Genomic DNA, 72,089 nt, shown 5'->3' with positions numbered 1-72,089 from the left:
GCGAAGTAGTCTGATTAGAACAAGGAGGATACGCTTGCTGAAGCAACACTTTAGTTTTAAGCTCTTTCGTCTTTTTATCAGCACGGTCGTTCTCTTCTTTCTCTCTGTTCTCATAATATTGTGCCGTGGCCAATATCTGAGCTGAAGTAGAAACGGCCCATGCACTTTCTGAATTCTTCAATTTATTGCTCAAATCGGGCAATAAGTTCGAAACAAATTTATCTACGAACAACCTTTGACCACCCTCAGTGCCCATATCCTGACCACTATGATCAATGAATGCCTCCTCGAACCTCGTAAAGAAGTCGGAAACACTCTCGTCCTTCTTCTGCTTACAAGCTGACAATTTGTCCCAGTTCACCCTCATAGCTGGCATAAGAGTTTTCATTAATGTTATAATTCTTTGAGGAAGGTCAACAATCAGCTGGTCGGGTTTAGCAGCAGCCGTTTGTCCAGCATCTGCCGCTACAATGGCAGCCCAAGCACCACCTAATTCATTCGGATGGTTTTCATGACGAATCTTAGCCCATACCGGTTGCGGTACGACATTGCCGAACAACATATCGATATCGGCAAGATTCATTACCGTAGCATCTACGAGCTGCGATAATTCTTTGTAATACCCTGTAGGATTCTTGCGTGGGTCAGGCAAAGATTGCTTCACCTGCAATACTTCCGAGCGTTTCCATGGGAGATGTATCCATACTCTTTGGAAGAAAGGCAAAATCGGGGGGTTTGCTGCAGGGTTACCTGGCATCCACACTGGTGGAACTTCTCGCATAGGAAACTGACCAGACTCATCTGGCTGTCTTTCAATATCCTCAACAAACAAGGCTTGAGGTATAGGAGTGGGACGAAAAGATAGCAACCGTTCAACGGCTCGTCGAACGTTGGTATCCACTATCAGTCCAGCCGAAAACTGAAGCTGTAAATCAGACAACGCGGTCAGCACCTCGTCAGGTGCGTTGGCCGATATCTGATCACGAAGGACCTTGCACATTTCCTCGAACACAAATCTCTGGGTTGGTATATTGAACTGACAAAACGTGTCGAGTACAATACGGGGTGGATTTCTAAGGGGGTGCGTCATCCAACCCATCGCCATATTATATAGCGAAGCACGTTCCCTATTACCTGGAAGCTGGCTACGTCTCTGAGGACCATCTGAACCAGCGGACCCAAGAACAGGTCCGAGCGAATGAAAGAAGCTAGCCGCAAGAGGAGAATTACGACTACGAGTAGAGGGAGAAGTATAGGACACAGGACTAACAAGTGAAGGAGTAGAAACAGAAGCAACAGCAGGAGTTAACAGAGCAGGAGCAGTAGCGTGAGCAGGAGTATGTGGAAGCGGAGGAGCAGTAGGGATAGCAACAGACAAAGAAGCAGGAACAGTCGGAAAAACGGGTGCAGGTTGAGGAACAGGCGGAGGAAGAATAGGTGCAGGAACAGGTACAGGGGGAATCACAGGGGCTGTGGTACCCTGTACGTACGGAGGTGGCGACTTCATAAGATAGGACATTAAAGGATCCTCAACTGACTCATCCTTCTTTTCCGACTCCGTAGGCAAAGCAGGATAGCATTTATCTATAGTCATACGCTGTAATCTGTCAAACACTTCCTTTTCCCTAATCTCCTTATCATGCTGAAACTGCTCTGCTTTCTTTACAATGGTACCAGCACTATCTCTCTGATTTCGCTTAGTCTGTCTGATTTCTTTCTGTCGGGCTTCTTTGCGCCACAACCGAAAGGCATCAAACATGGCCGGCCTTGACTTTTTCGCAAACAATTTAACCTCTAGATTATCTAAGATCGGGGCCTCGAAGCTACCATGTGGTGGCCAACGAAGGTCACCATCTTTCTTCGTGTATTTGATCCAGTATTCATTAAAAGTAATCGGGCCTAGCCCATGTTTACTGTACAGTTCATAAGTCGGGGTTCCAACCGGAGGTATCGGACACGAGTCCTCCAGTCGGGAATCCGTACCACAAGGTCTGAAACAACTAAACAAAGTACTACGACCAGGCATCTTGCACACTAGCCGAGTTTCACAAACTTCAAGGGTTACGGGATTTACCAAGTCCCAGCAAAGAACAAAACCCTCGGTTTTTGGCGGCTGCAGTCGTCAAATAACACAACAAAGTACGCTAGCAAAGTGTCACCGACAAAAACACTCACACAGCGTCAACAACAAAAACACTCGCTAAAGTGTCAACAACTAAGGACTCTGGGAGCGACCCACAAATACTTAACTCAAAGATCGATGGCGTCACCAGGAAGGCCCGTCAATCGTCTCGCTATACCAAGGTCTACGCCAGGCGCCAAAACAGGTCTACAGCCAGGGCAGCAGTCCGTCGCAGCCGTCAGGAGGCGGGAATCTTCGCGGGAAAAGTCTTCGGGCCACTTGTTTCGACAACAGGATCGATGAAGCGGAGTGCACTTTCCCTCGGAGATTTCACACGAAGTTCCTCACGATCGTCGGGCTTGGACCGGTACCACTGATGCAGCCCCACATTGGGCGCCAACTGAAGGACTGGGTTCTTTACGACCCAGCGGTGCCAGGGGACAACACCTGAAACCTTCGTGGGTTACCTGTTCCGGCGTACAAATGACAGAGACACGGGACACTTCCTTCGGCGTCAAAGATTCAAGGTTTATTTACTGCAGGGAACACAGAAGTCACGACAAGTACAACACGTGCAACTTGGGGAGACTGCTTCAAATTGGTTCTGTGGATCGCTCCTTTTATACAGAATTTACCCATAGGACAACATGATACACAAAGGTTTACAACCCGGTTCCCACAATTATCCCCCAGAGGGGTCGCTTTGGTCACTTCGATACACACAAGGTCCGGAACATAAGTGCGGAAATATTTGGCGGTTCCCAACTGTAAAAACCCATCTTCCCAACATTAGTGCATTCCAATCGGCAGTAAAACAGATCGAAATAGGAACAAAGACAGGTGCAGAGGAAGACGGAGACAGTGGGGAGATCGGAAAGGGTGTAAAAGGGGAGGTATCGGGAAACACGAGATACAGGCATCAAAGGGACGTGCCTAATGAGATGCACGGCTGAGACAATAAGTCCGTGCGGCAAGATGAGCCTCGAGTGGCGCCATCTGCCTTACAGTATCATCCCCCTCGTCATAAAGACACTTACAAAGAACATGTGTCTTCCGCAAATATCTCGGGAGTCCCAGGGTCGCGAAGCGGACAGCATCCGTTCGCTGGCTACTTGAGGGCAAGAGACAAAATGGATGCCGTATCTAAGATGGAACCCGTGGGTACAGATGAAAAACCCACATAACAAATGAACGGTTTAAGTTAGCACAGCGAAACTGCGCACACTTACTAAACTCGTCATTTGCGGTTCATAGATACCAGACTCGACCATATTCGTGCGAGTCGAAAACACCACTTACAATTGTCACGGAACCTCACTGCCCTGAACATAGACCAGAAATTGCATTGTAGTTATCGACCAGAAGCATCAGGAATTGTGGAGCAGATAAACAGCACCATCAAGTCCCGAATTGCCAAAATGTGTTCATCAACGTCCCTGAGTTGGCCTGATGCTCTGCCATTGGTCCTTATGAGTATCCGTAGTACCCCAGACAGAAGAACGGGACTATCACCGCACGAGGTGTTAATGGGGAGGGCAATGAGATTGCCATCAGTACCAACTGCTGCACTGTTAAACATCACTGATGATATGATCCTGGACTATTGTAAGGGGCTGTCTGACGCCATTCATTCTGTGTCCCTTCAGGTGCAGGCTGCCGAGGTTCCGTCGTGCCAGGACCTGTGCCATGACCTGTGCCCTGGAGACTGGGTGCTTGTGAAAAAGCACGTAAGAAGAAGTTGCCTAGATGTTCGTTGGCGTGGGCCCTACCAGATCATCCTGATCACGAACACTGCTGTGAAGGTGGGAGGCCTGCCCAACTGGATCCACGCGTCTCATACGCGGAGAGTTCCAGCACCTCTGGAAGAAACAGCTCCTCTCTCGGATGGAAGTCCAGCTGCGGACCGAGAAGCCATAGAGGGGGCCAGCCAAGCTGTAGAGGTGCAAGAAGAAGCTGGGAACGTGTCTGACCAAGCTGAGGACGGTCAGTACAACAGCGAAATGGACGACGCTACAGAAGGAGGAAGCAGCTGGGAGTACGAATCAGACACCGACCAGTCTGAAAGAGAACGCGAGCAAACTAGAAGGAGAAGGAGCAGAAGGGTAAGGCGTGGAGAAGCCAGTTGGCCGCAAAGAAGGAGTTCTAGCCTGAGGTCAACTCCAGAGAGAACCCTTGCTCCAATATCTGAAGACTCAGACCCGGATGAAGGTGCTCAGGGCTCTGAAGCACCAGATCTAAGAAGATCAAGGAGAGTACGTGTGCCTAACAGAAGATACGCCACTCCTGAGTGGTCATATCTGGTGACAAATGTCTTGGGAACGAGCGACAGGGAGGATACGAGCGGTGCTGGTGACCAGCTCTGAACCCATCCTCACAGTGGAAGTACAGCTGTTAGTACCCGGAGTCGAAGCAGAAGGGTCACTAACGTTCACACTCCCCAACCCTCCCCGCCTAAGCAAGTTAAAGCACATGTTTTTCACCGAATTGCAATTCCCCGACTTTGGAACAAAGATAACAAGCCATGAAGAGCACATTCTTCGTCTGGAAATATTGAACTATGCTATCCAAGCCGCAGGCCCAAGCCTCATTGTAGATGCTTAAAGACTTTGTAAATAAGCAAGAAAAAGACGATTACCTAGCGCCTAGGAAGCAGAGAATCTTAGGGACCTTCCTATAAGTTGACGGAGAAGGGCTAGGGTTGTCTGTGTTAAAACTTTAAAGGACCTTGCAAAAGGAGATTGCCAGCTTCCAATTGTGTGGTTCTAAAGACTGAAAGATCAAGAGAGACTGTAAAGGAACAAAGAAGAAAAGAATTTTGAAGTTGAAATAGAAGGAAAGAATCATACTGTCTGAAGAAATGGAGGCCGGTAGCTCGAATCGTAGAGCCAAATGTATAATAGGCACACTAATAGTAGGAGTGATACTTCTAATAGCTTTAGTAGTTACTGTATCGTATGTAAAGGGACATGAGAGTGAGGCAAGGGTATCAGACGAGAAGTCTGTAGTGACACCAAAACCCACTGTTGCTGGTAAGAAGGGGGAAAACATACAGGAGAAAGCGTTATTAGCAGCAGAGGCCCGTAGGTTACACATGGATGAGTCCCAAGGCGACTATAGGTCAAATGCTTATGCCAAACTTTTGTACGAATACGTGGATGCCATGGAGGTTAAAGATTGCTACGTCTGCATGCAACTGCCGGCGTCTGTAGATGAAGGCATTAGATACCATCACCTCCCGTTGACATATGGCATTACATGTAGCTTATTGCTTAGCATATTTTACGGAAGAGATAGTTTTGAGTATTATTTCTCTAACTATGATTCCGTGCTACCAGAAGTCCCAAATTACAAGCAAATGAACAAATGGGACTACTGGAAGAGTGAAGACAGATTGGCCAAGTTCTTCATTCCTTGGGATACCTTAGATACTTCACATGCCTTCAGAAATAACCTGACATGCAAAGTGTCAGAAGTCGAAAAGAAGTTTATAGGGCAGGTGGATGATCGATATAGAAGGCAAAAGATTTTGAAAAAATCAGGACAATGGAAAACAGATTGGACCGAGGAAGAGAAGGCACATAAGAGAAAGGGTAGTAGTGGTCCAATAGCGTTGGATAAAACGCAGAGAGGGAAGTTATGTCTTCACAGAAGCAAAACGTACTACGAAAATGTATTCGTAGGGGAAGTCAGTTGTGAACATGCTTTCAGATTAGAATATTACACAAAGGATTTCTTGAAAGGAATGCAAGTGATTCCAAATGTATATTTTGTATGTGGAAGAAATGCTTACGTGAGACTACCTGACAATTGGTATGGATCATGTTACTTGGCAATTGTTTTTCCCAAAATATACCATGCTCAAGACTTAGAGATCATCGAGGGCAAGGCCTCGTCAAGAGGGAGAAGAGATCTAGGAGATGCAGAATTAGTCGGAGATGTATTTGGAGCTGCATTTCCTCTCTTAGGACTGATACTCAATGATGTCAAAATTAGGCGACTGGCAACAGTCGTAGACAGGTTGTCTGCCAGCACTGCTAGATCCTTAATGCTGGGCGAAGGAGAGATGCAATCGATAAGGGCCATTGTGCTTCAGAACCGTCTTGCATTAGACGTCCTGCTAGCAAAAGAAGGCGGAGTCTGTAAGGCTTTGAAGGTCCAGGAATGTTGCACTTACATTCCAGACAATTCAAAACCCCTTGAGAAAGTCATTATGAATATAACTAATATTCACAAAGAGATCGAAGACCTAACTAAAGTAAATGTTTGGGAAAAAGTGGGTAATGGAATGGGGGAAGTTGGAGGTTGGTTTGCCAACCTAGGGAAGAGTTTTGTATGGTATGTGCTGAAACCTATCATCATAATAGTGATCTGTGTGATCCTGTTGTGGGGACTGGTGAGGTCATACCAATGGTATAGATCAAATAGATTGGAGAGATCCAGGAAAGAGCAGTTACAGAGATTGGCTGCAATGCAAGACAATCAGTACCGGAGTCTGAGGGCTCTAGAAACGCAGAAACGAGGGGCATTAGCAATTAGTTCAGTTTAAATGTTGGTGATGACCCCTAGAGGTCATCATAGGGGGGAACTGAGAGAGCGCAAACTGAACAAAATGTATGAGTACACCAAAGTTGCAAGAAGTACGCACAAATCATAAGAGAAATGCTATGAGTGCGGAAAATATATTCACCTATACTTCGAAATGTGTAGTTAATCTAGAGATTTCATATAGAAGTGGAACTAATGTAGAAATGTGTGAAATGGATAACCTTATTAGACGTGATTAATCATGATCCATGTTATGTAGCTGCTAATGGAAGAATGTCATGCTGCAAGGCATAGAAGGGAACGGGCCTTATGGCTAGGCCAGAAGGGTTTAGAAACGTATACTCCTTTGCATTGACATGGATTGCACTAATGTTACAATGATTTGTTTATTCGTTAGATTTATATTCCATAGATGTGTTTTCTTAATATGCAAGAGAAAGATGCTAACATATTATTTTAGTTAACTTCTGCGAAAGGGTTGTAGGCCTGAAGTGATGAAAGGGTTTCTGATTTACACGTACTGGTACAGGCCGACTTGTGTCAGGAAATAAGTTGCAAACTTCTGTTAGAAGTCTATGGGAAGGGAGATTCAGCTACGGATGTCTGTCTGCAAATGTGAGGGGGATCCAATTAATAATTGGATGAATAGAGTTCTGTTCAAGAGACTGGTGCAGACATGGAGGAGGTTTCAGGAATGTTTTAGGGGGTATCGGCGGGCCGGAGAAGAGTCTGAGAAGCAAGGTTAACGCTAACGCACGAGGCCCAGAGGAAGATCATCATGGAAAAAGCCAGAATCGACACCACGTGAGGGGCGTCTCACGAGGGGCGTTTCAAATGTTATTGTGTTTTGTATTAGGGTCAGCACCCCGGGGTGGAGTTAGAGCAGTTGCCTGAGGACCCTTTAGAGAGCGGATGGGTAGGCAGAGAGGGGTCATGACTGGAGATCATAGGTTTTCACCTAGAGACTAAGAGTGGGTGATCGTCTTAGGAAGTCATTCACAGCTGACACCTTTTGGTAGGTTGGGACTCTGTTAAGTAGGGATACCATCTAGAGCAGGGTAGGGACAGCCTAACCTGAAACCTTCCCTCCACTTGTAAATGACGGAGAGATCACAATATGTGTCTATGCTTGCAGCCCTTTTAATTTTGGAATTAGTCCTAGTTGTGTTCTTTGCTCGCCTGAGGGCTTTTCGAGAGCACATGTATGTAGTGGTGCCTGTATACCTTTTGAATCTCATTTTGAGATGCCTGTACTTGCAGTTAACTTTGACTCTATAATAAATCTTTAAAAGCTAGAAGTAGTTTGTGGTTTTTCTGAGTCGAGTCCATCATTAGCAAAGTTAACCTGGTATTGGATGCACTTTCTTTCCTTAATGACAGGCAATAAAGGTTCAGTCGACCAGAACGGGGTTTAGATCTAGAGTGATAAGATAGAGATCTAAAATCTCGCCCCTGCAATTCCATGCCTCTATCAGATGTCATACTGGGCAGAATTTAAAGATCAAGCCACTTCATGATTAGGTCTGTGTTTAGTTCAACATCAACTCGCCAACAGTCATCAAGGGTGTCTCTATGTACAATGGAAACTGATTGATGGTGTGCATAATTTAAGGCAACACTACACTGCTGATACCTTATTCCACTCAATAATTTTGTTGAGGCAATGTTGGTCCGTGGCCTCTTCGAAAATCCAACGTGCCTCTTTCTTGAGCAGTCTATTACTCATGTTATAATGATCACCCTTCATTCTTTCAATCACTAACCAGCGGAGATCCCTAGGTTTATGGTTTTGGCTGGTGAAATGCTGCACCACTTTAGTGTCAAGTCAAAGGTACTTTATTCGGTTACAATCGATAACCATAAAAGCATACAGAATACAAAATTCATTACATTAAAATATACACAAGATTGCGCAAAAGATATTACGTTAAGAGAGATTTTTACAATTAAAAACAAGAACAAAAGTACATTAACTGGTTATAAACGGGAGAAGTGGGGCAAATAGACTGCATCATGGCTATAGCGTTCTGTCCTTAGTTAATGATGATAAACAGAGTTCAACGTATATGCGGTATGGGGATAGAAGTTATACAATTCTCGTGTTTTTATATGCCCATCTCCTCTTTGTGGCTCCCAGCTGCGCAAATATGGAACGACCTGTCTATCCTTAAAATTGACAATTACCAAATCACCTACCATGTTCTTAGGCCGAAACCCTATCCACCCCACCCTTCTCACACTCAAAATTCTGCCATTGATACTAGTTGGGAGTGGTCTGTTTTTCGTCAGCCAATACTGAACTTTGTTTTTAAGGCCCTGATGGCTTTCAGTTTTCCCAACAGTGAGCTCCGGCACTCCCGATAGGACGCACACATAGGGTCCTGCCTCTGGTGGTAAATGTGTGCAGTTGTTGGTTTTTACTAGACCCTCGGGAAGCTTACCTAGTTGGGACGGCCGTGCTCTAAAGATAGAGCTGTTGGCTGTAATGCATTTATTAAAAGGCTCCTTTCTTTTGGGTGCTCGGGATTCAGGGTCCGATGGTTGACCCAGGGGGTTTTATGATTGACAACGGTGTCATGGGTATTTAAAGCAGCAATGCTCTGAGATTGGTTGTTTACCTCTAGTTCTGCGAGATTTACCCCAATTCTCTCTATCCTGTCGATTATCAGGTCAAGCAGGTTTTTAAGCAGTTCTTCTAAGCTAGCTAGCAGGGTGGCTGGAAGGAGGGATGCAGGGTTTTCCAGTAGTTGATTGGGGCTCTCAGGGGTGATGGCATCTGTAACCATAAGTGGATTTAAGGTGGTTTTTGGGTGTTTCGAGGGTCTCCCGTTGCAAGCTACACTTTTACGTTTAATACCCTGAGCAAGAACCTGTGGACATTCTATCGGTTGGGCGGTGGGAATTTCTACTAAAGCAACATCCGGGTTTACCAGGGAACTGTTAATAACTTGCTGCGGTTTTCTGGGCTTAGGACTTCCAGAACCCACAGGGCATGAATAGGGACCAGTTTGTTCATCTTCCTGTGATATAATGTTATACTTAGTGTTACAAATCCCATTAAGCTCTTTCAACAATACAGTGTTCGGCGAATCAAGTGAAGTTGAGGGGGATCCTTCACAGCATGTGATATCTTTGGGAAGGCTGTGTTCGATAGTAGCAATGGCCGAAGTCACCCTGGTTAGGTACAGGTCCAGTGTCCCTTTCAGGGATCCACCCTGGGCAGGAGTTTGATTGTAGAGTACTTTAGTCGTCATGGGGCAGCTAAATTCACACACCCATGCAAGTGAACAGACAGTTTATTAGACTACTTCCTTTTTGTGTCCAGGGAGAGGGTTGGTAGGCTCTGGGCAATGCACTGTGAAGATCCTACCTTGGTTCTTCGGTAATCCAAGAATCGTGCCCCGTCCCGGCCTCTTCTGGCCTCTCTTAGCCCGCGACGCGGGGGCTGCCCTCCCCTATGAAGCGCCTCCGGGCGTGGTGCTGCCGGCAAAGAAGTCTGGGGGATGTAGTTCTGCTGGAACTCTGCAGCGGCGAGGGGGGAACGGAAGGCACCAACAGGCTGTAGAAACTCCCCAAGAAGCAGGTAGGGGGCCCGAAAATCACCCGCCCAAGTGTCCTGGCAGCCCCCGCTCCACTGGGGCTGCCCTCCCTTATGAAGCGCCTCCGGGCGCGGTGCTGCCGGCAAAGGAGTCTGGGGATGTAGTTCCCCCCCCCACTTCGGCCGCAAGCTGGAGTTCTGCTGCAGCGGAAGGGGAACGGAGGGCACCAACAAGCTGTAGAAACCCCCCAAGAAGCAGGTAGGGGTCCGAAAATCACCCATCCTGGCAGCTGATGAAGTTTCCGCTCACCTCGCAGTAAGAGAGAGCTTAAAATTTGGCACCTAAATAGTTTCAGTAACTGCAACACATGTAATGTGATCTACAGGTTATCATGTCCTTGTGGATTGCACTACATTGGATTAACGACTAGAAAGATCAAAGTCAGAATCCAGGAACACCTAAGTACACTCAAAGCAGCGAAGCTCTCCACTAAATTGGTGCAGCATTTCACCAGCCAAAACCATAAACCTCGGGACCTCCGCTGGTTTGTGATTGAAAGAATGAAGGGTGATCAGTATAACATGAGTAATAGACTGCTCAAGAAAGAGGCACGTTGGATTTTCGACGAGGCCACGGACCAACATGGCCTCTACGAAATTATTGAGTGGAATAAGGTATCAGCAGTGTAGTGTTGCCTTAAATTATGCACACCATCAATCAGTTTCCATTGTACATAGAGACACCCTTGATGACTGTTGGCGAGTTGATGTTGAACTAAACACAGACCTAATCATGAAGTGGCTTGATCCTTAACTTCTGCCCAGTATGACATCTGATAGAGGCATGGAATCCAGGGACCCTTTAAACATGGAGCAGAGCTCAGGCACAGTCTATACAGGCACATTGACGCAGTACATGATTGTCTGTGTTAGGCAGCGTAAGCATAGAATACAAAGACACTGTGTAGCTGGGTTTCATGTTAATATCTGCTTTTAATTTTTTGCTTACTAATAAACTGAGAAGGGTGGCAGTAAATAACTTGGAACCGACACTCTAAATAAGAGCAATATGAATTATCGATTGATTATAGACACATTGTAAAGCATCAGGGATTTAGAATACTGGAGGAATATCCCGATCTAAGATGGCGGCTGCATAGAGCCGTGACGATGCGTAACGTCGTGCTGACGTTTACGCAATACACCCCGATCACATGACCGGGAGCCCGAAGATGAAAGCCGAACGCCGGCTGAATCAGGCTACACGCAGGGTGAGCAGAGACCACATCAGCGCGCGGTGACGGTAAGGAGAGGGACGAGCAACCCTAACCGGACGGGAACCCTAGGGGGGTAATTAAATCGAGCAGGCAAACAGAGAATTACATCAGTAGAAGCGTTATGGATCTCTGATGCCATGTGGGTCCAGTGACCGAGGGAAGGTAGAAGGTTGTGCTACGTCCTAGTGAATGTATGATTTAAGACTCAGAATCATCCATCAACAATAGCCACAGGGCTAGGGGTATGGGAAAAGCTACCATCAGGGATATGTAACATCCCCACCATCGCCAACAAACTATAGCGCGAGGGGAAGGGATAATGTTGTGTTCAAGTGCAGTATGAATGGGCAAGCTTACAAAACAGTGTACATACGTCTGTTGTTTCACTGCAGATACCGACCAATAGGCGGTTGACGGTACCCACTAATGGTGTAGGGGCGTCCAACAGTCATACATTCTTCCACGGGGGCCGGGTAGGCGCAACAGTAGAGGCCACCTGGTAATGTATAACCAAATATTGCCAGTAACCAGAAGTAGAAATGCCACATTGAAACTAGTACCCTAACCGGTACTTTCTATTGATACACAACTCGTGTAATATATGTATATATGTGTGTTTTTGTCCCATGTCCGACTACAGGTACAATAAGGGGAGAATTCAAAACGTGCAATTTATATGCTGACCCAAAACCCTGAAGAAATCACCGGTAAAGTAAATAACGATGATGAAACATGTCGGTTAATTTTTAATAGAGTGAGCCAACAGCACAGAATAAAGTTGTAGTTGCCAGTTTTGCTCAGCTCTTTTTAAATGGTGGTATGTCTGTATCTCATTTTGGTAGGGGTATTGACACACTACAATGGGTTATGTAACACGTGTAACACATAATGGTTTTTCGGTTTGATTGCACTTTCTTCATCCCCTCTTTCTTTTGGGTTGACAGTAGCTGATGATGAGAAGTGAGGAATCAGGCGAGTACCAGTCTGTCAGATACTCCCCTTGGTGTTGCTTCCGTGAGGCACTGTCAACCTCCCCTCCCCTTTTTTCTTCACAGCTGGAAGGTATAGGGAGGTGTTAGGTCGGTGGTGGATCACATAGACACACATGCACAGTTTTGAGAGTTGGTTTAGCCAGTGACAGTGTTCAGCACACTCAGACAGAAGGCGGAAGTGTACCCTCTATCTGACCAAACTAAGTAATCTTGGTTTTACAACCACAGAGCACAAAAGGGGCAGGCCATTGTTGAGGATTGAGGTTTGAGTGGGGGGTGGCCTGTTTTCCATTCCCCCTGAGGCTCCTGAGAGTAGAGAGTAAATTAATTGCTTGTCAGCCCTGTATGACGATCCTTCTCTCCAGCAATGACTCTAAGATGTTAGCAGCTAGACACACTAGAGAAAAAATAGGTGGTGAGTCTCTTTAAGTTGTTTTGCCTAAGGTGGGAAGTTCCTTGCCAAAATGTGTTTGGAATATCTTCATTCTCTTTTAAAAAAATCTAGATTGAAGATTTATTTAATTTTAAAGTGAACTTTGATCATGTTTTTTTTAACTGGTTTTGTTTCTGTGCATTTATTGCATATAGTCAAAACATGCTATATAGTTCAACACATTTGTGTTTTTTGTTGTACTGTATCTCACGTTTCAAATGTATCTCAAGTTTGGATTGTACATGCATTTTAATTAGAAAGCTTTGTGTTGTTAATTGTATATATAGGCTTTGATATTTGCCACAGTTTGCACTGTTGCTCTGCATAAATAATAAATTGAAACTAAAGGAAGGTAAACTAGATTTAGCTCGAGAAATGATCATTTCTGTGGGAGTGAGCAGAAAAAACACCATAGCTTTAGACATAGATTGGGTTAACCTATGACCAAAGAACTGGTTCAGCCCTCTGAAAATCTGAGAGATAAATTAAATTAATATTCACAAAGTGAGTTACCAAGTGGAAAGATATCCGAGAGTATAACATCAATATTTTACACATGTTTTCTCGAAATGATGAAAATATTATCTGCTTTAGTGCTCTTGTTATGGGACGATCCACCTTGTCTGGTGTTTTTTACAGAGGCTTGATAACAAGATTTCACAAACGAATATGCAGTACAATCTTAGCTTCGAATTCAGGCTTAGATTTACTAAACTTTCACGTAGGGTAGCAAGGGAGCTTGCTTTGCTGGTTTGCGTGAAAGGAAGAGAGCAAACATTTGTTATATTTACAAAGAGATGGTGTACTACTGCCCTCTCCTTGTGCTACTGCACTGGTGGCAGCATAGCACCAATGCAGACACCCGTGTGTCATGTTGCAAGGGTGCCTGCGTTGTGGTGAGAATAGATTATGTGCAAGATGGTATACCTTCCTGCAAAAAAACTGTACTTAGAGAAGTATTCCTCTTTGTATGTGTGCTGCAGAATGTGTTTTATTTGTTTTGTAGTTCTAGAAGCAAACCTTGATTCATCTCTTAAAAAGAGCGCCATTAATCCTCCTTTTAACATTTTTGAGTCTGCATATTGACTTTAACTTACATGACTCCAGGGGCTCTACCAACACATGTTGTATGTTCACAAGTTTCTCTTTAAAATGAGGACGAAGATGTGAAACTTTAAAAATGCCAAAACGCTAATACTGCTGAGTGAAGATAACTAACAAAGCAGTAACACTTTACATTACAAACTGGAATGAGTAAGTGAATGTACTTTAAGCTCATGCTCACCCAAAGGCATCTTGAAACTGGAACTGACAAAAAAACTGCAGAGACTCCACTGGTATAAACACTGGGCTTCTTCCAACTCTAAATGGAGCAGGTGAACTGCAGGTTTAGTGGGGCCAGAGTACCCTGGTTTACTTGACGCCTCCATTCTGTCAAACTCTATTTGAAGAGCAAAGACTTCAAATTAGTTGAAGGAAGAAATGGAGTGAGTTCCAGAGCTGTGTGGCTCTACCAGAAAATGGCCTTCCACTTCAAGCTCCTATCTGGTTGAAAATCTTCAAAAGCATTCAGGACTTGGAAGGAAAATGACACAATGGAACATAGTGAACTGGTCTTAATTGTGTTCCTCTACAAACTGCACCGTAAGGAGTGATTGGCATTATCATCGCTCTACATTGTCTATCTAATGCTGCAGTAGGCGCGCAGCGCTTTTGCATTTTAAAATTGCCGCTTTTACTATCTTTGTTGATTTTGGTTATTTACCCCCTGTTTTTATTATCGCCGCTGCGCCCACACACTTGCACCATAATTGGGCCCCCCACCGCTTGTAGAGCGGAGTTATTTGATTTTGGTCGCTCACTCGTGGCGCCTGGCCGCCATATTGGGGCTGCTGTTCTTCCAGCGCTCCACCGGATCCAGCGCTCTAGTGCTCCGTTTGGAGACCAGGTGAGGCTGCATTTAAAGCTCACTTCCCTTCGCGCAGCGGAGACGCGCAGCGGTGGCGCCTGACTCGCGCCAGAGTCAAGCCAGAGTCCTGCCGTCTGCGCCCGTCGTTATGAAAAAACAGGGTTAAACCCAATACAGTCAATAGGGACCTGGGTAGCAATTAGAATGAAAGGAAGGGGTCCCGAGACTTGAGGAAAGAAATTACAAATTCATACCATTTGTATTCATTGATTCAAAAAACAAAATTTTTAGATGCAAAAAAGATTTTAATTCAAGATTGCATGCATCCTATTAAATGGATATAGTACTCATTATACATTTGTTTGATACCCACAGTTTATATACAGTGTACGTGCCCACATTCACAACGGGGAGGGGGTGGCGTGAGGGAAAGTGTAGGGGAAAGGGTATACGTGGTCAGAATCATTCAGTGACAAGTCTTATTCAAACTTCTAAGACAATGTACATGTGGTCCCTTGAAATCAGGGCCACAGTTTGAGGCTCTTATAGAGTCCAAAATTATGACTAGCAAAACAGGCCTAACTCCGTTGTAGCCGTAAGTGTCTGAATGGGGACCGGAGCTGGTCGTTGGTTATGTAGTCGTCTACGTTTCGACCAAATACCAGTAGGAATCTTTTCCTTACGAGAGGGTCTTCATCAGGACAAAGAAAGTTGTGGGTGGGCAACCTCCTAAGGGACAATTAGAGAAACGAATTAGAAACACACCATTCCTGTCTTTAAATTCATAGGATGGTGGTACATGATTATCAATAAAAAGGGGGGTCCGTGTTGTCTATCTATGCCTGAATCCCATATGTAAGATTGACAAATATAGACTAACGTTCACCTTTCGCAAGGGGCGAGAGGAGTAGAATCGATGGATGGATTTTCTTAGTCCAGGCTGATGGTTAGAAACTCTAGATGTTAGAGAAAAGACTGATGTTTAAAAACAGGTCTATGGGGTGTCAGCTAGTACAGTTAGAACCTATACAGAAGGTCTGATCTTTAAAAATGATAATGTGCAAAGCCATCTAGGCTTAAAAGAGCTTGTTCGCACACATTGCTGTAAGCTCAAAAGGATGAAAGGTCATAGAATCCTAAGTATTTTTACCTGTTGACCTCTACAGGTTAGCGTCTTAGCTGGTTATTCTAGGAATTCTTGGCGGTGGATAAGGATTTTCAGCCTGCAAGGTGGAAAGATGGAATATCTATTTGCAGAACAAATATCATACTTGGACCCATTCTTGGTGTTTCAAAAAAAAACCCTAGACAGGCTTACCACTATCAACAGATTATTGAATAGAATAGGTGGATCCTGTGTACAATGTGTAGGAGAAATCACTCAGGCATGCTATTCCATTTAGGGCACCCACGATTTTTTGGTTGGGAAACCTATATGTAAAAAGAAATTTGTACAGTGAACTGGTATTAGTCTTTCATTAACAAGGGCTGTTAAGATACCTATGCTTGTAAACAAGTATCATTACCAGGAGAGGCTGATGGAGAAATTCTATAAAGCAGTAGACTTTTTCTTTTATAGATTACCACTTCTCTCGGGAGGACGCATATGGAAAATTCAACCTATTCGAGAAAACGGCATGAAAATCTGCCTAGAGGAAGAGAGGGTAATCTAATTTACATAAATCATTGAGCGCTTCTAAATGAAAAATGTAAGGAACATTAATTAAAAATAAATCCAATAGGTAACATTACCGGGAGAGGCTGCAGGAAAATTATACTATAATGCAGTCGTATTTTCTGGTCATAAGTTAACACTTCTCATTGGATGGTGCCATTCTACCTAAAAGAAGGGTAAACGTAAAGGCAGTCTGAATTTTTTAAAACGGGAAATGCTTATAAACACTAATGATAAAAGTGCAAAGTTCCACGCTTTCCTACCTCCACCGCAAGATGGTTTTGAAAGAAGGAGGGACCGAATCTCCAGTGATGTTCACCGCCTCCTACAGCAGGTTGAACAAACACAGTTCAGGGAAATATTCGTGATTGGGACGCGCAGTTAAACAAAGTAGCAGGCAAGGGGCTGTTAATGTTTACCTTCTTAGACGTCCAGAGTCAGAATAGTTCCGCGTTCGTGCACACTTGCATAGAGTGTGTTGTTATCGCTACCGCTACGTTTTCTATATTGAACACCGCTCGCGCTAGACACTTCCTGGTTGTTCCAAAAAGGGGGCGGAGCCTCGAGTATTTTAACAAGAACGGAAGAAAGACTCAACCCTCACACTGGTGGTTCGAAAGAAAGTCATCAAATAAGCCTAGTCTGCCGCAACAATCCACACTATTAATGGGTAAGATACTGTAGAATATCCCAACATTGTATTCACATCGTACTCTACATTGAAGTGACAGTTATTGTGGACAGGGGAGTGCACAAATCGCGTAGGATAGTGTAGACTCCAACACTCCATGTGGTAATGATGAGAAGAACAGTCAGTTCAATTAATTCATTTAGGAGTTGTTATTAAAAAACAGACTAGTCAGGTTCTAAACAGTCCCTGCGTATCTTGAGTGCACTTATCTCATAGGATAGTGAAAACTCTTAAATGCATAATTTCATGAAAGATGATAATAGGATCCACATTCTTATTGTAAAAGAATATCCCAACATTGTATTCACATCGTATTATACACTGAAGTAACAGTTGTTGTGGACAAGGGAGTGCACAAATCGCGTAGGATAGTGTAGACTCCAACATTCCATGTGGCAATAATGAGAAGAACAGTCAGTTCGCACAATCACAGATGTATGAATGAAAAACAGGGTTCCGCATATTACCCTAAAGAATTGCCAATTGCGCGAAACTATTTTCTGATTCATTGAGGCCCTCCACTACAGAATTAAAGGTGTAGATCCACTTGAGCTCTCTGATATTTAGGATATTAGATAGATCTCCTCCCCTTGGGCCTAGTGTGATGTGTTCCAAAAGCACCCATTTAAGTGATTCCGGCAGATGGTTATGTGTTGTACAATGTTCAACCAGAGGTGCCCCGGGTACCTTGCATCTAATTCTGCTGCAATGTGAAAGGAACCTGAGGTTCCGTGACAATTGTAAGTGGTGTTTTCGACTCACACGAATATGGTCGAGTCTAGTATCTATGAACCGCAAATGACGAGTTTAGCAAGTGTGCGCAGTTTCGCTGTGCTAACTTAAACCGTTCGTTTGTTATGTGGGTTTGTCATCTGTACCCACGGGTTCCATCTTAGATACGGCATCCATTTTGTCTCTTGCCCTCAAGTAGCCAGCGAACGGACGCTGTCCGCTTCGCGACCCTGGGACTCCCAAGATATTTGCGGAAAACACATGTTCTTTGAAAGTGTCTTTATGACGAGGGGGATGCTACTGTAAGGCAGATGGCGCCGCTCGAGGCTCATCTTGCCGCACGGGCTTATTGTCTCAGTTGTGCATCTCATTAGGCACGTCCCTTTGATGCCTGTATCTCGTGCTTCTCGACACTCCCCTTTTACACCCTTTCCGATCTCCCCACTGTTCCCGTCTTCCTCTGCACCTGTCTTCGTTCCTGTTTCGATCTACTTTACTGCTGATTGGAATTTGCTAATGGTGGGAAGATGGGTTTTTACAGTTGGGAACCGCCAAATGTTTCCGCACTTATGTTCCGGATCTTGTGTGTTTCAAAGTGATCTAAGCGACCCCTCTGAGAGCGACTTGTGGGAACCAGGTTGTAAACTATTGTGTATCATGTTATCCTATGGGTAGAAACTGTATAAAAGGAGCGATCCACAAATACAATTTGAAGCAGTCTCCCCGAACTACACTCGATGTACTTCCTGTGACTTCTGTGTTCCCTGCAGTAAATAAACCTTGACTCTTTGACGCCGAAGGAAGTGTCCCGTGTCTCTGTGATTTGTACGCCGGAGCAGGTTACCCACGAAGGTTTCAGGTGTTGTGCCCTGGCACCGCTGGGTCCAAAGAACCCAGTCCTTCAGTTGGCGCCCAACATGGGGCTGCATCAGTGGTACCGGTCCAAGCCTGACGATCGTGAGGAACTTCGTGTGAAATCTCCGAGGGAAGGTGCACCCCGCTTCATCGATCCTGTTGTCGAAATAAGTGGCCCGAAGACTTTTCCCGCGAAGATTCCCGCCTCCTAACGGCTGCGACGGACTGCTACCCTGACTGTAGACCTGTTTTGGCGCCTGGCGTAGACCTTGGTATAGCGAGACGATAGACGGGCCTTCCTGAGGACGCCATTGATCTTTGAGTTAAGTATTTGTGGGTCGCTCCCAGAGTTCTTGGTTGTAGACACTTTAGCGAGTGTCTTTGTTGTAAACACTTTAGCGAGTGTTTTTGTTGTAGACACTTTAGCGGGTGTCTTTGTTGTACACGCTGTGTGAGTGTTTTTGTCGGTGACACTTTGCTAGCGTACTTTGTTGTTGTTGTATTTGTTTGACGACTGCAGCCGCCAAAGACCGAGGGTTTTGTTCTTGCTGGGACTTGGTAAATCCCGTAACCCTTGAAGTTTGTGAAACTCGGCTAGTGTGCAAGATGCCTGGTCGCAGTACTTTGTTCAGTTGCTTTAGACCTTGTGGTGCGGATTCCCTGCTGGAGGACTCGTGTCCGATACCTCCGGTTGGAACTCCTACATATGACTTATATAGCAAACATGGGCTAGGCCCGATTGCTTTTAACGATTATTGGATCAAATATACAAAGAAAGACGGCGATCTTCGTTGGCCACCTCACGGTAGCTTCGAAGCGTCGATCTTAGATAATTTGGAAATAAAGTTGTTCGAACGTAAATCTAGGCCGGCCATGTTTGATGCCTTTCGGTTCTGGCGCAAAGAAGCCCGACAGAAAGAGATCAGACAAAATAAACGTAGTCAGCGAGATACTGTTGCTACTATAGTGAAGAAAGCTGAGCAGTTTCAGCGTGATAAGGAGGATAAGGATAAGGAAGTGTTTGAGAGATTACAGCGTATGTCCATAGACAAATGCTATCCTGTTTTGTCTACGGAGTCGGATAAGAAGGAAGAGGCAGTTGAGGATTCTTTAATGTCCTATCTTATGAAGTCGCCACCTCCGTACGTACAGGGTACCGCAGCTCCTGTGGTCCCTGCCGTACCTGTTCCACCAGTTCCTCAACCTGCACTTGCTCTTCCGACTGTTCCTGCTCCTTTGCCTCTTTCTATTCCTACTGCTCCTCCGCTTCCACATACTCCTGTTCCCGCTACTGCTCACGCTACTGCTCCTGTGTTGTTAACCCCTGTCGTTGCTAATGTCTCTACTCCTTCTCTTGTTAGTCCTGTGTCTTACTCCTGTCCCTCTACTCGTAACCGTAGTTCTCCCATTGCGACAAACTTCTTTCAGTCGCTCGGACCTGTTTTTGGGTCTGCAGGTTCTGATGGTCCACAGAGACGTAGCCAGCTTCCTGGTAATAGAGAACGTGTTGCGCTATACAATATGGCGATGGGTTGGATGATAAACCCTGTTAGAAATCCACCTCGTGTTGTCCTCGAAACGTTTGATCAATTCAACATACCTACTCAGAGATATGTGTTTGATGAAATGTGCAAGTTCTTACATGATCAGATAGCGGCTGTTGCGCCTGACGAGGTGCTGACCGCCCTGTCTGAACTTCGGCTTCAGTTCGCAACTGGACTGATAGTCGACACTAATGTCCGACGTGCTATTGAACGGTTGCTATCTCTTCGTCCCGCTCCTATTCCTCATGCATTGTTCGTTGAGGACATTGAACAACGAGATGGGTCTGGCCAATATCCTATGCGAGAAGTTCCGCCAGTTTGGGTACCCGCTGATAATACTAATGCTAATGCTCCAATACCAGCACATTTCCAGAGAGTGTGGATACACCTCCCTTGGAAACGATCGGAAGTGCTTCAGGTGAAACAAACTTTGCCTGATCCTCGCAAAAATCCTGCGGGGTATTACAAAGAATTATCGCAGCTCGTAGACGCTACGATAATGAATCTGGCCGATATCGACATGTTGTTTGGCAATGTCGTACCGCAACCGGTATGGGCCAAGATTCGTCACCAAGATCACGCGAATGAATTAGGTGGTGATTGGGCTGCCATTACAGCGGCAGACGCTGGACAAGTGGCTGCTACTAAACCCGATCAGTTGATTGAACTTCTTCCCCAGCGAATCATTACGTTAATGAAAACGCTTATGCCAGCTATGAGGGTAAATTGGGACAAGTTGTCAGCCTGTAAGCAGAAGAAAGATGAGAGTGTTTCAGACTTCTTTACGAGGTTCGAGGAAACATTCGTCGATCATAGTGGGCAGGATATGGGTACTGAGGGTGGACAGAGGTTGTTTGTGGATAAATTTGTATCGAACTTATTGCCCGACTTGTGCAATAAATTGAAAAATTCAGAAAGTTCATGGGCCGTTTCTACCTCAGCTCAGATTCTGGCTACGGCACAATATTACGAAAATAGAGAAAAAGAGGAAAATGACCGTGCCGATAAAAAGACGAAAGAGCTGAAAACTAAAGTGTTGTTACAACAAGCATATCCGCCGCGTTCTAATCAGAATGCGCCTCAGCAGAATAGATCGCAGTCGCAATCAAATCGATCGCAGCCGCGTAATGATTCATCTTTTCAGAGATCTTCGTTGGGGTACAACCAATGTGCTTATTGTAGACAGGAGGGACACATTAAATTCAATTGTCCTGCTTTAAATGACCGTAGTGGTGGTAATTCGTCTAGAAGAGGTCGTGGTGGTTCACAGAACGCATCACGTGGTAGAGGTCGTGGTGCTCAGAACGACCGTTCTGATAACTCGTCAAATTCTAATAATTGTTTCGACCAACGTGGATCATCGCAAGGACGATCTGCGCAGTACAATGTAGACGATTATTACGTCGATCAGGGAACTGACGATAGTAATTACTAGGACAGCCAAAGACAAGGAGAGGGAGTGGTATCAGTTCCGGTTGATCAGAGAGGGCCTTACGTCGCAGTTGCTACATCGGGCGTCGTTGAGCCTTTTCTGTTGGACACTGGTGCAGCGAAAAGTTCTATCATGCATTCGAAACTCCCTGGCGCACCTTTGTCTGGCTTAACAAATGTATCTGTTGGATTCTCTGGCGCCCCCGTTAGCAATCCAGTTTCGCGCCCTTTGCCCCTTAAAATTGGGCCTCGTGAGCTCGAAGCTCCGTTGATTTTAACCACTGGTTGTGGTGAAAATCTTTTGGGTCTGGATTTGCTTAAACGCTTGCATGCGACTTTGTATTGTTCTCCTGCGGGTATAAAGCTTACGTTCGGAGAGAAAGTAGTCTCTCCCATGTATTTGTCCCTCGATAAGCTTCCACCGGCATTGGATTCTCTTCCTGCATCTTTGTGGGCGACGGGTCCAAACGACGTGGGCCTACTTGATATCTCCCCTTATGTTGTTCAGTTGAAATCGAATGTGCGATTGCCACGTATTCCCCAATATCGTATCTCCCTGGATGGTGAACGAGCTTTGTTAGCGATCATCTATGATTTGATCGAGAAAGATGTCATTGAAGAAACTCGGGGAAACGTGTGCAATAGTCCTGTACTGCCCATTCTTAAACGTACTGATCCTACCAAACCGCCTGTTTATCGTTTTGTTATCGATTTACGGGAGGTGAATAAAATTGTGGTTCCTCAATTCCCTGTTGTGCCTGACATTACGGCGCTACCGACTCTGATTCCAGCTACGGCTTCATGGTTTTCGGTGATTGATTTGAAAAATGCGTTTTTCAGCATCCCGATTGCCGAAGAGAGCAGGGACCTTTTCGGTTTCTCTCTTGGTGGACGTAGCTTCCGGTTCAAACGCGCTCCTCAGGGCTACTGTGAAAGTCCATCGATTTACAGTCAAGCTTTGAAGGGTCAACTAGATGCGTTTAGGTTGCCGGTTGGTGCGGCTTTAATACAATACGTCGACGACTTATTGGTGGCTGCTGATACTCAGGACATTTGCAAAATTGCTACAGTGTCGTTGCTGCAACATCTCTGTGAGTTAAATCACAAGGTGTCACCTTCTAAACTCCAATATTGTTGTCAAGAAGTAACCTATCTAGGTCACTTATTGTCAAAGGAGGGAAGGAGATTGACCCCAGAGAGAATTGCAGCGATTGCGCGCATGGCTGTGCCACAAACCCAAAGAGATGTGCGTGCCTTTCTAGGTATCACATCGTACTGCAGGCAGTGGATTCCTAATTTTTCATTGCTAGCGAAACCATTGGTGGCTCTTACGTGCAAGGATGTTTCGACTCCTTTACCATGGACGGAAGAATGTCAGAAACGTTTTTCTGAATTACGTGATTCATTGTGTTCGGCCCCTGTGTTAGGTACCCCTGATTACAGCAAGCCGTTCACGTTATATGTTCACGAGAGGGAAGGTTGTGCTTTAAGCGTCTTAACGCAACCTTTTGGTGGTAAGCAACGTCCATGTGCATATTTTTCCTCGACCTTAGACCCAGTAGCTAGAGCATTGCCGAGTTGTTTGAGAGCAACTGCGGCAGCTGCGGTCTCCATCCGACAATCAGCAGGATTGGTCATGGATAATATGCTTACGGTGATGGTTCCGCATGCAGTCGATACTCTTTTGAACCGTACGAAAACTCAGCACTTGACGAGTGCGAGGTTATCTGGGTACGAATTGACGCTCTTGGCAAGCCACATTCAGATAAAACGTTGTAATGTCCTAAATCCGGCAACTTTGTTACCAATTAGTGCAGAGTCAGATGCAGTAACAGAACATGACTGTTACTTGCGGACAGAGGAGGAAACAAAAGGTCGTGTGGACCTTAAAAACACCCCATTGGAAGACCCGGATGGCATCCTGTATGTGGATGGGTCATGTTTTAAATTGCCGAATGGTGATGTGACTACTGCTTATGCTGTGGTGACATTGAATACTGTTGTTGAGACTGCGAGATTGAATCAGAATTCTGCCCAAGCTGCAGAGCTGATCGCTCTTACTAGAGCATGTGTATTAGCAAAAGGTAAACGTGTGAATGTGTACACCGATAGTCAGTATGCTTTCGGTGTAGCGCATAGTTTCGGACGATTGTGGCGAGAACGTGGTTTCTTGACGTCACATGGCACGAAAATACAGCATGGCCAGCTTGTGAACGATCTTTTGGATGCATTGACTTTGCCTGCTCAAGTTGCAATTGTTAAATGTAGTGCGCATCGTAAGGTGACGGATGATGTTGGTCGTGGTAATGCGTTTGCAGATGAGATTGCTAAGGAGACTGCCCGGAACCTTAGCACTCGAATGTATGTGACGAATTCGGTTAGGTGGCCTACAGAATCAAGTATGTGTGAGAATACTATAGAGAGTGTGAAAGCAATTCAGAATGAGGCCACCGACACTGAAAAGATGAAGTGGAAAGAAAGTACGGGAAGGTTGGATGTGAATGGTTGCTGGATTGATTTGTCAGATCAGAAAAGATGGATGTTGCCTGATGCGTATGTACTGGCCGTTGTGCAAATGGCACATGGGTTAGCACATATTAGCGCGAAAGGTATTTGCAAGTTGTTGGCTGATGTGTGGAAGAATGATGGAATTACTAAGTGTGCTGAACGTTTGGTGAAGAATTGTATGGTGTGTATAATGTACAATCCTGGCAAAGGAACCCCAACTCCCCCTGGCAGTTTTGCTCCTCCTTCGTATCCCTTTGAGGTGATCCAATTGGACTTCATCCATATGGAGCGATGCAATAACCTGAAATACGTTTTGGTTGTGGTTTGCGCATTCTCCCGATGGATCGAGGCCTATCCCCTCAAAGATAATACTGCTTTGTCTACTGCGAAAATCCTACTGAAGGAATACTTTCCTCGGTATGGAATGCCTAGAGTCGTGTGGTCAGATAACGGAAGTGAGTTTGTTGGAAGTGTGATGAGGAGTGTGTGTAAGGGCCTTGGAATTAATCAGAAATTCCATAGCGCCAATCATCCCCAGTCAGCTGGGTTGGTTGAAGGGTACAATGGCACCCTTAAACTGAAATTAGCGAAGATCCAGGCTACGACTGGACTTTCGTGGCCTGACGCTTTGCCTCTAGCATTACTGTCAACTAGGGCGACTGTACACTCCCGAATAGGGCTTAGTCCCTATGAAATAGTGTTCGGCCGTCCTGCGAATGTGTGGGGGGTTCCTAGGCCAGGTATGTTTGTTGATCTTGAGTACCCGATGTTGATTGACTACTTACATGACTTGACTGCTAAACTGAGGTTAATTCATCAACAGGTTTACGACGCCTTGCCGACGCAGACGGAGGGTCCAGGCCACCAGCTCCAGCCTGGTGATTGGGTTGTCACCCGAAATTTTTCGCGCAAGAAGAATCTGGACCCCCGCTTTGTTGGACCTCACCAGGTGCTTTTGGCCACGAGGACTGCCGTTCGTCTTGAGGGACGGAAGAACTGGGTACATGCTACCCATTGTAAGCGAGTCCCTATTCCTTTGCCGGCAGACCCGTGGGTGAGGAAAGGCATTGCGTCAACAGAAGCAGCGATATTGCCGGCGTTTGTACCTTTCAGTGACGCACAACTTGTTGGTGAACACTCAGCGCAGCAGAAAGCCATTGTTGGAACATTGTCAGCAAGAGACTCAAGACCAGACCAACGAACTGATCAGCAGGACGCTGTCTCTTCGACGGATCCTTTGTTCGACGAGCAGACACGTCCCGGGAAACATCGATATTCTTTGCGTTCTCATACTAAGGACAAATAAATTTTTTTCTTGCTTTGCTGAAACTGATAACTGCAATATCTTCGTTTCCCCTGATCAACTGTGAACAATTCGTATCACTGAAAATTGTTTTGTACATATATCAAGATTTTTTTCTTGTATCTTTTTCCTTCCACAGCTGAATTATTGTGCTAAATAAATACATATTGTGTATTGAGGGCCGTAGGGCCGCGCGCGTACTTCCTTCTGGACAGTAGGTCTTGACGTTAGGTTAAAGGCCGTCGGTTCCTAGGAACTCCTGGGAATTGACTATTGCTGCACAGAACGAAGTGCGTCAAGAAACGTTGCGGACGGTCATAGGGAAATGGCATTTTTGAAGCTGAATGATTTGGAAGGAGCTCAGGCATATAGAGTCAAGCTGCAGAAACTTAGTCGTACGAAATGTTTTGTATCCCAATTGTTTGTATTGTTTTTAACTGCTTCCGCATTTTTGGCGGGTGGGGTGTATTACACTATGTCTTACTTCTCACTTCCTACCCCTACTCCTACTCCTTACCCTAACATTACTTCTACTGCTTCTCCTCATTCCTTTCATATGTTACCAGAACACGAACAGGCTAGACGTGTAGAATTCCGCAACAATTCCTTTATCCAGCTCCTCCATCAGCATCAGTTAGTGGTTAACACTACTAATTGTTGGGTGTGTGGGTTGATGCCACATACTACGGGTAAGGGAATTCCATATCTGGTGTTACCGTATAGTTCCCAAGGGTCAGCTCGAGCATACCAAACAATGCTTCGAAGCGCACTAGGTTTCCACCCCTCTCCAGAACGTTCCCCCAAACCGGGTCCTACCTCATGGCAGTGGGTGGTATCGATGATAATACAGGATTTGGAAGATGAGATCCATGATGCTTATCTCATCCCTAAGGCAGAGGTACAAGCCTATAGGGCACCGAATAGAGGGGAATATAGTACGTTCACTAATGAAAAGCAGCTTAAAAGCTCGTCTCCAATATGGGTCGTACCCCACACTGGTAATCTTTGTCTTGTGGGTCGTGGCTCGCAAGCCTCACTTGGAGTAAGTGCTTGCACTGAAAGTTACGTTCTGTCAATGTCCCCGATCCCTGTGCTTCTGGCTGCCAAGGGTACGTACTTCATCTGTCATGATCGTGCATACACATGGTTGCCCGCAGACTTCATGGGCTCATGTTTTGTTGCAAATCTGTTGCCTCCGACGTTCACTGTAGATGCCGATTACCACAAGACTAGAGTTGTACGAGGCGTAATTAGTGAAGAGGATACTGCCGGTCAAGAGGCAGGAGACTTTTTCAAGGGTTTCCTCCCGTTTTGGGGACCTATGGTTAATAGTAGGAACCTGAGACATTTGACTCGAGTGGTAGAATCAACAGCTAACATTACTGCCAGTGCCCTTGGTAATATCACCACAGAACTTCAGGCGGAGAGACTTATGACATTACAAAACCGTATGGTTTTAGATGTTGTCTTAGCAGATCGCGGTGGGGTATGTAAAGTGATCCATTCGAGCTGTTGCATTTTCATTCCAGATAATGCTCCTACTGTCTATCAAGCCATCTCGAAGTTGCACAAGATCTCCGAATCCATACACGTGGATGTAGGGGATTGGACGCTACTTGGTTGGTTTTGGGGCCTGGTATCGACTTGGGGTTGGAAGATTCTGACGATCATCGGGGTTGTGGTAGTGTTCCTGTTCACGTGTTGCCTTTGTGTGCAGTGTGGTCCTGCCTTATGTGGCCTCTGTGCTACAACGTGTATGAGACAACCATCTGTTACCAAGGGGACTCGGTTGGACAGAGCTATGCTACAACGACATCTTGATGGTCTGATGAATATCGAGTATGATTCCGACTAGTGCTTGCCTACATGAGGGCAAAAGGAGCGTCTGAGGTTCCGTGACAATTGTAAGTGGTGTTTTCGACTCACACGAATATGGTCGAGTCTAGTATCTATGAACCGCAAATGACGAGTTTAGCAAGTGTGCGCAGTTTCGCTGTGCTAACTTAAACCGTTCGTTTGTTATGTGGGTTTGTCATCTGTACCCACGGGTTCCATCTTAGATACGGCATCCATTTTGTCTCTTGCCCTCAAGTAGCCAGCGAACGGACGCTGTCCGCTTCGCGACCCTGGGACTCCCAAGATATTTGCGGAAAACACATGTTCTTTGAAAGTGTCTTTATGACGAGGGGGATGCTACTGTAAGGCAGATGGCGCCGCTCGAGGCTCATCTTGCCGCACGGGCTTATTGTCTCAGTTGTGCATCTCATTAGGCACGTCCCTTTGATGCCTGTATCTCGTGCTTCTCGACACTCCCCTTTTACACCCTTTCCGATCTCCCCACTGTTCCCGTCTTCCTCTGCACCTGTCTTCGTTCCTGTTTCGATCTACTTTACTGCTGATTGGAATTTGCTAATGGTGGGAAGATGGGTTTTTACAGTTGGGAACCGCCAAATGTTTCCGCACTTATGTTCCGGATCTTGTGTGTTTCAAAGTGATCTAAGCGACCCCTCTGAGAGCGACTTGTGGGAACCAGGTTGTAAACTATTGTGTATCATGTTATCCTATGGGTAGAAACTGTATAAAAGGAGCGATCCACAAATACAATTTGAAGCAGTCTCCCCGAACTACACTCGATGTACTTCCTGTGACTTCTGTGTTCCCTGCAGTAAATAAACCTTGACTCTTTGACGCCGAAGGAAGTGTCCCGTGTCTCTGTGATTTGTACGCCGGAGCAGGTTACCCACGAAGGTTTCAGGTGTTGTGCCCTGGCACCGCTGGGTCCAAAGAACCCAGTCCTTCAAACCGTGCTTTCACACGTTGCTGAGTCTGGCCAACATAAATGAGGCCACATGGACAGATAATTCCGTAGATCACATTTTTGGTGTTGCAATTCGTGTGGTGTTTAAGTATGTGTCGATGATCTTTAAAGACAAATTCTTTAGATTGAATGGTAGACGGGCAAGCTTTGCAGTTACCGCATCTGTAATGTCCCACTACCCGTGGTTGGTTCCAACATGAGGTTATAGTGGGTTCGGGTGGGCATTCTCAGAACGATGAAACTACATGGTCTTTGACATTCCTGGCCTTCCTGAAGGCGTGCATCGGCACGTTGGTTATGTCTAGATCCTTTGCAATAAGGTTCCAGTGTTTATTTTTAACCTTTTTGATGGAATGGCTCTTAGTCGAAAAAGTGGTGACACAAATCATGCGTTCTTCTGATTGACAGTTGCGTACTGTTGGTTCGAGAAGTATTTCACGGTGACAGAACCAAGCTCTTTTTCTAGAGCGTTTGATGAGCCGCTTGGGATAACCTCTCTCTATTAGGCGTGCAATCAGGATCTCAGATTGTAGCATATAATCCTCCTTTTTACTGCAGTTCCTACGCACACGGAGGAACTGCCCGTAGGGTAAATTATCCCGAAGGCTCCTAGGGTGGTGGCTGGAATACTGTAATAATGAATTCCGTTCTGCAGGTTTTCTGAATAAGGTGGTATGTAGAGTGCCTCCCTCTGCCACTAACGTAATGTCTAGGAAGTCAATCTTTTTGTTGCTAGCTTGTTTTGTAAATTGGATGTCTGTGGACCGTGAATTCAACCATTCGTGGAAAAGTTCAAGCTCATTGTTATTGCCCTTCCAGATTAGCAGCACATCATCAATGTACCGTACCCAAAGTTGTATGTGATGATGAAATGGATTGTGGTCACAGATGACAAAGGTCTTTTCATAGAAGGCCATGAACAAAATGGCCAGGTCTGGGGCAAAGGCTGCCCCCATTGCCACACCCTTCGTTTGTAAATAAAACACGTTCTGAAACATGAAATAGTTCCTCATCATGGCAATCTTAAGTAGAAGAATTATGAACGTGGTTGGTACTTGTACTGGGGCATCACGACTGTCAAGAGCTTCAGTGGCCACCATTAAGGCCTCCTCCTGTGGGATGCTTGTGTACAGCGACACAATGTCGCACGTGACCAGTAGTTCTTCGTCTGGGTTAAAGGGTTTCCCATCAACCAAAGTGATCGTATGTGTGGTGTCACTCAGATAGGTGGAAGTAGACTCTGCTAGTGGTTTCAAGAAAAAGTCTATATACCGGCATAGAGGCTCAAGAATGGAACCACACCCGGATACGATGGGTCGCCCCAGGGGTTGTGTAGGTCGTTGTGTACCTTGGGTAAGGTATAGATAGTGGGTATTCGTGGGTGGCTTTGATTGAGATAACGGTATTCTTGATCCGTGAGGAAACCTTGTTTTTTGAATCAATGAATACAAATGGTATGAATTTGTAATTTCTTTCCTGAAGTCTCGGGACCCCTTCGTCTGCGCCCGTCAGCGTCCCGGAGGCGGTCGGGGCGGCGGGCTGGGCTCTGCGACCAGGCATGTGTCATACAGGGTCACCCGCGCTGCGTTACACTCCTGGGGAGCTTCGCTCTCTCTTCAATGCTGCCAGTGGCTGCTGCACTGTCTTTCCTGGCGGGCACCGAGGTAAGTCCATCTGCCCCGGCTGTGGCTGGCGCCCCACCCGCGCTCTGTCATCGTCCCCTAGCAATAACATCACCAGTGTTGGTTATCTCTGCATGCTATTAAACACTAGATCGGCGTGTAGACATGCACAAGACATTTTTGAGCTCCTCGATACGGTAAAGCCACTTTGTCTTATGCTTACTGAGACGTGGTGGGGAGAACTCTCTAATCCAGATGTCGCCATGGCAATCCCCCCTGATTATAACATCTTCAGGAAGGATAGAGCTAAGGGAAGGGGTGGTGGAGTGGCACTGGCGGTGAGGAAAGGCACGTCTTGTACTATCTTGCCAGTGGATGACATTCGCGGCTCGAAGACCCTTGCTTTTTCTATCGCTTTGGCTCCGCATCAATCAGTTAAGGGATTATTGGTATACAGACCGCCTGGTCCACCTGGAATGTTTTTTGAAGATCTTGACTCCATTTTATTGGGACTGGCCCTGAAAGCGGAACACTGCATTGTGGCCGGAGATTTTAACTTTCGGATGGATGATCCGTCTGACCCTGCCGCTATTAAACTTTCAGAGGCTATGGCCCCGCTGGGACTGATCCCATATCTTCAGGGGCCCACGCATGACAAGGGGCACACTTTTGACCAGGTTTTCTCGTCATCCCCTCTTGAGGTGATAGAGATCATCCCGGTACTATGGTCAGACCATTTGCTTGCCAAATTCTCGATCAAAGGCACAGTTAAATCGGCTGTTGCGACGCCACAGCAGCAGGGTCGAACCCATAGGGCTTACCATCGAGTGACCCCTGCGATGCTGGCTCAGGCCGCCCTGGATCACCCCTGCCCCCTTTCGGGCGACCTAGAGAAGGATCTGGAGTCCTTGCAGGTATGGCTTTCAGACAGGCTAAACGATCTTGCCCCGGATTTGGCCCCCCGCCTGACCCCGAAACGGGTCTCTGCTCCTTGGTTCACCGCAGCACTGTCGGCTATGCGGCAGCAGTGCAAGGTGGCCGAAAGAGCCTGGCGGGCAAAATACGACACTGAGGCCAAGCTGACCTACAAGACGGCGGTCAAGGCCTATCACCGGGACATTCGACTGGGAAAAAAAGCCTACCTGGCAGGGAGGATAGAAGCTGCCTCCAACTCCTGTAAGGAGATTTTCTCCATAGTGAGAGAATTTATATCTCCACGGTCCAATACCTCTGATGAGAGGCCTTCTGACTCCTGGGCTTCTGACCTTGCTAATTTTTTTACTAGCAAGATCAAACTTATACAGGATTCTTTTCCATCGGCTGCACCTACGGGGCTGACTGACCCTGAGGCTAACCGGTCCCCTCCGGCCTCGCCAGGCTTGACGTTGGGCGTGTTTCCACCTATCTCTGCCCCGGCCTCTTTAGCACTTATGGGCAACCTCAAATCGGGCTCGCCCCTGGACCCGTGCCCCGCTAAATTTCTGGCGAAAATTGCGGAGGTGATAAATCCGTTGGCGAACCCGCTATTGAATCTCTCGCTGAGCCAGGGAGTGGTTCCGCAGGCTTGGAAGCAGGCAATGGTTATTCCGCTGCTCAAGAAGCCTGGTCTGGACCCAAAGGCCCCAGTCAACTATAGGCCTATCTCTCTGTTGCCGGCTCTCACGAAAATTGTGGAAAAGCACGTTCAGACGGTGCTCTCCAATTTTCTAGAGACAAATGAGATTCTGCACGCCACCCAGTCGGGCTTTCGTCCAAATCTCAGCACAGAGACCGCGCTCCTCGAGGTCTCAGAAACCATTAAAGGGGTTCTAGACACTGGGGGCAAAGCCATGCTGGTGATGCTGGATTTGTCGGCGGCTTTCGACACCGTCCCCCATGATGGCCTTCTCGCAAGACTCTATGAGATAGGACTACGGGGGATGGTGCTCAGCTGGTTTTCTTCCTTTCTAGCTGGCCGCCGGCAAACGGTCTGGGCCTCGCCAGATTCCGCCGTGATGCCCCCTTTGGGAGTCGGGGTCCCACAGGGCTCTATTTTGAGCCCGACCCTCTTTAACATCTTCATGACCCCTTTGGCGGCGTTGGCGGAGTCGTTTGGGGCCCGGATTGTATCTTACGCAGACGACACCCAGCTCCTCTTCTCGTGCAAGAGAGGAGGAGACTTTGATGGGGAGAGTATCCGGGATTGCCTTGGGGCTGTTTTTCAATGGTTCCAACTGAACAGCCTCAAGTGCTATTCCGATAAGTCCGAGGTACCATTCTTTGGGTGTGACACGGAGCCAGACTGGCAGGCCTGGTGGCCTATCAATATGTTCCCTCCGTCTTGTTCTTCCCAAATGGCTAAGAACTTGGGGGCCAAGATGGACAAGGGGCTGACGTTGAAGTCCCAGATCCTGGGGGTGTCGGGCACTTGCTTCGGCCTCCTTAGGATGCTGCGGAGGTTTCTTCCCCTTTTGTCCGAGGAGCACAGGAAGCTGACTGTGCAGGCCCTGATAGGCTCTAGGTTAGATTATTTGAACGTTCTGTACCTGGGCCTGCCAGAGTATCTGCTACAGCGGCTCCAAGTTGTGCAGAATGCTGCGGCGAGAGCTATTTTTGGCTTGAAAAGACGTGCCAGTGCAGCGGGCTTGTTGCAGACTTTGCATTGGCTTCCAATCCGCAAGTGGATCGCCTTTAAGGCTTTGACCCTGGCCTATAAGGCCCTCCATGCGGTGGGAGCAAAGTACCTCCAAAAGAGACTTGCCTTTTACCAGCCGGCTCGTTCTCTGAGGTCGGAATCCCTGTTTCTGGCGGTTGTTCCATGAGTGAAGAGAGCGCGCCTGGGAGGTCGCTCCTTTGGACTACTGGCACCACAGTTGTGGAACTCTCTGCCGCTCACACTTCGAGGAGCCACTAGCCTACTTGCTTTTAGAAAAGGCCTCAAAACCTGGTTGTTTACCCAGTAGGCCGCCTTGCTGTTGTGTGTCCTTTCTGTCTGTGGTCTTTTCTTCTTTTAACTGTGTTATGTTATTACGCTGTAGCCCTCCTTACTCAAAGCGCCGGGACACTCTTTTTGAGTAGCCGCACGCTATACAAAAGTAAATATAACATAACATAACATAACATTTCAAGATCAGCTGAAAACAGGTGCAATAATACAAAGTGTTAGCATACCAACATTATTTCTAAGGGGGCATACATTGCAGATGCCCTTTCTGTTCCATTTCCAATTCCATTAATACATTGTCTAAGGTGCTATAATTTCCTGGTTTGACATAACCTTTAGAGGCCAGTTCCATTCCTTTGCCACGTACCGAAGCTATTTGTAAAAGGCTATTGTAGCTATTATAGGTATCCTCCATTTATGTAAAAATCATATGGCAATGTACTGTGTGTTTAATTCTAGGTGTTGAACCTCAGTTCCGTATTCCAGTTGTACATACAGAGTGGTATCTCAGTGTGTCTTCCAATTTTGTATGTATTTCAGCCTAGTTAATCTTCTACGTTCATTAAATAGAAGTGATAAAACCAATATACGGGTAGGTAGGGTAGCAAGTTGGTAACGATGGTCTGAGAGAAGTGAGCCTAAAGGGGAGAACTAGTATAGAACTGATGGCCAAAAAAGGGAAGGTGATCATAGTGGTATTAAGTTGTGCTACTCTCTGTTTCTTGAAATCTCATCTATAGTCTAACCGCTATGGGGACAAAAGACTATTGGAGAGGGTGATGGACCTTTAGTTATATTATTTGCCTTTCCCGCCTAAACATCATTAACAAGTGTAAATATGTGATTAAGGCAAATCTCACCTAAGAAATTTTTGTTTTGGAATTATGAATGTATTATCCTTGTGTGTGGTCCCCTCTGTGCGATGCTATGTCATTTTTGGCTGTGAAGTTGACTTTTGTGACTGGACAGTAGAAATCCTCAAAGATACCTCCTGAAAGAACTTTGGGTTTCATACTTTGGACAAGTAGACTCATAGCTGATTCCTTCACCAAATTTACTATATTGGCTGCAACGTTCAATCTGATTGTCAATGGACAAATTACAGGTAGTGACTTTGCTTTCCATTCTTTTGCACACCTTTGCGGCTTATTTTATGACAAAAATATTTTTGTGACTCTTTTTTTTATTTCAGCATGCTTTATTAATTTTTTGCAAGAACACATTAGCAATACTGTTACGAGGTTGTAATAGGTCATTCCAATCACTTTTGAAATTATGACTTTTAGCTAACCCTTACATGTCGTTATCCTTGTAGAAGAGAGAAAGAAGACAGACTAGGACAGGAAAGCAAGGGGTGAAAGAAGAGATAGTGGACAGGCACCTAACAGTTGCGTTGCATTGCATATTTTTTACGTCTGACATACAGTGGGGACATTGACATCATGAAGGTCAGCCTTTCTTTCGGTGTGCAGGAGCTTGTCTATTCTTCCCAATTTTCAGAAGGAATTTTCATAATTATACTGGCTTTTCGTATCACGAAAGTGTAATGTGATATGGTAAGTTTGAGATTTTGTTGTCACAATGGCAGACATGTTTCATGCCAAGCCAGCTTTCCTCATTCATCGAGCTGTTAGGTTTGTTGATCTGAGGCATTTGTCCAACCTAACCAGATAATATGTATTTCCAAAGGACCCTAGAAATGGCATTCAGCTTTAACATCAATGATTACAACTTTCGGTGTTAGGTTTGTTGATCTGAGGCATTTGCCCAACCTAACCAGATAATATGTATTTCCAAAGGACCCTAGAAATGGCATTCAGCTTTAACATCAATGATTACACCTTTCGGTTGGAAATGCCTGCCTTTTTGAGGCAATTTTTGTTTGTGTTCTTGTTGGACACATCCCTAGACGAAACACACTCTTGAAGTAGTGTAACCCTGCAATTTTGAAGTCTAGATTTTCATCTGGAAGTAGCAGGGCATTTTCATCATCTCTTTCCAGAAAATGTATGTACTTTTTTTACCTGGGTGTCTGGTTTTTTTCAGCATAAATTACATATCTTATTTCCTCACTCAAATTATTCTTGGGGTATACTCCGGAACCATCCTTGAGAAATTTGCTTCTGGCAACTTAGGGTGATCTTAGAACCTTTTCCTAAAAATGACACTGCGTTTGATGATTCCCTAATTTTGGTTCAGCAATTGCAGTGTAGACAGATTTGGCTATTTATTATGGAAGGCAGTGAATTTTTTCTAGTAAATTATGGTAGAAGTGAGATTGATCTAAATTTTTAGATTGATTTTGATAATTCAACACTCATTTGACGGAGATTTCTAAGTGTTTATTTACATCTGCCGCACTGAGATTGGCGGACCGGATGTCACAATAAAAACTTACCACATAAAAGGAGCTAATTGTATCATGGTGCGAAAATCTAATCATGCATTTCTATTGTTGTAATGGGAATGTTCCCTGGCACATGTATTTCACAATGTATACTAAAATAAATGTTTAACCAAATTGGATTTCGTTTTGGTATTAATCTGAATTGCCCTGTAGCCTTAAAAGGCCTGCTCAATTTTATGATTCTTGTTGGCCTAGAAGCCATTATACTCGAGGTAGGACATTTGCACATTTTCCACATCTTGAAGTAAAGTGATGCCTCGCTTTTAATGTTATACAAATGTTATGCAAAATAATGATGTACTGAGATGCAGCACAGAGTAGTTACCAGTGGGTGAGATTAATTCAAGTATTCCATTCATCATTTTGTTGTATACATAAGTGTGGCGGCCTCAGTAGGAGAGGTACGCCCAGACATCGGTTCTGTGCATACTGCACACTTGGAACCAAGCTTTACCTGACTGATAAGGCCTATTTGCCCCTTGACCGCGGCGAAAAATCCGCTGCGGTGCTGGGTTTTTAATGAGTGGGCGGGGTTCGGATGGCCGGGGGCCATCCTCCACACACTCCCACTGTAACGTGTGACGGCTCCCGGCCGTCATGCACACGCAAAGGGTTAGAGGTGAAACCGGTCTTGAGTTGCTAGTGTTCCAAAGTAGGGAGGTACAGATCTGGCAAGTTGGGCCGGACTGTTCCTATTGGAGCAGGGCGAAGACTGATTTTCATATAGCTAGCCTAAACTGAAGTGGCACAGTGTGCAAAATATCGAAGGACTGGCATGACGACTGAATAATTGCTAATGGCTGATATTAATTCAATATTCCATCCATCCATTTTTTGTCTACTTCAGTGGGATGTCCTTAGTGGGATGGGTATGCCGAGACATGTGTCCTGTGCACTTTGCCACTGAATCAAGGTACACCTTGCTGATAAGCTCTAATAAGGGTGAAACCAGTATTGGATTGCTTGTGTTCCAGTTCAGGGAGGACCTGGCCTTACAATTTAGGCTGGACTGTTTCTATTGGAGCAGGGGCAAAACTGATTTGCATAAGGCTCGGTCCAAACAGAGAGGCATGGTGTGCAAAATAATGATGGACTGGGATACAGCCCAAATGATTACTACTGGCTGATATCAAGTCAAGGATTCCGTTCATCACTTTTTTTGTATACTTAATTGCTTTCAATGTTGGCAAGCATGATTTTAGGAAATTAGTGTATTCAGCAGTATATTTCTCACATTTTCTCCAAGGGAAGATCCTGCCACCTGCTCAAAAATATTTTTTTCTGCAGTAATATGTTTCTGTCATGCGTTAAATTTCCTTGGACTTATATTGGGTGGAAAGCAACTGTTCAAAATGGCTTGCATTTCCGCTTAGATGCTCCAAGTGGCCTTTTTGGGTGAGAGTGTCGGTTGAAATGACAGTCGACTCCTGATTATATGCTGTGTGGCTTGCCATTACTGTATTAAATGCATGTTAGGCTATTGGCTTCCTGACTTGCATTTTAATTTAACAATAACTAAATAAAGCAAATAGCTCGGGGGCATTAGATGGTCCCATTCCGTCAAGGGTTGCTTTGCTTGCAGAGAGAGACAAGGGTATGACATATGTGGGAGAACACCAGAAGGGAATAAAGGAGGGTGTAGCTAAAGAGCAACTGGTGGGGTCTAGGGACGGAAACGCCCCGAGTCTAAGCGGTGCTGTGGAAGATACCAGGGACAGGAGGGTGGGACCACCAGTCCAGAATTTGAGCCCAAATGTAGGCTCGGGAAACACATGGGGCATAGGAGGTAGAGCACTTGCACCACAGGATACCGTGCCCGCCCAAGACGATTCCTTTAGGTGTACTGCGGCTTTGCCGGTCCTAGACCTTTTACCGGCAGCTTGCCCATACACAATAGTTCTGACAAGGGTCCCGGCCCTCAGTGGAAATAGAGAAGAAACCCCGCAAATGCTAATTAACAAGGCAGCCCACTGGTTGAACAGAAATGCACATTTTCACACACAAAACACAGGCACATACTATTGGCAAGAAGGGTGTCCTGGATTGGTTGTAGAAGGAAGTGCTTCCCTGGAGACACCGTGATTTAAAATTTTAGGCTCCCAGGGTTGGTACATGATCTCCTCACCCATGTAAGGGTTCCTTCCAGGAAGTGGGTGGTTCTACTATCAAAATGTTACCACTGGGGTTCTTCTATAGGGATATGATGGGAGAAAACATTAATGACAACCAGAGGAGAGATCAAACAGGACGTGTCCGAGGGGGTCCCCCTGTTCAGTTATTTGACCGGTATGCTCCCCTTGTAAACGTCTCGGCCCTAGACAACATTGATTGACGAGTAAGGAGCATCCCTGTTGGGGATGGCCACAGATTGGATGTTGTTTCTTTCAACACAGGCACAGGACGGATATCAATGCCACAGGCCAAGGAGCATATTCCCCATCTACCTCGGGAGACTGCAGTGGGCCTGTCATGGAAGGGAATACCCAAGTAACTATTGTTCGCCCCAGGCCCGCTAGATGCCCAAAACTAGTTAGCCGAGACATACCTAGCCAGGGCACTATTGAGATTATCTCATGGAACATAATTGGGCTCTCATCTAAATTATCCAATAACGAATGGCTATCCTACATAAAGAATTTCCAGGTCATTTGCCTCCAGGAAACATGGGAAACGGACAGTGGCACGCTCTCCCTGGAGGGTTATAAAATGTATTTTGTACCAGCACATAAGGGTGTGGTGGGAAAGCAAGGGGAGCCCTGATCATTTATGTGGATTTGAGGCTCCAGGGGAGGTGGGACGACTTGGGCTGGGACTCAGATTTTTTGCAGGGGATTAGATTGTCTATTAGGGGTAACAAGTTCATTTTTATTATTTTTATAATTCTCTTTCAACGGTTCAACCCACAATAAGATTTAAAGAACTGGAGAGCAGGTTAGCAGGGATACATGATCAGGGGGAACGGGCTCACCAGTTGGTGTTACTTGGAGATTTTAACTGTCACCTGTGCCCAAATGCAAAACTTAGAAGGGGGATTGCTCCACCTGCCCACTGGAAGAGGGCCCGCACGTCGAGCACACAACAGAGGGAAATCAGTTAAATAAGGTGCTGGGAACTTATGCCCTCCTACACACTATGTACCTGATTAATGTAGAGCAGAATGGCCGCGTCAACCCAACCTTTAAAGGTAGAGGCTGTGACTCTTTTATTTACTTTATTTTTGTCTCCAACACCTTAAAGCGGGGGATTTTAGGGTTTGAGATACATTTAAGTATCTTTAGCGACCATAACCCTTTAGTCATATCTCTAAGGGACCCAAATTCAACCAAGCATCAGGACAGTATGGGGGAGAGTGGCGTAATATCAGCCACTGATCAAGGGAGGAGGCTTTGATGGTCCCAGGTGGATGGTGAAGCCTTTTATAGAGCCTTATTGGCAGATAAACAACAGTATGTATGGAAGTGCTTGAACCCCATGGTGGACAGGGTAGAATTGGTAAAAGCCTTTGTAGGTGTCACCCAGCATATTGATAGTCTATTTAGGACTAAACTTATCAAAAAAGGAAAGGAGGACCATAGCTGGTTTGACCACGACTGCTCCCTTGCCTCGAAATAACTGAAGCTAGCTTTAAAAGCAACCCCAAGGGATAAGAAAAGGGTGACCACATGTCGGGGATTCTATAAACAAGCAGTAAAGCGACGCAAAACGTCCTTACAACAGCAGGCATGGGAGAATCTGAGGGAAGCGGTTGAGCCAAAAAATATGACAGCGTTTTGGAAGGTTATTAATGACCCCTGCTTCCAAGATGCCAATAAACCCAAGATAGCAAATCACATCCTGCCGAAATTTTGGTATGGGCACTTTAATGGCCTATACAATCACGGCATTACAAAGGACCCTATAGTAGACGAGGAGCGAGCCGGCGGGACATATAATATTCTCCTTGGGTGAGATAAAGGCGGGCATTGAGGGTCTGACAAGGAACGAGGCCCCTGGGCCTGATGGGATCCCCCTGATCTTTTCTTGAGTCAGGTACATTTGTGGGCACCTATATTGACCAGGGTTATTAATGCTGCAGTAGACTCGGGTATGCCTGCATCCTGGTCTACAGCCACAATTGTACCCATTTTTAAAAAGGGAAACAGGGAAAGTCCATTCTGTTACCGTCCCATCTCCCTCCTTGATGTGACAGTGAAAGTTCTAGGTAGGGCTATCCTCAACAGACTTTTGAACTGGGCGGAGGAAAACCATATAACTAGTGGCACCCAGTATGGGTTTAGGTTCGGACGTTCAACGGCCGATTAATGCCTCAATTTGTATCCATTGACAGCCAAGTACACTGTTGCCAGTCAGGAGACTGTGTACTTGGCTTTCATGGATTTGACAGCGGCTTTCGACCGTGTGAACCACAAAAAATTGTGCGAGCTCATGGAGGCTCTTGGCGTAGATCCGGGTCTAGTAAATATCTTAAGAGCTCTACATCAGAACACTTTTGCTCAGATCAGATACAATGAGGAGGAGAGCATGACTGACCAATTCCCATGCTCAAGGGGGGTAAGACAGGGTTGCATCTTGGCACCTTTTCTATTCACCCTGTGCATAAACGGCCTGGAGCAGGCATTAGAAGCCCTGGGGGTTGACTTGCCAAGGATAGGAACAAGAGGGATCCCCATTCTGCTATATGCAGATGACGCTGTACTTCTTGCGCGGACCCCTCGAGGCCTACAATGCCTGGTAGATGGCTTTGTCCATTTCATGGAGAGTCTAGACCTGTCTGCTAACATTTCCAACTCATATATCATGGAGGTGGGGAAAATCAGAAAAAGAAATACAAATATATGATTGGTGCGCATTGCTTGGAAAAAGTCCAGACCTTCTCATACTTGGGGATTTTATTTGATACCTGGCTTTGTTTTAAAGCCCTGATAGAGAAGAAATGTCGCACCTTAACTAGCTGTTCCGGCGCTATTATGAACTTTGCGAGTAGGTTGGGTCGTTGGTCACCGGATCAAATTCTGAGACTCTACAATTCGATGTGCTGTGCCAAAATACTTTATGGTAGTGAAGTTTGGGGCTTTACTAATGCGTAAATTCTCTACACCGAAGAGAACAAATACCTGCGGAGACTGTTGAAAGTCCCGCCGAGTACCTTGGCCTTTATTACTCATGAGGAATTGGGTGTCAGTCACATCAGAGGCAGGATAGAACTAAAACCTATTACCTGTTGGATCAAGATTTGGACAAACCCAGAGGCCGCACAAACCAAGGAGATTATAATGGACTGCATCGGACATGACCAGGGGAGGAACAACCCATGGCTGAAGTATGTGAGGGAAACCCTGTCAGCCTTTGGTTGCGCAGATTTCTTTAACAACCCTACAAAATTGTTACCCCAGTATAAGGCCTACGTTAAGGTGGAATTCCAGAAACATGCGGCGTCCCGTAGGGATGACAGCGAGGTGAACAAACCCTCTGTGAGAGCGCACCTTTTGACCAAATCCTGCTTGGGCATCGAACCTTATTTGTCTTTTATCCACAATGCCCAAGACAGATTTTTAATGACATGCTTCAGGCTAAAACCATTACATCATAGCCTAGCGGTGCTGGCAGGTTACACTAAAACTATAGAGTTGAAGGGCCAGTGCGGCTGCGACCAACGGTCTCCGTAGGACACCCTTCACTTTCTTTATTGGGTCCCTACTATGTGTACGCCAGGAAGCTATTTTTAAAAGGCATTTTAAAAAACGCCGGTTTTAAGCAGGCTAAGGTTGCCCTACTGTTTTGAAGTTGTCCACAGAGGTTTTAACTCTTTGTTGTACTGTAAACTTTTTAAGGTCGGCAATGCGACTTAGAAACACTAGAGGCGAGTAGTTAACAGACTGACTCTAGTATCGGCAGGTTAACGGTCCCAGTAATGAATTGTGTGGGTGAGGGCATCCTAAAAAAAAAGACTACTTATTGTGTTCCCTGTTAGGAGGCTGTATCTCGCATGCCTCATCATTTTATCGGATTATGCCCCTTCTTTTTTTAAATCAGGATATTTATTAATTACCTGTATAAGATTGACAGAAGAGAAGGGGTTTTAATAGTAATTGTTTTGTATATGTATTTTTGGGCTGGTCTTTATGTGATACATTTTATTGTGATATTTGAATGTTTTTAAATTGTACTTTTATGGTATTGTATTGATGCCGAATAAAGTATATATTGAATTGAATTGAATATAGTTAAGAAATTAATTATTCTTTGAACACCTATGTGAGATCATTTCTGTGCGTGTCACTGAGGTTCCCTGCATTACCGACCAATGCTAGCTGCTCACATCAGATGAGCAACTAGAGCCAATTTTCGGTGGGGGGGGGGGGGGGGGGGACAAATATTTTTGGAAGGGTGTTGATTATTCCAGCAATATGCAGAGTGGATATGCAGGGGCTCTAAGAAGGAATGAAAACACAACAAAGCCTTGTTAGCAAGTAAATGGTCTTTTAAAGACCAGTGAAGTACTCGGGTGCGGCTGTGTGTGTGCCCGGGAAGGAGTCTCAACCCAAGCTGACACACACGACGGGGAGGGGGGGCTAAAGCCCTTTCAGCCCAATGGGGCATAGCAGCCCTGCCTCACATTGTCCCATTGCCTGGGTCTCATACAACCAATCACTGTCAGCTTCACACGGTCCCCTCACTCACCCCAGTCAGTGCCCGCTCCTAACTCTTCATGGCAACGCCTCCTCCGTGCACTACACTCCTTGTTCTCAAAACTTACACTGTAGACTGATGCGGAGGTTCAGATTCCTAGACCAGCCATTGTGCCAATTACAACTTTTAAAAAACAGACTTTTATCTCTGTTCTCCTTCTTCTCCCATTCTTCCTTTGTAAATTATTATTCTGTACATTCTCTTGCTTCTCCTCTCCCCTATACTGTTGCCCTGCAAACTCCATATCTTTCTTATTGTCACATCACACTCTTCGCCCAGTTTCCCCTTCACTGCTCTTCCTCTCACTCCTACTCTCATACTTTTTGCAATTTGTATCCCCTTCTTTTCCTCGATTCATCCATCCTGCTGTCTATCTGCTTCTCTCTCCATCCTTATATTCTCAAGTGGCTGTGGCTGCCCATCCTAATCCCTCGTTTGTTCAACTTCCACATCCTACCAGCGGCCAAGCTTTCTATAATTTCAATTAAAAGTCAAAGCCAGTATTCAAAGAGTTAATAATCATTTATTTGAGTGTGGTTTTGTCTTCTAACTTCACACATAAATTATTCAGAAAGCATCTTTCAGAGGAAAGCTTTTGCCCACGCATGCAGCGCTATTGTCTGGCAACATCTTCTTTCCGCCTTCAAAGTTCCTCCAACATTATTATAGTTGATTAAGGGTCCTCCCACTGAGAAATTAGCATTTTTAATACAAAGGAGCGTAGGATATTAAAATGTTTGTTTCCACCAGAATTGGTTTACCTGATTAAGAATTAATATTGAAATTGGGTATAAGAAGTTATTTTCCTCGAGCAATGTGCACTATGATTCTTTAGGGCTCCCAAATCAAATATGCACCACATAACACTTTTTAAAAAAAGGCCCAAATAAAAATTAACAAATTCCATGCACATTAATTTTAGAACTGGAACTAATGTTGAGCTTGTATTCGAGTAAATGAAATGCTAGCTTTGTGTATGTGAGGGTTAGGCAAATTAAAATGAGTTTAGAAGATTTTAAAGTTTGGGTTCCAAATACGTTTTAATCTGGACAAATATAATTGCACTTCTTCTGGTCTGAGCTACTTTGCAAATTCTGTCAAGCAATGACTATGCATCTCTATATGGCAAACCTACAGGGGGATTTAGAGCATGGATTGTGTCTAATTGTCAACAGTAATAGCCACCCTTACACTTAAACTAGCTAAATCGTCAGGTGTACATTAATTTGATCACTATTGTTCATTTTTAGTGCTAGATGTAACTTATGTTTTGTTTGTTTATCCATATAGGCAATGTAGTGTTGTATGTGTTAGAGATAGCCAGACCCCCCCCTCCCTGGTCCCTGCCGGACCCTGTAGAATAGTGACGTAAGTGATTGGGTGTTGTTAACAAATTCCTGACGTAGCACTGGCAGTTAATGGTTACACTCCGAAGAATTAAGACATGTAATACCAAGCTCCGTGTGTGGCATGATCATTTACATGTGCCCTGGCTGGGGAGGATGCTAAAGCTGGCAACAAGATAGGGGATTGTGTAATCTCCGCAACCTGAGGAACCAAGTGTGCTCTCCTGGAGAGTTTGCTTGGTCCAGCAAACTGCTTGTGTATGCCACATGTGCCTCAGTCGAAGTGAAAAATCGACAGTTGGGGCATGTGTAGTCAAAGCACCACTCCAGTCAGTGCAAGGCCTGGGAAGAAAGTGAAGGTCTTACAGAAAGGTTGTTGTCCTCAGCTAGTAATTTGCTGAGATACTGTTAGACCTGACAGCCTTGACTTGAGTTTCACCAGTCTTTTTTCCTTTGCCTCCTGTGTTTTTGCTGTGTGTTGGACTTCATTTTACTGGTCTAGATGCTTTGGGCACATTGCCACTGCTGTTCAGTGCCAAAGTACAAGTGCTCCCTCTGTAAACTGCTATGAAGGATTAGTGTTTTAATGATTGGTTTATTTGGTTTACTGTTAAGTCCCTAGTACAGTTCACTCTGTGTGCCCAGGGCCTGTAAACCAAATGCTGCTCGTGCTCTTGCAGCACTGATTGTGCCACCCTCACAAGCAGCTTCTCAACAGAGTCTCAGGCCTGCCATCTCTGTGAGTGTGTGAAGTCTGGTACTGCCATGTTGACCTGGCAAGTGCACCCACTTGCCAGGCCCTAACCTTCCCCTTTCGTACATGTGAGTCACCCCTATGTTAGGCCCAAGGTACCCCTGTGGATAGGGTGCAGTGTATGTGAAAGGTAGGACAACTCCTGATGTTTTTGGCATATCCTGATAGTGAAATACTGCCAATTTAGTTTTTCACAACTGAAAGACTAGCTGTCCCATAGGATTGGATGGGTAGTTTGCTTATAACATCTTACAAGCATAACCATGTGAACTAGATAGGACAATGGTGGACAAGGACTTTGCTATGTGCTGTGTCCCCTGCTTGTGGAAGATATCCAAGGGCTTGAAATAGAGCTTGCCTCCTGTTTTTGAAGTCTCAGGGATACAAACACACCCCGAGCTCACCTGAACTTCCTTGCTCGGAGTTCTGACCTGCCAAGAGGTGCCTGCTGCTGTTCTGGGCCTCTGGAGGTTGTTCCTGCTATTGGGAGGTGGAAAAGCAACACAACTAAGAAAAGCGCAACGCATCTGCACCTGTTTCCGATGCATCGCAGAAGAAACCGACACAGCCCCTGCCCATGGCTAAAGAAATCGCTGTATGCCGCATCGAAAGCACCAATCTACAGAGTCCAAGAACGTCTCACCCATCCCGACGCAGGTCCGGCTGTGCAGCTGCAGGAACCAACACATCGTGGTACAGCGGCTGCAAGAACCGATGCATCCCTGATCCTCATGCAATGCATCTGGGTGCCACACCTTGAAGGACTGGGTTCTTTTGGACCCAGCGGTGCCAGGGCACAACACCTGAAACCTTCGTGGGTAACCTGCTCCGGCGTACAAGTCACAGAGACACGGGACACTTCCTTCGGCGTCAAAGAGTCAAGGTTTATTTACTGCAGGGAACACAGAAGTCACAGGAAGTACATCGAGTGTAGTTCGGGGAGACTGCTTCAAATTACTTTTTGTGGATCGCTCCTTTTATACAGTTTTTACCCATAGGCTAACATTGAACACAAAAGTTTACAACCCGGTTCCCACATTTCGCTCTCAGAGGGGTCGCTTTGGTCTCTTTGAAACACACAAGGTCCGGAACATAAGTGCGGAAACATTTGGCGGTTCCCAACTGTAAAAACCCATCTTCCCACTATTAGCAAATTCCAATCAGCAGTAAAGTAAATCGATACAGGAACGAAGACAGGTGCAGAGGAAGACGGAGACAGTGGGGAGATCGGAAAGGGTGTAAAAGGGGAGGTATCGAGAAGCACGAGATACAGGCATCAAAGGGACGTGCCTAATGAGATGCACGGCTGAGACAATAAGCCCGTGCGGCAAGATGAGCCTCGAGCGGCGCCATCTGCCTTACAGTAGCAACCCCCTCGTCATAAAGACACTTACAAAGGACATGTGTCTTCCGCAAATATTCTTGGGAGTCCCAGGGTCGCGAAGCGGACAGCGTCCGTTCGCTGGCTACTTGAGGGCAAGAGACAAAATGGATGCCGTATCTAAGATGGAACCCGTGGGTACAGATGAAAAGCCCATATAACAAACGAACGGTTTAAGTTAGCACAGCGAAACTGCGCACACTTACTAAACTCGTCATTTGCGGTTCATAGATACCAGACTCGACCATATTCGTGCGAGTCGAAAACACCACTTACAATTGTCACGGAACCTCAGACGCTCCTTTTGCCCTCATGTAGGCAAGCACTAGTCGGAATCATATTCGATATTCCTCAGACCATCAAGATGTTGTTGTAGCATAGCTCTGTCCAGTCGAGTCCCCTTGGTAACAGATGGTTGTCTCATACATGTTGTAGCACAGAGGCCACATAAGGCAGGACCACACTGCACACAAAGGCAACACGTGAACAGGAACACTATCACAACCCCGATGATCATCAGAATCTTCCAACCCCAAGTCGATACCAGGCCCCAAAACCATCCAAGTAGTGTCCAATCCCCCACATCCACGTGTATGGATTCGGAGATCTTATGCAACTTCGAGATGGCTTGATAGACAGTAGGAGCATTATCTGGAATGAAAATGCAACAGCTCGAATGGATCACTTTACATACCCCACCGCGATCTGCCAAGACGACATCTAAAACCATACGGTTTTGTAACGTCATAAGTCTCTCCGCCTGAAGTTCTGTGGTGATATTACCAAGGGCACTGGCAGTAATATTAGCTGTCGATTCTACCACTCGAGTCAAATGTCTCAGGTTCCTACTATTAACCATAGGTCCCCAAAACGGGAGGAAACCCTTGAAAAAGTCTCCTGCCTCTTGACCGGCAGTATCCTCTTCGCTAATTACGCCTCGTACAACTCTAGTCTTATGATAATCGGCATCTACAGTGAACGTCGGAGGCAACAGATTTGCCATAAAACATGAGCCCATGAAGTCTGCGGGCAACCATGTGTATGCACGATCATGACAGATAAAGTATGTACCCTTGGCAGCCAGAAACACAGGAGACGGGGACATTGGCAGAACGTAACTCTCAGTGCAAGCACTTGCTCCAAGTGAGGCGTGCGAACCACGACCCACAAGACAAAGATTACCAGTGTGGGGTACGACCCATATTGGAGGCGAGCTTTTAAGCTGCTTTTCATTAGTGAACATACTATATTCCCCTCTACTTAGGACCCTATAGGCTTGTACCTCTTCTTTAGGGATGAGAAAAGGATCATGGATCTCATCTTCCATATCCTCTATTGCCATCGATAGCAGCCTCTGATACGAAGTAGGACCAGAGTTGGGGGAACGTTGTTCTTGAGTGGGGTTGAAACCCAGTGCGCTTCGAAACATTGTTTGAAATGCTCGAGCTGACCCTTGGGAACTATACGGTAACACCAGATATGGAATTCCCTTACCCGTAGTATGTGGCATCAACCCACACACCCAACAATTAGTAGTGTTAACCACTAACTGATGCTGATGGAGGAGCTGAATAAAGGAATTGTTGCGGAATTCTACACGTCTAGCCTGCTCGTGTTCCGGTAACATGTGAAAAGAATGGGGAGAAGCAGTAGAAGTAGTAGAAGTAAGGTTAGGGTAAGGAGTAGGAGTAGGGGTAACAAGTAAGAAGTAAGACATAGTGTAATACACCCCACCCGCCAAAAATGCAGAAGCAGTCAGAAACAACACAAACAATTGGAATATAAAACATTTGGTACGACTGAGTTTCTGCAGCTTGACTCTGTACGCCTGAGCTCCTTCCAAATCATTCAGCTTCGAAAATGCCATTCCCTACGACCGTCCGCAACGTTTCTTGACGCACTCCGTTCTGTGCAGCAATAGTCAATCCCCAGGAGTTCCTAGGAACCGACGGCCTTTAACCTAGCGTCAAGACCTACTGTCCAGAAGGAAGTACGCGCGCGGCCCTACGGCCTTCAATACACAATGTATATATATATAAGCACAATTTTTCTCAGCTGTGGAAGTAAAAGATACAAGGAAGGAAGCTTGATACATGTACAAAAAAAATTTCAATGATACGAATGTTCAAAGTTGATCATGGGAAACGAGGATATTGCAGTTATCAATTTCAGCAAAGCAAAAAATTGTATTTGTCCTTAGTGTAAGATCTCAAAGAATATCGATGTTTCCCGGGACGTGTCTGCTCGTCGAACAAAGGATCCGTTGAAGAGACAGCGTCCTGCTGATCAGTTGGTTGATCTGGTCTTGAGTCTTTTGCTGACAAGTGTTCAACAGTGGCTTTCTGCTGCGCTGAGGGTTCTCCAACAAGCTGTGCGTCGCTAAAAGGTACAAACGCCGGCAATGTTTCTGTTTCTGTTGACGCAATACCTTTCCTTACCCACGGGTCTGCCGGCAAAGGAATAGGGACTCGCTTACAATGGGTAGCATGTACCCAATTTTTCCGCCCCTCAAGACGAACGGCAGTCCTCGTGGCCAGGAGCACCTGGTAAGGTCCGGTGAATCGGGGGTCCAGATTCTTTTTTCGTGAGAAGTTACGAGTAACCACCCAATCCCCAGGCTGGAGCTGGTGGCCTGGACCCTCCGTCTGCGTCGGCAAGGCGTCGTAAACCTGTTGATGAATTAACCTCAGTTTAGCAGTCAAGTCATGTAAGTAGTCAATCAACATCGGATACTCAAGAACAGAGAATATTCCTGGCCTAGGAACCCCCCACACATTCGCAGGACGGCCGAACACTATTTCATAGGGACTAAGCCCTATTCGGGAGTGTACAGTCGCCCTAGTTGACAGTAATGCTAGAGGCAAAGCGTCAGGCCACGAAAGTCCAGTCGTAGCCTGAATCTTCGCTAGTTTTAGTTTAAGGGTGCCATTGTACCCCTCAACTAATCCAGCTGACTGAGGATGATTGGCGCTATGGAATTTCTGATTAATTCCAAGGCCCTTACACACACTCCTCATCACACTTCCAACAAACTCACTTCCGTTATCTGACCACACGACTCTAGGCATTCCATACCGAGGAAAGTATTCCTTCAGTAGGATTTTCGCAGTAGACAAAGCAGTATTATCTTTGAGGGGATAGGCCTCGATCCATCGGGAGAATGCGCAAACCACAACCAGAACGTATTTCAGGTTATTGCATCGCTCCATATGGATGAAGTCCATTTGGATCACCTCAAAGGGATACGAAGGAGGAGCAAAACTGCCAGGGGGAGTTGGGGTTCCTTTGCCAGGATTGTACATTATACACACCATACAATTCTTCACCAGACGTTCAGCACATTTCGTAATGCCATCATTCTTCCACACAGCAGCCAACAACTTGCAAATACCTTTCGCGCTAATATGTGCTAACCCGTGTGCCATTGTCACAACGGCCAGTACATACGCATCAGGCAACATCCATCTTTTCTGATCTGACAAATCAATCCAGCAACCATTCACATCCAACTTTCCCGTACTTTCTTTCCACTTCGTCTTTTCAGTATCAGTGGCCTCATTCTGTATTGCTTTCACACTCTCTATAGTATTCTCACACATACTCGATTCTGTAGGCCACCTAACCGAACTCGTCACATACATTCGAGTGCTAAGGTTCCGGGCAGTCCTCTTAGCAATCTCATCTGCAAACGCATTACCACGACCAACATCATCCGTCACTTTACGATGCGCACTACACTTAACAATTGCAACTTGTGCAGGTAAAGTCAGTGCATCCAAAAGATCGTTCACAAGCTGGCCATGCTGTATTTTCGTGCCATGTGACGTCAAGAAACCACGCTCTCTCCACAATCGTCCAAAACTATGCGCTACACCGAAAGCGTACTGGCTATCGGTGTACACATTCACACGTTTCTCTTTCGATAACACACATGCTCTAGTGAGAGCAATCAGCTCTGCAGCTTGGGCAGAATTCTTATTCAATCTCGCAGTCTCAACAACAGTATTCAACGTTACAACAGCATAAGCAGTAGTCACATCGCCATTCGGCAACTTAAAACATGAACCATCCACATACAGAGTGCCATCAGGGTCTTCCAATGGGGTGTTTTTAAGGTCCACTCGACCTTTTGTTTCCTCTTCTGTCCGCAAGTAACAGTCATGTTCTGCTACTTCATCTGACTCTGCACTAATTGGTAACAAAGTTGCCGGATTTAGGACATTACAACGCTTTATCTGAATGTGGCTTGCCAAGAGCGTCAATTCGTACCCAGATAACCTTGCACTCGTCAAGTGCTGAGTTTTCGTTCGATTCAAAAGAGTATCGACTGCATGCGGAACCATCACCGTAAGCATATTATCCATGACCAATCCTGCTGATTGTCGGATGGAGACCGCAGCTGCCGCAGTTGCTCTCAAACAACTCGGCAATGCTCTAGCTACTGGGTCTAAGGTCGAGGAAAAATATGCACATGGACGTTGCTTACCACCAAAAGGTTGCGTTAAGACACTCAAAGCACAACCTTCCCTCTCGTGAACATATAACGTGAACGGCTTGCTGTAATCAGGGGTACCTAACACAGGAGCCGAACACAATGAATCACGTAATTCAGAAAAACTTTCCTGACATTCTTCCGTCCATGGTAAAGGAGTCGAAACATCCTTGCACGTAAGAGCCACCAATGGTTTCGCTAGCAGTGAAAAATTAGGAATCCACTGCCTGCAGTACGACGTGATACCTAGAAAGGCACGCACATCTCTCTGGGTTTGTGGCACAGCCATTCGCGCAATCGCTGCAATTCTCTCTGGGGTCAATCTCCTTCCCTCCTTTGACAATAAGTGACCTAGATAGGTTACTTCTTGACAACAATATTGGAGTTTAGAAGGTGACACCTTATGATTTAACTCACAGAGATGTTGCAGCAACGATACCGTAGCAATTTTGCAAATGTCCTGAGTATCAGCAGCCACCAATAAGTCGTCGACATATTGGATTAAAGCCGCACCAACCGGCAACCTAAACGCATCCAGTTGACCCTTCAAGGCTTGACTGTAAATCGATGGACTTTCACAGTAGCCCTGAGGAGCGCGTTTGAACCGGAAGCTACGTCCACCGAGAGAGAAACCGAAAAGGTCCCTGCTCTCTTCGGCAATCGGGATGCTGAAAAACGCATTTTTCAAATCAATCACCGAGAACCATGCAGCAGTAGCTGGAATCAGAGTCAGTAGCGCCGTGATGTCAGGCACAACAGGAAATTGAGGAACCACAATTTTATTTACCTCCCGTAAATCGATAACAAAACGATAAACAGGCGGTTTGGTAGGATCAGTACGTTTAAGAATGGGCAGTACAGGGCTGTTGCACACGTTTCCCCGAGTCTCCTCAATAACATCTTTCTCGATCAAATCATAGATGATCGCTAACAAAGCTCGTTCACCATCAAGGGAGATACGGTATTGGGGAATACGTGGCAATCGCACATTCGATTTCAACTGAACAACATAAGGGGAGATATCAAGTAGGCCCACGTCATTCGGACCCGTCGCCCACAAAGATGCAGGAAGAGAATTCAATTCCGGTGGAAGCTTATCGAGAGACAAATACATGGGAGAGACTACTCTCTCTCCGAACGTAAGCTTTACACCCGCAGGAGAACAATACAAAGTTGCATACAAACGTTTAAGCAAATCCAGACCCAAAAGATTTTCACCACAACCAGTAGTCAAAATCAATGGAGCTTCGAGCTCACGAGGCCCAATTTTAAGGGGCAAAGGGCACGAAACTGGATTGCTAACGGGGGCGCCAGAGAATCCAACGGAAACATTTGTTAAGCCAGACAAAGGTGCGCCAGGGAGTTTCGAATGCATGATAGAACTTTTCGCTGCACCAGTGTCCAACAGAAAAGGCTCAACGACGCCCGATGTAGCAACTGCGACGTAAGGCCCTCTCTGATCAACCGGAACTGATACCACTCCCTCTCCTTGTCTTTGGCTGTCCTAGTAATTATTATCGTCAGTTCCCTGATCGACGTAATAATCGTCTACATTGTACTGCGCAGATCGTCCTTGCGACGATCCACGTTGATCGAAACAGTTATTAGAATTTGATGAATGGTCAGAGCGATCGTTCTGAGCACCACGACCTCTACCACGTGATGCATGCTGTGAACCACCACGGCCTCCCCTCGACGAATTATCGCTATTACGGTCATTTAAAGCAGGACAATTGAATTTAATGTGTCCCTCCTGTCTACAATAAGCACATTGATTGTACCCTAACGAAGATCTTTGGAAAGAGGAATCATTACGCGGCTGCGATCGATTCGATTGCGTCTGCGATCTATTCTGCTGAGGCGCATTCTGATTAGAACGCGGCGGATACGCTCGTTGTAACAACACTTTAGTTTTGAGCTCTTTCGTCTTTTTATCAGCACGGTCAGTTTCCTCTTTTTCTCTATTTTCGTAATATTGTGCCGTAGCCAATATCTGAGCTGAGGTAGAAACGGCCCACGCACTTTCTGAATTCTTCAATTTATTGCTCAAGTCAGGCAATAAGTTCGATACGAATTTATCCACAAACAACCGTTGTCCACCCTCAGTACCCATATCCTGTCCACTATGATCAACGAATGCTTCCTCAAACCTCGTGAAGAAGTCTGATACACTCTCATCTTTCTTCTGCTTACAGGCTGACAACTTGTCCCAATTTACCCTCATAGCTGGCATAAGCGTTTTCATTAATGTAATGATTCGCTGGGGGAGATCTGCAATCAACTGATCGGGTTTAGTAGCAGCCGCTTGTCCAGCGTCTGCCGCTGTAAGGGCATTCCAATCACCACCTAATTCATTTACGTGATCTTGGTGACGAATCTTAGCCCATACCGGTTGCGGTACGACATTGCCAAACAACATGTCGATATCGGCAAGATTCATCACCGTAGCATCTACGAGCTGCGATAATTCCTTATAATACCCTGCAGGATTTTTGCGAGGATCGGGCAAAGATTGTTTCACCTGAAGCACTTCCGATCGTTTCCATGGGAGGTGTATCCACACTCTCTGGAAATGTGCCGGAACTGGCTGGGCAGCAGTATTATCAGCTGGTACCCAAACCGGCGGAACTTCACGCATAGGATATTGGCCAGACTCATATTGTTTTTCAATGTCCTCAACGAACAATGCATGAGGAATAGGAGCGGGACGAAGGGATAGCAACCGCTCAATAGCACGTCGGACATTAGTGTCGACTATCAGTCCAGTTGCGAACTGAAGCCGAAGTTCAGACAGGGCGGTCAACACCTCGTCAGGCGCATTGGCCACTATCTGATCATGTAAGAACTTGCACATTTCATCAAACACATATCTCTGAGTGGGTATGTTGAATTGATCAAACGTTTCGAGGACAACACGAGGTGGATTTCTAATAGGGTTTATCATCCAACCCATCGCCATGTTGTATAGCGCAACACGTTCTCTATTACCAGGAAGCTGGCTACGTCTCTGAGGACCATCAGAACCAGCAGACCCAAAAACAGGTCCGAGCGACTGAAAGAAGTTTGTCGCAATGGGAGAATCACGACTACGAGTAGAGGGAGAAGAGTAAGACACAGGACTAACAAGAGAAGGAGTAGAGACATTAGCAACAACAGGGGTTAACAACACAGGAGCAGTAGCGGGAGCAGGAGTATGTGGAAGCGGAGGAGCAGTAGGAATAGAAATAGACAAAGGAGCAGGAATAGTCGGAAGAGCGGGTGCAGGTTGAGGAACTGGTGGAGGAACGATAGGTGGAAGAACAGGTACGGCAGGGACCACAGGAGCTGCGGTACCCTGTACGTACGGAGGTGGCGACTTCATAAGATAGGACATTAAAGAATCCTCAACTGCCTCTTCCTTCTTATCCGACTCCGTAGGCAAAGCAGGATAGCATTTATCTATGGACATACGCTGTAGCCTCTCAAACACTTCCTTATCCTTATCCTCCTTATCACGCTGAAACTGCTCAGCTTTCTTCACTATGGTAGCAACAGTATCTCGCTGACTACGTTTATTCTGTCTGATCTCTTTCTGTCGGGCTTCTTTGCGCCACAACCGAAAGGCATCAAACATGGCCGGCCTAGATTTACGTTCGAACAACTTTATTTCCAAATTATCTAAGATCGACGCTTCGAAGCTACCGTGAGGTGGCCAACGAAGATCGCCGTCTTCCTTTGTATATTTTATCCAATAATCGTTAAAAGCAATCGGGCCTAGCCCATGTTTGCTATATAAGTCATATGTAGGAGTTCCAACCGGAGGTATCGGACACGAGTCCTCCAGCAGGGAATCCGCACCACAAGGTCTAAAACAACTGAACAAAGTACTGCGACCAGGCATCTTGCACACTAGCCGAGTTTCACAAACTTCAAGGGTTACGGGATTTACCAAGTCCCAGCAAGGAACAAAACCCTCGGTCTTTGGCGGCTGCAGTCGTCAAACAAATACAACAACAAAGTACGCTAGCAAAGTGTCACCGACAAAAACACTCACACAGCGTGTACAACAAGAACACTCGCTAAAGTGTTTACAACAAAAACACTCGCTAAAGTGTTTACAACCAAGGACTCTGGGAGCGACCCACAAATACTTAACTCAAAGATCAATGGCGTCCTCAGGAAGGCCCGTCAATCGTCTCGCTATACCAAGGTCTACGCCAGGCGCCAAAACAGGTCTACAGTCAGGGCAGCAGTCCGTCGCAGCCGTTAGGAGGCGGGAATCTTCGCGGGAAAAGTCTTCGGGCCACTTATTTCGACAACAGGATCGATGAAGCGGGGTGCACCTTCCCTCGGAGATTTCACACGAAGTTCCTCACGATCGTCGGGCTTGGACCGGTACCACTGATGCAGCCCCACGTTGGGCGCCAACTGAAGGACTGGGTTCTTTTGGACCCAGCGGTGCCAGGGCACAACACCTGAAACCTTCGTGGGTAACCTGCTCCGGCGTACAAGTCACAGAGACACGGGACACTTCCTTCGGCGTCAAAGAGTCAAGGTTTATTTACTGCAGGGAACACAGAAGTCACAGGAAGTACATCGAGTGTAGTTCGGGGAGACTGCTTCAAATTGGTTTTGTGGATCGCTCCTTTTATACAGTTTTTACCCATAGGCTAACATTGAACACAAAAGTTTACAACCCGGTTCCCACATTTCGCTCTCAGAGGGGTCGCTTTGGTCTCTTTGAAACACACAAGGTCCGGAACATAAGTGCGGAAACATTTGGCGGTTCCCAACTGTAAAAACCCATCTTCCCACTATTAGCAAATTCCAATCAGCAGTAAAGTAAATCGATACAGGAACGAAGACAGGTGCAGAGGAAGACGGAGACAGTGGGGAGATCGGAAAGGGTGTAAAAGGGGAGGTATCGAGAAGCACGAGATACAGGCATCAAAGGGACGTGCCTAATGAGATGCACGGCTGAGACAATAAGCCCGTGCGGCAAGATGAGCCTCGAGCGGCGCCATCTGCCTTACAGTAGCAACCCCCTCGTCATAAAGACACTTACAAAGGACATGTGTCTTCCGCAAATATTCTTGGGAGTCCCAGGGTCGCGAAGCGGACAGCGTCCGTTCGCTGGCTACTTGAGGGCAAGAGACAAAATGGATGCCGTATCTAAGATGGAACCCGTGGGTACAGATGAAAAGCCCATATAACAAACGAACGGTTTAAGTTAGCACAGCGAAACTGCGCACACTTACTAAACTCGTCATTTGCGGTTCATAGATACCAGACTCGACCATATTCGTGCGAGTCGAAAACACCACTTACAATTGTCACGGAACCTCAACCTGCCAGAACACCGGGGCCGCAGTAACAAACCGACACATCACCTCCCTTGAAGTAAGAAACCAAGGCATCACCTTCCCTGTGGCAGTTTTTGTTAGTCTGGGTGACACATCCAAGGTACCAAGGGCCAGATGTAGGTAGGCGAATACCGGTCGGTAATGGCCCAAAATCGGTAAAATCGGCCGTTACCGACCGGTATTTAGAAAACGAGATGTAGGTGTCAAAAATGTACCGAATCGGAAAATATGAATCGTTAAAATACCGAATCTGTATTCACCGATTAGATATTTTCTGAATCGATACCTTATTTACCGATTCCTTATTCACCGAATCGGTAAATAAGAAATCGGAAAAAAATCCCATCGAGATGTAGGAAAGGATAAAAATACCGAATTCAATGAAATTCCGTATTTAAGAGTCAGTATTTACCATGGACTGAAAGCAGGTGGTAACCAGGTGCAGGCTATAAAAATGGGCCCAAAATGCAACAGTGTTGCAAGAATGGCAGCATTCTATGTGATTGCGAGGAGGCAAAGGCTACAGGCTGCAGGTCAGAGGGTATGGAGAAGGGAGGAGCAGGTGTACAGGCAGAGGATCACCCTGTTCCAATTGACTGAGGCTGAGATACTTCAGAGGTACAGGCTGCACCCCAGAACCATCATGGACTTAATAAGGGACCTCCACCCATACCTGGAACACCTAACACTCGAGGCCCACGCCATCCCACCCCATGTGCAGGTGCTATGTAGCTTACACCTGCTTGCCTCTGGGAGCTACCAGAGTGTGATAGCTGCAGTAGGTGGTGTATCCCAGAGCTGTCTGTCCCATTTTTTCAGGAAGTTTCTGGATGCCATGACGCAGAGAATGGAACATTACATCCGGTTCCCTGACACACATGTGGAACTTGCAAAAACAAAAACTGACTTCTATGGACTGGCACACTTCCCGCATGTGATAGGCTGCATAGATGACACCCACATTCCCCTATGCCCACCTGCAGCCACTGAACACATCTACAGAAACCGTAAGTCAACGCACTCCATCAATGTGCAGGTGATATGCAATGCCGGCAACATCATCACAGACATAGTGGCCACATTGTCTGGGAGCACGCACGACTCCTACATCTTCCAGAACAGCGGAATATACACAAGGCTTGTTGCTAGAGATTTTGGTGATGGATATCTGCTAGGTAAAGAAGTGTAACACACCCTAAAATGAATGGCAGATGAATGTGACATGCAAATGTAACTCATGTACCTCTCATTCCCTCCTAGGCGATAGTGCATATGCCCTGAGTTCCTTTGTGCTCACACCGTACCTCAACCCAACTAACAGAGGCGAAAGGCGATACAATGTGGCACACAGGTCAACTCGCAACGTAGCGGAGCGAACATTTGGACTCCTCAAGAGCAGGTTTCGCTGCCTCCACAAGAGTGGAGGTGCCCGACAGTACACCCCCATCCTGTGTTGCAAGATAATAGTGACCTTTTGCACAATCTTCCCACCAACGAAGGCACAGAGGTGGAGGTGACACATCACGAAGACATTGATGATGACCAAGAAAATGCAGTCCCGCAAGCAAAAGGAGCAGCAGCAACAGATGCGAGATTGAGACGGACAGAAATTACACGTCGATATTTCTAGGTAATGTATGACTCATAGACAGGTATAGTGTTTGACAAGTGTAGTTTAATAGTCACTACATCATCATCACATAGGAAAAGCCATTGTCCATCAAAGCATATGTCCATGACTGCTTGTGCTCAGTTGCCGTCACTGTGTGCAGTCGTGTGGAACTGCGGCATTGGTCAGTGATTACGTCCACGCACCACATTGCGCGATTGATCTGGCTGGCTATCAATATCTCGGCTGGGGCCTGACTCAGCATGGCTACGCCTGCCGCTCCTGTGCACCTCTGGTACAGGTGTGCTGGAGCCACTCCTGCTGGTTGACCCCTCTGTCTCCTCCACACCCGTGTCATCAGCATTGCCTGTGTTAGTGGTTAGCATTTGCTCCATCGCAGAGGTCACCCTTCCCATGCCCCGTGTCAAGTCTGTGCAGCAGTGCACAATTGCATCCTGCATGGATATAGAGCGTTGGCAAAGTAGTGACGTAGCAGAAGCAAATCTGTTCATTGCCTTTGTCTGCTGCTGCATGTACTGCCGCTCCCTGCCACGCTGTAGTTGATCCCTGTCCAACTTATCCGACAGTACACCCATGTATGTGGAGATGTCTGTTATCCCCTTTGATATTGCCTCCAAACTACATGCTATGTGGCCTATTCCTTTGTCCATGTTAGTCATTTTGTCATTCATGCAGCGAACCTGCCTATGCACGGCTAACAGTGCTTTGGCCTGCACGCGCTGCACTTTGACCATTGTGGCCTCCAAGCCACAGAAGACGCTCTCACCTTCCTGCCCCTCGCCACCCTCACGTGCCCTCCTGCCAAGGACACTGGTGCGCGCAGCGCCTGCTGTAATCTGTGGTCTGGCCTTGTCGGCCACAGGTGCAATTGTTTGAGGTACAACTTCCTCTTCCTCCGAAGCAGATGTTTGCAGGATCCTCTGAGGGGGCTCATCAGGCCTACTTGCCCTTCCCTGCATGGCCAACCTGGACGTTGCTATGGTTGTATGCGGTGTGCTTAACAAATCAGGAGATGCAAACAACAATGGTGATTGTGGGACAGGTGTTGTGGCTCGCTCTGGTGATGAGGCTTCCTGGGTGTTGGTGTTGCCTCCTTCTACAGCGCTGTGACCTGTTTTTTTCTTCTCTTTCTCCCTTCTCTTAGCTGCTGGTGCCCTCTCCTCCCTTGCTGGTGCTGGAGTGCGTGAGGACTCTCCTGTGGAATCAAATTGACATAGGGTCAATGTTTTTGTTCACCTGTGTGTATTTCTTGAATAAATCATTTACACACTTTTGCACAGTGTACATTGTGTGTTTGGTGATGTGTGTGGCGCACCTTGCAGAGTCTTGTAGTGTATGCATTGCATCTATGTACTCATGACTACGTGTACCATGATGCATTGCTGGCACCAAGTATGAGCTGTGCAGCAGTGTAATGTTTCTACACAGTGGGGTATGGGTTCAGGTTAATGGTTGTGGATTAGGGTACATACCTCTTACCTTGTTTCTTTGTTGCTTTTGCTGTGCTGTCCAGGTCTCCAATCCCATGGATGAATTCTGGCTCCATGGTGGTTTCAACAAGCTCCTCCATCTCAGTCACCTTTGGTGCTTTGCCCCTGCCACCTCCTGTCAGTCCAGCATCCTTTTTTAGTGCAGCGATCTTCCTCTTGGTTATGATGCGCAGGTCATACCATCGCTTTTTGATGTCCTCGATGTTCCGGTGGGTCACATCAATGGCATTCACTTTGCCCTGTATGCCAAGCCATATGTTCCTCTTCACAGTCTCTGCAACATGCAGAGACTGTCTCCCGAAAATTTGGTTGTAGTGACTTACGATTTCCTCTACTGCCACCTGAAGTTCTTCTTGGCTGAACTTAATCTTTCTTTTGCGCTCCCCACCATCCTTTGGGCCTTCATGTGCCTCCATTCTGTAGCACTGCTTGGCTGTGGATGCCGTGCTCCTCTCACCTCAGCTCAATTGTTTGTTCAGTTGGTGTGCAACTGCATGGGTGTGGCCACTCCCAGGTACTGGAGAGGGGTGCCTCATTCTGATTGGTTGGATTCTCTGGGCCTTGGTTGTGGGGTGTGTAAGGTGTCCCTGATTGGTTGGCAGGCTCACATGTCGTTTTTTGAAGTATCGATTCGGTATTTACCGAATCGGTAAATTCCGAATCGGTAAATTCCGATTCATAAAAACTCATTCATTCCTATGGGCCAGGAGGTCCATAGGAATGCATGAGTTTCACTGATTCGGAATTTACCGATTCGGAATTTACCGAATTGGTATATACCGAAATGAAATACCGAGTCATTCCAAATCGGTAAGTTTTACCAAATTTTTTGCTACATACCATTTTCCGATTCTGAAATACCGATTCAGTATGAGTCGGTATTTCAGAATCGGTAAATCGGAATTACCTACATCTGGCCCCTAGTGTGAAAAGTGTTGCACTTACAATTGGCTTTGAACAGGACTGTTTATACCTTTTGAAAGTCATATTTTTTATTACTGCATTGTGGATTTCTGTTGTTGTGGTCATGTTTGGTTTAGAAAAAGATTACTTATTTTTCTAAACTGGTGTGGTGTCAATTTGTAGTGTTTTCACTGTATTACTGTATGTATTCTCACATGCTTTACACACTGCCTCTGAGATAAACCTGTCTGCCCATGCCAGGCTCCCAAAGGGGGTCAGCAGGGGTTATTTTAGAAGTGTATCCCCCTTACCCTGACTAGGAAGAAGGGTCCCTATTCGGACAATGGTGCAAACCCTTGCCAACTAGAGACCCCCATTTCTAACAGATTGTTCACCACAGACTAACACAGAACCATCATTCATTCAGTACGACAACAGTCAAGGCAGCAACAATCAGGTACACAAAAGCGCCATGTGCAAGGAAGTACTAAAAACAGAAACATTTCTGACGCACAGCAATGCTTATGGCAGTAAAAACCAGGTACAATGCAAAGAGGTGAGAGGGGGGAATATCCTGTGCAAGAAACAACGCTGCTACTTACTGCCAAAGAGTAAGCCAACGCCTCATAAACAGAGAGTGGGTCCGATGACCCAAATGTTAGCAGACAGCTAGTGCTTAATAAAGGTGCTGGTAAAGCAGGCAGCAGAGACTGCCCGAGTGGGCTCCACTCTCAACAGCAGAAAGTTCCACAGGTCATGATGCTGCTGCAATCCTAAAAGCACTGCCTCCCTTTGATAACTCCAAAAAGAAGTATATTAGTGACAGATGTACTGCCTGGATCTTTAGATGATTTCATTGATGAGCTGGAAGAAGCAAATGACATAAACATATTTAAACATCTAAATAATTTGTTGGGTGAGGGAGTAAAAGAAGTGATAAAGAAAATACCACAAGGTGATGAAGTAATGTGCCATCAAAGCAAAGAGGCGTCAAACACAAAATTCAATCAATTCCAAATACTGACTATGAAAGGTACATTTTCAACAAAAATAGGCAGAAAGCTGGTGAAACGATGGATGAATTTGTAGAAAGACTTGATTCTCTCATCAAGCATTGCAGGTCCACTATTTCAATGATGAAGAAACTATGCGTCACCAAGTAATAGATGGCTGTCACCACGATTCCTTCAGACGAAGAATGCTGAAAGAGACACTCATCTTAGAGCAAGTAGTCATGGCTGCTAGAGCAGAAGAAAGAGCTGACAGACAAGCTGCTAACATGAAGGCCGGAACGGTCCAAAATATATCAGTGCTGAGTATGAAAATCAAGCCGAAACACAACGCAAGAGGCTACAAAATTATGTCTCCAGAGAAAAAAGAAGCTGTGTTTACAATGTGGATTTTCCTTTCAACATGAAGGCTAAGGTCCCACCATTGGACAGACACGCAAAGGCTGCGGGGAAGAGAACAATTTTGTAATGGTTTGCAAAGTGAAGGATAGATCAATAGCGTCATGTTGAAAAAACAAAATGGATGCCAGAAAGTCCCAGGGACTTTCCAACTACACCCAAAAGGCCAAGCAGCAACATAAGTTGAGGCAAGTAGAAACTGAACGTTGATTGTCATCAAATTCCTCATCAAAAAGTTCATCACCATCATTGTCAAGCAACAATGAAGTCGATGTCAACCACTAGCCAACGTGTGCATGTAGGATTTGCTTCTTGCTAGGAAGAATGCCGGTCTAAGCGAGATCGACAAGTGAAAGTGTAAAATTCCTTTGGAAATTGTCCCAAAAATCACACTGAAGGTGTATGGGTGCTCCATACCTTTTATCATAGACAGTGGCGCATTAATAAACATTATGCTAGCAGAAAAGTGCAATTAAATGTTTCCAGTGCCCCATTTAACTCAGTTGCAAACCAAGGTGTATGTATGATCTTCTTCGATGCCAATGCAAAGTCAAGGTTCATTTATAGTAACTGTGAAGCTTAAAAAGATGGAAGTACAAGCACCCATTCATGTCCTTCAAGGCAATTCATTGATTGCATATTTACTCAGTTTCAGCACTGCTGCTGAATTAGGGCTTATTTCTGTAAACTACAACGTCAATGCCTATCATGAGGTAGTGAATCAGTTTCCATTCATGTTTCATGGACTAGGAAGACTTAATGCAATGAAAGGTCAACTTCATATAAAATTAGGACATACATCCTGTTGCTCAACATCGTCGAATAGCATTTAATTTACAAGAGGCTGTTGAGAAAGCACTTGAGACACTATTAAAGTATGACATTATTGAGCGATCCACTGGTCTGATGCCGTGGGTGTCACCTATAGTAGTAGTGCCTAAAAAGATAGTAAAGAAGCCATGCACATCTCCGCTGACATGCTCCAAGCTAACAAGGCGATTGAAAAAGTCTGCATATAACTGACATGATTACGCAGTTGAATGGATCCAAAGTCTTTTCCAGCCTTGATTTGAACAAAGGAGATCACCAACTCAAACTGGAAGAAAATTACAGGTACAATACTACCTTTTTGACTCATGTTGGTTTATTTAAATAAAAGAGATGTCTCTGCGTGTCATCAGCTGCAAAACTCTTTCAGGATGTCCTTAGCTGCATAAAACAGCCACTCACATATGCTTTCAATTACAGTGATGACAATTTGATTTTTGGGGCCACACGAAAGGAACATGATAAAGATCTTACTCAAGTGCGTCGTATACTTGTTGATGTAGGTCTCAATTTAAATGCAGTAGAGTGTTAGTTTCATAAAACGAAACTCAAGTTCTTAAGTCAAATCTTTTCTGATTGGGGAATGACTCCACATCCACATAAAGTACAAGCTTTGTCATCCACTTCTTTCCCCCAATATGTAACTATGCTGAGGTATTTCCTGTGGCCAGTTACTGTTCAAGGTCCATACACTACTTGCCACTATAAATGCCCCCATTGAGAGACTTAACAAAATGATATGCTTCATTTCAATGGTCACATGAATGTGTACAAAGCTTCAAGAAAATCAAACATGAGATTGAGAATGCCACTGAAATGGCATAATTTGATCTGAAACTGCAAACCGAGATTGTTGTTGGTGCCGGCCCAGTGTAGGTAGGTGCCATACTTGCCCAGCACAATGGACATCCTAATGCACCAAGACACATTGTGGCTTATGCTAGACAGAGTTTTTCACTCATGGAACGTGCTTATTCACAACCTGAAAAAGAAAGCTTTACTATGGTGTGGGCTTGTGAACATTTTCATATGTTTCTGTGTGGAAAACACTTTACAGTTGTCATCAACCACGAAATATTGCTCTCCATTGTCGGCAATCCGAAATCCAAGGTGCCCCCTCACATTGAGAGTGCGGGAGTATGATTATATGATTATGCATCATCCAGGAAAAGATCAACCCTGATGACTACTTTTCACGTATACCAATACCTTGTCGTAGCATCATTTCTAAAGCAACTGATGCTTATGTTAACTTCATGGTAAAGTCCAGTACCCCTGCTGCCATATCAGTCGAACAAATCATTGCTGTCATGAGCACTGACAGAGATTGCAAATACTAAAAGATATTATTACACAACAATCTTAGAGAAAACATACTTAACCTCTTCAAAATGACCTTGAATACCAGAAATTCAAAAATGTGCAGGAAGAACTTTCAGTTACCCCAGAAGGCATTACATTACAAGGGTTGAGAATTGTTATACCTGAGAGGTTGAGACAACAAGTCATTGAACTGGAACATGAGGGACATTGTAGAGTTGTTGCTACTAAACGAGCCCTATGTGTCCGAGTGTGCTTCCTTCGTCTTGGTGAGAGTTTAAAAGGAATTTAGGGCATGTCATTTGTGCAACTGTTTGCCATCCAAAACAACCCCACATTCTTTAAGTATGCCTGATCTTCCAAAGCATGGATGGGAGACGATTGCAATTGATTTTTTTAGACCTCTTGACAATGGAGATCAGCTACTAGTAATTGTTCATGAATATTCCTGTTTTCCCCTTGTGAAAGATCTGTCGTCAACCACTCATGACATTGAGAGATTAGAAAGTATTTTTGCAACATGAAGTGTTCATTTGATTTTGAAATCTAACAATGGCTTGCCTTTCACTAGTCGAGAAGTTAAAGATTTTCTCACTCACCTAAATGTCAAGCATCCGAATAGCACCCCTCTCTGACCCAGGTGAATGGTTTTGTTGAACGCTTTATTAGCACCCTCAAGAAGCCCATTCAGCATACTGCCCTGGAATGACTTGAACTCAAATCAGTTCTTCACTCTACTCTTCGTGTATATAGGTCACTCCCCAGTCTACCAGAGGTGAAAGCCCGGCCACCTTAATTTTTGGGAGAGACATGGGAACCAAATTGCCCCAATGGGCCACTAAAAGATCTATTTATATTGATAAACTTCACACTACTGATTCATCTTACAAACGCAAAATGAAATCCTATGTTGATAGACGCCGCTGTGCTTAGAGTACTGTGTTCAAAGGAGGAGACCAAATCATTGTCAGTCATGAACAGAATCGCATTTCTGATGCTTCTTTCAATGCTTACCACTGAGGATTGTGACAAGCAAAGGACACATCGAGGCATATTTACATGAACTGATGGATTGATGCGTCAGATTTCTTGCACCTCCTGCAAATGTCCTACCGACGCCATGGAAGCACTGTATTTACAATACGGTGCTCCATGATCCATAGATTCCTGGATGCATCAGAAATTCTGATGCATCTTTTGGTGCTAAAGTGACGTATTGCTAGAGTTGGTCATACAACTGATGCAACTCTAGCAATGCGTCAGAACACAGAGGCTAGTCCCATGTAAAACCCTACATCAATCTATACGCCTGGTTTGAGAAGGCGTAGGGATTTTTGACAAATGAAGGACGTTTTGTCCTTCTGCTTCCACACTCTCCACCTGTTTCATAAGATCATAAAATGAACCCCCACTAAAGTCCAGGAAAACTGTCACCCATGCGCTCGTCAGCAGTAGACTCAACACCACATCGCTTTCTAGGCCAGCACCACCCAGAAACTCCTACAGAAACTTCTGAACATCCAGAACGCCTCGACCGGACTCTTCCTCTTCACTCACAAGAAGGCCGCTCCTGGAAAATTGCTATCCTAAAAAAAAATCAGGCAAAATGGCGCACCGGGTCCTAATGGCCTCCCAGGCTCACTGTTCAAAGAGAACATAGAATTCTGGTCCGAAAATCTGACCCACTTATACGCCGAATGCTGGCTCCTGGGGTACGTGCCAGACTCCTGGAGAGGCTCGCTCTTACACCCAATACACAAGAAAGGGTCTAAATCATATCCGTCCAACTACCGCATGATGCCCTCCTGGATATCGAGGGCAAAGCTTATGCTAGTACCATCTTGTCGGATCTCGCAGATTGGGCAAGTAAAGAAGGTCTTCTGCCCCTCTTCCAAACCGGATTTAGACCCGGGTCTTCAACTGTGGATAACATAACTGTACTTTCTTATCTAGCCCACCAAGCACGGTCGCGTAAAAGCCTCCCTTTATTTGCCTGCTTTATTGACTATTCTGCAGCGTTTGGTGGGGTAGACCGCGCTATCCTATGGAGAAAGCTGGCACTATGGAATATCAACCCGACCCTGCTAAGAGCAATTCAGTCGCTGTACTAAAAAATGTGGGCCAGAATCAAACTTTCGAGCGACTCTGCAACCGAGAAGATTGAAACGGACCGAGGTTTAAAACAAGGGTGCGTCTTAGCGCCACTGCTGTTCAACTTATACACAGCAGACATGGAGCAAGCCCTGACCGGGGCAGCTTTAGCCACTCCAAGGATCGGGGGGACTAAAATCCAGTTTATGCAATACGCGGATGATCTGGTACTCCTGGATCACACCAAGACAGGCCTGCAAAAGGCGCTGACTGCCCTGGCAATATATAATGACAAAAACAGGCTGGTAGCTAACCCTTCCCAATCAAAAATAGTAATCTTTGGGCACTATCCAAAAAAAACGAGCTAAATGGAGGCTTGGTCACTTAATTTTGGGATGCACGCAGCAATACAACTACTTGGGCGTCTGGTACCACGAGTCAGGGCTACCTGGTGCTCACCTAAAGAAAATCCAGTGCAAAGGAAAACCATCACTTACGCCCTCTGCAAATTACAAGCCACCTTACATAGCCCCACTACAACGGCCATTCAAAGAGTACTTAAGGCAAAACTAATGCCAGCCCTTAATTACGCCCAACAAGCGTTCCCTGGCAAACTCCATAATGAGCTGGAAAAAATCAACTGCAGAGCATACAGGAGACTATTCCATCTACCTAAGTGCATCAGAAACACTCTTGTCCGACTAGAATTTTCTCTCAACCAACAAAAATTGGAAGAGATGGCTGCCTTGAGCAAATACTACTATCTCACAATAGCGGCACAAGAGAAGACACTGAAGGCAGTTTTGAAAAAATATTTTCATGGAACCTGGGAACCCTTGATCAGCTACCCTTACAGTGGCAAAGGACCTCCTCAACTTAGCCACGGAGCTCTGGGATAGTAAGCTAGTTAATTACCCTGCAATTAAAAATGCGATTAAAAAACAAGTTTGCATCCGCTCCCGCGCATTGGACTTGGAGTCACTGGCAAAAAGAGACTTCCACGAGTCCTTATGCCTGCTGCACACAGCGCACAACCCCAAACTCTATCTTACGCAGGCCGTGGGTCGCCCAGCCCTACACAAGATTTTAGACTACAGACTACACCCCCTGCCCCTTAAAGAATTATATGCCCCCGAATGGGCAGGATCGGCAACTCCGGAATGCAGGCTCTGTAACTACAAACGTGAGTCTCTGGCCCACCTTTTATTCTGTTGCCCAGCCCTACGCACAGCACGCAGCCTTTATCTCAGGCCTATCATTAGGCTGTTGGCAGTATAAAGAAATATATCGAGAACACAAGAATTACATTGTTTTTTTGAGAACTGTTGCTTTATAATCATTGACTTTGTTGTGCTAATTGTAATTAAATAATTGCACCTTCTAAAAACTTAGCACTCCCAGCTCATTCTTTTGAGTACCTATTGGATAGTTTGGGGTTGGACGGTGCCCCAGTAGCTGGTAGAAGTGCAAGACAAAGGGAACTAATTGATGAAATTGTCCCTCAGAGTGCACCAAATTACACCCTACGTCGTCCATCTCTTCTGTTAAAGCTATCATAAGACAACTGGGGACGCGTACCGCAAAGGAGGCGGTCTATCAATTATATACATTGACCTCAGTAAAGCAGATGGCCTCATTTGGTAAATTCATTCATTAGACTCAGACCAAGCTGATGGCCATCTAGAGCGCAAATGATTAGTGACTTTGCTGACGCACGCTGGGCCACATCAACATGGACACTATTCCTTTCAGCTTACCAGTATCCAGGCCATAATTATATAGACTTGCTTGTGGACTCATCTGCTCTTTTTTTAACTTTTGTAATTTTGTACTTTGCTTTTAATGTAAAGGTTTTGAGTAACCAAACAATAAAAATGAATGAATTAATCAATCAATCAGACTCATCCTAAACATATCATGCTGCAGCCACATCACTGGCTACCTGAGAGACCTTCACTTGCTTCCTATCAACAAAAGTATTACCTTCAAGCTCCTCATGCATGCCTATAAAGCCCTCCGCAATGCTGAACCTGCATACCTCAACTACCGCCTCTCCTACATTCCCACCATACATCTCCACTCCGCTCAACTGGCCCTGGCTGGAGGAAGATCCTTCTCCTACTCCACTGCAAAGACCTGGATGTCCCTGCCTCTGCACCTCAGGCAATCACCATTGCTGTCACAATTAAGGAAGGATCCACTGAACCACGGATCCGCCACCACCCCCCTCAGCACACTGAAACCCTTATGGGTGAGTAGTCGCGCTCTATAAGAAACCTGATTGATTGATTTTTGACACATTCACATCATAGAGTGATGCAGTGAAAAGTTGTAAATTTCACTGCCTCAGTTCTATGTGGCTTTTAACGTGGGAACACTTACCCTGCATACATTATACCTGGCACAGGTATAATGTGACCCATGAACGAACCAACTCAGGTTTCCATAAAGATGCACAGCCATATAGTAGCCTGAATCCAATTAATTAAATTCATATTGTTTATTATACTTTTTCTCCAACTTTTCTCCGTTACTTTTCATTCTTTTTCTCTTATGTTCAATTCATTTTGTTCAATACGTTCTTGTCATCAATGTTCAGAAAAGTCCAAAGGCATTAGATAGATTTTCTGTCATGATTTATTTACACCAGCCCAGTGCATTTCGGGATTAAAAACTCCCTTTGTCAGGGGCATCTAGGAATACAAACAAATATATTCATTTAATCATGTTGTATCAAAAAGCATTTCATCCTGGTTTTACACAGCACATCTCAAAAACGTAAATGATAAATCTATACATGAAGCGCTAAAAAGATAATGTAACAGATAATGAAACAGTTCATTATACATAGTCTTTTTTTCTCCCTTAGTATTCGCATTTAATCTGTGTTGCTAAAATAACTCCATGGTTAAAACTAAAAACACCCCGGTAGAATATATAGGCTTTAAGGCTTACCATAACAAGCTGATGAGTCCTAAAACATAAGTAAAGAATTCTAAAATGTTTAAATCCATTTAGACAACCGTAACTTCATGTTTCTATTATCTGGCGTGCCCAAACACGCATATTCTTGTTAAGATGCAAATTTAATTCTGCTACACAAGGAGCCGTTTCTTTATATACATGTTTCCACCCCATGGTATAATGTGAGGCAGGCCTCTACAGACTGACTAATTGTGCCCAATGCGTCCGTTTGTAAATATGGAGCAGTATGGAGCACTGATTGCGCCACCGCTGCATCAAAACAAATGACGGTGGCGCAACGCTAGCTCCTTGTAAATTTGCCCCATGGTGGCTGCTCATCACCTTGGAAAGTCCATCACAAATGTATTCTTCGTATTTCAAACATCTGCCTTGAGGTTCATTGACTCCAGACATTCAAGGGGCAGATTTATGACGGACTTGCGCCACGTTTACGCCGCCGTTGCGTGACGCAACGGCGCAGAAACGTGGCGCATCCCTGCGACCTATTTACAACGTGACGCACCTAGGCAGATGTGTCACGTTGTAAAGCCCTGCGCCACATGAATCCTGCGTCAGGTTTCATGTGGGCGTTCTGTCGCAGGCTGGGCGTTCCCTCGTAGGAAAGCCCCGTAAAACTGACGCAGTGAAATCTACAAGATTTCACTGAGTCAGTTTAACGACGCTGCTGCGTCAAATCCTTACGCCTGCTTGAAGCAGACGTAAGGAGTGACGCACCACGTTATGTATGGGTGGCCTCTGTACATTGCAGGAGTTGCGTCGCACTTGCGACGCTACTCCAGCAATGCGCCGTCCGTACACCACAAGATGCGTCACGCATCTGCCCTTCCTTGCACCATGGTGCGCCGCATTGTAAATGAGGCGCATCTGTGGTGCCGCAAGGAGGGATTTGCGTGACGCATCAGTTCTGGCGCATCCCTGCTGATTTGCAGAGATGCGCCAGAACTCATAAATCTGCCCCTCAGAGTGAGACTCTTCCACCTGGGAGTCAGGAAAGCCCAAATAATGCACCTTTGTCTGTGTCACTTGCGCCTGCAACGGATGCATCTCCTATATCTCCTCAACCTCATGCAACGAGATCTGGAAGATTGACTCGAGTGATGTATATATGTATTTTTTAGTGTAGATTTTATTTAACAAGGGAAGAAATGTAGTGTTTTGTGTGTTAGCGAGAGCGGGACCCCTTTGGTTCCTGCCAGACTCCATAGAATAGTGATGTAAGTGATTGTGTTTGGTTAAGAAATTCATGACATAGTACCGGAAGTTATTGGTTACATTCTGAAGAATAAAGATGTGTTAATACCCAGCTCCATGTGTGGTGTGATCATTTACATGTACCCGGGCTGGGAGGATGCTACAGGCAACAGTCTCAGATTTGCGCCATGAGAATCATCTCATCAATAGAAAAAATTCTTGCAATGATGCATAACAGTATAAAATTGCACTGCCTCTGATAACAGATCACTGTAGAATTTTTACATTTTAGACTGATTTTAGATTTGTATTAATGGTTGCCATTAATAGTTTTCAACTGTAATTTAAATTGAATGAAATGTTTGATGGTGTATTGATATTTAATGTTTGCAGGTATTTTGGTATGTATTTTTCTTTTGTCTACCATGTTGGGTGGTCTAAATCAAAACTAAAGAAAACTAATAATCAATTTTAAGTAAGATCAATTGTCAATTAGGACAAAGAAAAAATAAGGTGTGGTCATTTCAGGCCCTGACACAGCCATTTGCATGTCTTGTTCATATTAGTGCAAGAGTTTCTTAGGAGGAAACTAAGCAGTACTGATACCTACAAATAACTGTGGTTAGATGGATATTGTCTAAAAAGCATTTGAAAATGCAAGTGTCACTTTTGAAAAAGTCCACTCAAGGCTATATTTGTAGCTGTGCTGACAAAGTAAAACTTCTTTTGACGTATTTGAATTTGTTCCCGTGCACATGTTACAGAATAAAGAGTACTAATCAGTAAAAAAAATGTTACCCTTCGATACTGAAGATGGACTGGAGACTAAAAGGTAAATGCTCTCTTGAGGACATCTCCCTATTCATAAATCGATCATTAGTGAGAAAATTGCATGTCAAACTTGGGGCATCCTCATATGCCATTGCGTATTTATGGTGCCTTTCAAGACACCTAATAAAACTGAAGTCACCAATCAGGAAATAATTACTTAAGCAGGTCTGTAGTTTGAATTCAATGAACCTGGACATATAGGGCTAAATGCACAAAAGTAAGAAATATTGCTTCCTAAATTGTCAATTATATGTAATCTCAAATTGGGAATCATCATTTGGAGGAGAGGGGGCACATCACAGACCAATGATGTAGTGTCTTGCGAATTAGACATGATGGAACCCTTGTGGATCCAGATAAACTCCGTGGAACTGTGACATAAGTGGTAGAGCAAAATGCACTGATGGCTGGTTTAGGACGTTAAGCTCGCAGTTACACGCAGACGAATAAAGAGGTGTATTAGTTAGCTCATTGTGTGGCATAGATGACCGGAAACCTGGTGGTCAGATCATACATAAAGGTACTGTAAATGTAAATTGATACTTGCATAGCACACTACTCACCCGCAAGGGTCTCAAGGCGCTTGTACGAATACCGCTGTGGATCCCATCCTGGCTTTCCCTGTGAGGCGTCCACTCCTGGGCACCCCCAAGGTGGAGGCCAGGTAGCCTTAGCGTTGTGGGGGCCGTTGTGGAGTTTAAGCAAGCTATTGCCCAGAGTTGCAGAGTGGGACTCCATGATTGGAATAGGCACGAGGCGAGAATTATCAGGTCCGTGGAATTTTGAGCCCAAGACCCGCCGAGGCGGGAATTGAACCCTGGTCCTGGGCCACATCTCTGCATCAGGGTCTGCCGCTCTAACCATTGAGCCACACTTCTCCACTGTGTTGCTATGCAATATACATTCATGTGGAATCTGGGGTGTGAATGCTAAAGGCAGATACAAACAGGTTTTCAAAGATCAGCCATATATATTGGCAAAGTGAAAGATAATGTTACAATTAGAAAGTGGTAAAGACAAAGAGTGAGCAAAGAGATGCCTAAGAATAAAACAGTTTTTTACTCACCAGAACTTGAGTGAAGTGAGCCGTTTCAACCTCAGCGCCACACAGTGCAACCCAGGTGAAGCACAGGGATTGTGTTTGACAGGCGAGCTAGCATCACCACAGTCTCTGAATATCTTTGGAATAATTAACTGTTTCAGCTGGCAGAGAAGGAAGTCACACTTCCAGCAATCAATAAAGAAGATACCATGGATAGCACGTCGCAAGGCCTCGCTGCTGAGTTACATTAACCAAGCCATAGAGATCCACATGCAGGGTCAGTAAGTTCCACAATGGTCTTCAACACCGGAGTTTGCCTGAAACCACCACCATCATTCCATACAGCCAGAAATCTAAATATTGGTGCTACATGGACTGCTTGGACAGAGGCATTTGATGATTTCATTGATGCACTTCAAGAGACCAATAACAAAAAGATTGTCAGATATCTCAAAAATCATGCTGGTGATGGCGTAAAAGAAGTCATAAAGAGAATGACATGAACCTATGAAGTAGTCATATATCGTCAGATTAAAGAAATGTATACTTTCAAGTTTAATCCAATGCCAATTGTTGATTATGAAAGATAAATCTTCAACCAAGAACAACAAAAAGCTGATGAATTTGTGGAGACCTCAAAACACTTATCAGCCATTGCAAGTTCAATGAATTTAATGATGATGAAGCTATGGATCTGAGAGTTATTGATCGATGCTTGTCAGATTCATTCTGATGATGAATGATGAGAGAAAGTTTTAGTCTGGTGCGAGTGTTAATGGCTGCTAGAGCTGAAGAGCACACCAATAGACAAGCTGCCGACATTGAGGAAGGAGGTGCAGAGAATGAATCATTCATGAGTGTAAAAAGTAAGCTGAAGTCAAAGACTGAAGGACACAAGGTGATGTCTGCCCGCAAAAAGAAGTTATGCTTTATATGTGGATTTTCGTTTCCACATAAAGATAAATGTCCTGATCTAGGACAGATTTGTAAAGGCTGTGGGAAGGAGAACCATTTTGTGACAGTTTGCAAAGTCAAGAGA

The sequence above is a fragment of the Lissotriton vulgaris genome, chromosome 9 (assembly GCF_964263255.1).
Source record: "Lissotriton vulgaris chromosome 9, aLisVul1.2, whole genome shotgun sequence".
Lineage (NCBI taxonomy): Eukaryota > Metazoa > Chordata > Amphibia > Caudata > Salamandridae > Lissotriton > Lissotriton vulgaris.
The sequence above is the reverse complement of the archived record's forward strand: the minus strand, read 5'-3'. Positions refer to the sequence as shown.